The sequence below is a fragment of the Mirounga leonina genome, unplaced genomic scaffold (assembly GCF_011800145.1).
Source record: "Mirounga leonina isolate KUSES-001 unplaced genomic scaffold, KU_Mleo_1.0 Mir_126, whole genome shotgun sequence".
NCBI lineage: Eukaryota > Metazoa > Chordata > Mammalia > Carnivora > Phocidae > Mirounga > Mirounga leonina.
In genome coordinates this window covers 29259300-29326626 of record NW_023270314.1, presented here as the reverse complement: position 1 = coordinate 29326626, position 67327 = coordinate 29259300, and the positions used below count along the sequence as shown (strand labels likewise).

At 52.5% G+C, this 67327-nt stretch overlaps 2 protein-coding genes across 4 annotated transcripts; one reads left to right on the top strand and one right to left on the bottom strand.

The window, feature by feature from the left end:
- The first annotated feature begins 1915 nt into the window (after positions 1-1915).
- Positions 1916-7268, top strand: TMEM106C (transmembrane protein 106C). 3 transcript variants are annotated; one of them, XM_035002791.1, is made up of 9 exons: positions 1987-2066; positions 2234-2344; positions 2568-2779; positions 3683-3746; positions 4235-4394; positions 4486-4626; positions 5075-5124; positions 5594-5647; positions 6528-7268. In XM_035002791.1, exons 3-9 carry the CDS (start codon positions 2596-2598, stop codon positions 6622-6624), a joined length of 750 nt encoding a protein of 249 aa, XP_034858682.1. In that variant the 5' UTR covers positions 1987-2066; positions 2234-2344; positions 2568-2595; the 3' UTR covers positions 6625-7268. The 3 variants fall into 3 exon arrangements, with proteins under 3 accessions (XP_034858684.1, XP_034858683.1, XP_034858682.1); XM_035002793.1 differs by lacking the exon at positions 2234-2344 and having other exon boundaries at positions 1916-1992; XM_035002792.1 differs by lacking the exon at positions 2234-2344 and having other exon boundaries at positions 1965-2066.
- Positions 7269-19629: 12361 nt separating this feature from the next.
- Positions 19630-50298, bottom strand: COL2A1 (collagen type II alpha 1 chain). Its single transcript, XM_035002052.1, has 54 exons — positions 50147-50298; positions 45953-46159; positions 44537-44553; positions 44309-44341; positions 44159-44191; positions 44007-44060; positions 43741-43842; positions 42681-42758; positions 42010-42054; positions 41857-41910; positions 41397-41450; positions 40559-40612; positions 40097-40150; positions 39916-39969; positions 39560-39604; positions 38987-39040; positions 35869-35913; positions 35377-35430; positions 33908-34006; positions 33555-33599; positions 33364-33462; positions 33113-33166; positions 32635-32742; positions 32203-32256; positions 32023-32121; positions 31814-31867; positions 31301-31399; positions 30864-30917; positions 30426-30479; positions 30051-30104; positions 29742-29795; positions 29484-29528; positions 29230-29328; positions 28909-29016; positions 28564-28617; positions 28222-28275; positions 27821-27874; positions 27442-27495; positions 27045-27152; positions 26383-26436; positions 25912-25965; positions 25059-25220; positions 24755-24862; positions 24401-24508; positions 24027-24080; positions 23743-23850; positions 23481-23534; positions 23217-23324; positions 22913-22966; positions 22455-22562; positions 21807-22095; positions 21162-21349; positions 20715-20957; positions 19630-20216 (listed from the first exon to the last, which is right to left on the bottom strand). The coding sequence occupies exons 1-54, from the start codon at positions 50229-50231 to the stop codon at positions 20070-20072; spliced, it is 4464 nt and encodes a 1487-aa protein (XP_034857943.1). The 5' UTR covers positions 50232-50298; the 3' UTR covers positions 19630-20069.
- Positions 50299-67327: the final 17029 nt, after the last annotated feature.

Below are 67327 nucleotides of genomic sequence, written 5' to 3'. Positions count from 1 at the left end.
CTGCTTTTGGCTCAGGTCATGATCCTGGGGTCCTGGGATCAAGCTCCACATTGGGCTCTCTGCTCAGAGCCCGCTTCTCCCTCTCCCACTCCCCCTGCTTGTGTTCCCTCTCTCGCTGTGGCTCTCTCTGTCAAATAAATAAATAAAACCGTTAAAAAAAAAAACAAAACAGCAGATGTTAGAAGAGGATAGAAACCTAAGCGTGGCCTATGTAGTGTATGATTAAAGTCGTCATGCTGCCTGTGTTAAAACCCAGGCTTTACCCTTAATTAGGTCTGTGTCTGTATCTTTTAGGATTGCATCCCACGGTGAGAGACACGCCAAAAAGCACAATTTTGGTGGGGAGTGGTTATTTTTCTCATGTAATATGAAGTCATAAGATAGGTAGTCCGGGGCCTGAATGTGACTCCAAATGCTACAGGGACTGAGGCTCCTTGTATGCTTCTACCCAGCCTCCCGTAGCATGCACTTCTTGCCTCGTGGTCACAAGATGGCTGCCCCGTCTCCAACATCAAGTCCAAATTACAAACAGGAAGAGGAAGGTGAAAGGACCAGTTGAGTTTCCGTCCCTTTCAAGGAGCTTTCCGGGAAGCACCACACAACCTCTGCTTATATCTCATTGGCTCAAACTGTGTCACATGGCAAGAAAGGCTGGGAGATGTATTTTTAATTGAGAATATTGTTTTCCCAAACACAATCAGATTTGTATAAAGAATATAAATTGGTATAGAGCTTGCAAAGAGAGAGGTGAAGACCAGATTTCAGGAAGGAGAAGGTATGGGCTGGAGGTAGAAAAAGAGGAACAATGGCTCCTTGTTGTTTCTGATCAAGTTCTTTGCTTGACCAAACTTTAGTCAGGCTCCTAAAACTTCTCATAGTCCCATCGGTGTGCTTATTGTAAAATCCAGTTTTAGCAAGAAAACTCCCAACTCTGGATACCTGATCTTTCTCCTCCATCCCCTAGGAAATGTCTGATCACTCTGTCCTGTCTTCAGCAAGAATCCTGTTAGGTCAGTTTAGCCAGAATTCTCCTTACCCCTGATGTTTCCTCTTAGTAATTTTCCATCCACTGACCCCCACCCTGCTCCTTGGCTCTAAATTCCTACCTGCCCATGTTGTATTCAGAGCTGTGCCCAATCCCTCTTCCCCACAGCAAGTCCCCGTTGCAGCTGTTCCTACACCCATGGCCATGGCCCCCTTTAGTAGAGTCTGCCTCACGGTCTTGAACAAGTGTCATTCGATATTTCTTTTTTAGCCCTTCTTATTCTAAAAGGCTCAGTGGGCTGTGACCAGGAGTTGGGCAGGTGGCTAGACAACAGAAGGAGCACCCAGCCTTCCCCACAGAATGAGGAGAGAGATACGGAGGTGGCGGACCTCGGAGGTCGCCAGCTTGGCTCCCATTGCCACCCAGTTCAGAATCTCTCCTCTCCCCAGTATCATCTTAAGCAATGTCACCTGATTAATGTCTGCCCTCTGCTGCAGGCTAAGCTCAAGCGGGTAGTCCGTACAAAGAAACCCACCCTTAAAAAAGTGTTCTCTAACCCCTTCTGTGCATGCCTTTGGGTGTGTGGACGACTCGCGAAGGGGAGGACTAAAAGCAGTAGAGGGGCAGGTTCCGTGAGTTCTGCATCCTTGTACCCTCAGCGTCCACACAGCCCCTGCACTCCAACAGTGGTTGAGAACGGCTTTGGCCGCCGCCGGCTCCTTCCTCGTCCCCAGGCAGAGACAACGCGGCTCGGGAAACTTGACTCCGGCCCCTCCCGGCGTTTCTGAGGAACTGCGGAGTGCCGCCCTCTGTCCCAGTCCGCCTCCCCCAAACCACTCGGGGCGCCGCTCTCCACCGCCCCCTGCGGGCGCCGCACCTGGGTTGCGAAGAGCGCACGCGCGAGCGCACGCCGGCGTCCCCCTCCCGCCCCACCCCCCTTCGCCGCGGCGCTTGGCCTTCGGCGCGTGCGCAGCCAGTCCCGGCAGCAGCGAGGACTGACGAGGCAGGTAAGCCCGCCGGAGCGGGCAGGTGGCGGCGGCCGCGGCCCGGAGAGGAGCAGCCAGGAGTTGGCGCCCAGCAGGTCCGGGGACGTCGGCGTTCCGCTCACGCCTGGGCGACTCTCGTGGGCTCAGAGTGTCACTCTGCCAGGGGGCGTGACCTGAGCCCGCCTCCCGGGGCCGGGAGAGGAGGGGGATGGGGAGCTCGAAGCCCTGTTACTGATTTGGTGCCTGTTGTTTGTCCGGGAAGGTTTTCTCGAGGAGAGCACAGAGTTTGCAGATAGAGGACAGGACGGGGCGAGGCTGGGACCAGGTGGGAGCTGGGGTGCGTCGAGTCCGCAGGCCGTGAGGAGCTGGACAGGTTGGCGGAGGGGGCTGTTCTCTGGCTATATGTAGCCGGTGGGAGGGAGGTGGGGAACGTTGCTACAAAATGATCCTGGTGGAAATTGTGCAGCTGTTTGAAATCACGGGACGGCAGTGGGGTCATTTTTGTGTTTTCACTTTTCTCATAGAAAGATGCAGTTTCTTCTCTCCTGGTTTGGTGTGGCCACTAACCTGCATTCACTTACCTCTGTACCTCCTAGGACATGACACAAGTGGCACATCCCGGCCATGGGGTCCCAACATTCCACCTCTGCTCGCCCCTCTTACTGCAAGCGAGAGAAAGAGGACAGGGAGGATTTGCTGGCCGACAGGGAGCAGGAAGAAGCCATTGCTCAGTTCCCCTATGTGGAGTTCACTGGTCGAGATAGCATCACCTGTCTCACATGCCAGGGGACAGGCTACATTCCAACAGGTGAGAATCTTTGGTAATCATGGGAAGAATTCCCAAGGTACCCACAGGGCTTCTCCGGCCTCCCAGACAGAGCTTTTCTTCTAGGCAGTGGTGCCATAGTCAGAGACAGTGCCCTGAACAGGAGCCAGTTGAGCTGACTTGATAAATTTGGGTAGGTTCCACAACTTCTGTTGGTCTCCTTATATCTGAAAGCCTTTCTTCACTTCCACTCTTTTGTTCTTTGTTTCCTTGCTTTGGAACATTCCATTTGCTCTGCGCTGTGGGATTTGTTGACAGGCACATCTTTTTATTGCTCTCACTCATAAGGCCTGGCACAGCTTTGCAGGGGAGCCATCTTGGAAGCTTCTTTTCAAGGAAGCAGGTAGTAAATCATTAACAGCCTAAGGTCTGGAAAATATTTCAAGTGGGGAGAGAAAAACATGCTCAGGAGTGGAGCCTTGATTAAGGACAGGATCATCTGTCACTAAGCTGGCCCTCAGAAAGTCTTAAGAGTTTAGATGGAGAGTCACAGATGTTTACAGCTGGTAAGAACCCTAGAAACCATCTACTCCCAAGCCTTCATATGACACATGAGGAGACAGTGGCCTAGAGAGGTAATGATTACTTCCCCCAGGCCATTCGGCAGCACCAGGCCATGTAGTAATACCAGAACAGGATCCTAGATTTCTCAACCTCCATGTCACTGTCCTGGTAGGACTGATAGATGTTTTGTAATTTGTGGCACACTTTATAGATGTACTTGTTTCTTGTTCCTTAGGCCCAAAATGTGAAACCTGTATTATAGAAATGTCTGATTCCAGACAAGCATGTGTTGTGGCAGGTTGATGTGCGATGTAAAGGAGAGTGCCACCAGCGCATGGGATTTTTTTTTTTTACGAAAATAATTGTTCGGTTCTTTCCTAGAACAAGTAAATGAGTTGGTGGCTTTGATCCCACACAGTGATCAGAGATTGCGCCCTCAGAGAACGTGAGTTTCGTGCCTCTCTCCTATCAATGCCTACTTCTGTCCTTCTACCCCAGTCCCATATATTTATGAGCACCAGCTAACTTTTCAGAAACTTTTACCTGTTCTTGTAAATGTCCCATTTCCTTTAATACTGTGTGCTCAAGCAAGATATCTCTTCCCTATCCTAATCCGGGGGAGAAACTGCTAGAAACATTCTAAGGGCCAAGGGAAAGAGTTGACTTGGAAGACGTTGGAGAACAGGGGTATCGTTTGTGGGAGGTGAGGGAATGTTTCTGTGCTCAGAGCTCCTCTCTTCAGCTTTTCTTCCCAGATGACAGCATTCAAGGGGGTTTTAAAGACTTCTCCCCCTCCAGTCATTCTTGCCTGGTTTGTGGTTCCTGGCTCTTTGTACCTTCCCTTTCCCCTCATTCCTGGTTTTGCATTTAATCTTGAGTAACTGGACCTTGATATCTGACTGCCTGGCCAATCATGTGCTGTGTCATTTGCAGCAAGCAGTACGTCCTCCTGTCTGTCCTGCTCTGTCTCCTGGCATCTGGCTTGGTGGTTTTCTTCCTGTTTCCACATTCGGTCCTTGTAGATGATGACGGCATCAAAGTGGTGAAAGTCACATTTAATAAGCAGGACTCCCTTGTCATCCTTGCCATCACGGTAAGACGTAGGGCCTTGCTTCCCAGATCGTGCACCTGCAGGTCTTGGACCCAGGATACTCATCCTTGTTTCCTCACTTGCCCTGATGCAGGCCACCCTGAAAATCAGGAACTCCAACTTCTACTCCGTGGCAGTGACCAGCCTGTCCAGCCAGGTTCAGTACATGAACACAGTGGTTGGCACATATGTGACTGCTAACGTCTCCCTCATTCCACCTCGGAGCGAGCAACTGGTATGCTGTTCTCTTAGGGTCCTTGCTCCTCGGGCTTCAGGGAGGAGGAGTAAGGGCTGTGGGATGCTGTAGCCTCATGACTTTGCTTCCCCTCTCATTCCCACTGGTAGGAACTGGTTGGTGAGGAAGATCTGACATGCCCTGTAATTATGAGAAATCAGAGGGGGAAATCAGCATTTAAGTATTAGGGGAACAAAAGAATTTATAAGAGCAAGCAGTGCGCTGCAAATCAAGAAGAGGAGGTATTACAGTCTGAGGTCCATTGGCCTCCCAAAAGGGAAGAGGTTGCAGGCGTCGTTAGAGGGACATGATGTGGGTCAGGGACAGTCTTGGGGAAGTACTTTGTATGTGACGGAAGAAGGCTCCCAGGTGTATGGAGTGCCAATAATAGTACTGTTCTGTGTCAAGCCTGCCTGGCCACAGACAGACTCTGCTGTCTTACTTTCAGGTGAATTTCACTGTGAAGGCTGACATGGGAGGACCGTTTTCCTATGTGTAGTAAGGACTGTGTTCTCTGTATGTGTGCTCTCTGCTGGGTGAAAGGGATTCGCTGTATACTCAGCTGATGTTGGCCCGTAGGTTCCCTAAGCTTTGGCCATCTTGAGGTTTATTTGGAGGATATGTTGTTGGATATGCGACTGACTTGCTGGAATTTCTAAGAGAACATTAAGCCACTAGAAACATTTCCAAGCTCCAGCATTTATATGGTGGGTTTGAAAAAACAAAAAGGATCATGATGTGGGAGGGTGCATGGACACCGTGGGGGGGGGGGGACACTGCGGGGGGACACTCAGAGCTAGTGAGCCTTGGCAGCACTTAGGTGGGGAGGGGAGGGAAGGGGCCCCGAGCAGGACTGACCATGTAACTCAGCACTCTTCTGATGATTCTCTTTTTTTTTCTTTTCTTTCTTTCTTTTTTTTTTTTTTTTTAAACCAAACTGACTGTCTCCATATTTGCTGTTTGGAAGTTTCTTCTGCACATTGCCCGATATCGTGGTGCACAACATAGTGATCTTCATGCGGTATGTGGCTCTTCTTCCTGTCCCCGTGGCCTTCGTGTTTGCTTCTGGACCATCAAACTGTGTGACCTCGCCACCTTTGCTCGGGAGGTGCCGTGTGACCCACCAGGCAGAGGCACCTAACCGAAGAGAGGACACCCAGTGCCATACAGATACAGTAGACCCTTGGGTGTCCTCTAGATGCAGGGTCCAAATCACAAATCCCCAGATTCACAGTCAGCAGCTAGACAGTTCTCTCCATGAAGTCGGGTCTAGTTTTGTGGTCCCTTTAGAATCCTAATGAGACTAGTAAAGAATAGAAAAGCTTCTCAAGGTGTAAGTACTGAGCATTTGGCCAGCTTACTTTCTGTCCACACAAGTGACCCTATGTCACGGATCTTCAGGGTTCGGCCTAGAACCATGACTGTTAAATCTACCAATGAAAAACACCTGCTGCGGGCATTTGAAACATGAGGGTCTAGAGCAGGGTTTCTCGGCCTCAGCAAAGGATTCACAACCCTTTGTTGTGAGGAACTGTCCTGTGTGTTGCAGGATGTTTAACAGCATCCCGGGCCTCTATCTGCTAAGTGCCAGTAACAGTCACCACTTCCCCCCGCCCTCAGTTGTAACACCCCTAGAATGTTTCCAGACAATGCCAGAAGCTTCCTGTGGGGTAAAATTGTCCTGGGTTGAGAGTCACTTCTTGAGAAGGTCACCTCATGGCATAGCATTTCTGTGAAGGTATGGAGATCCTCTGACCTCCTGGTTATGTAACCATGAAGACACACATCTGGGACCCATCGATATTGTTGTCTGAGCTTGCAAGAAGTTATTTAGGCTACTGTTCTTACTTCATCTCGAAAACAGAATTTATTCTTCTTGTTGTTGTTTTTTTTCCACCTAGAACTTCAGTGAAGATTTCGTACATTGGCCACATGACCCAGAGCTCCTTGGAGACCCATCACTATGTGGATTGTGGAGCAAATTCCACAGCTGTTTAGAAACTGCTCTAGGTTCTTCCATGGCAGCACCTGCCAGAAGAGACACAGCATCTGTTCCCAGGGCCTGAGTTTCATACTTATCCCTGGTGGTAGAAGTAGAGGAGAAATTGGTTCTCTTAGTCCCCAGCAAATATCCTCCTGCTACTTGAGGGGAGAACTCCTCTCAGTGGCACCACCCGTGTTTCTCAGAACCAGCAGAATCACTGCCCAGTGCCTAGCCTGTGCCCAGCAAATAGCAGGCACTCAGAGCAAGTTTGGAGAATTGAATTCCGATCTTTTCAGCTGTTCTTGGGGCATTGCGTCCTGAAATCCTACTGTGGTTCTAGGTTGGCAGACCATGAGAGACGTGGAGGTTGGCCTGTGAGGGCAGCCGCGGACTGGCCCCACTCCTCTGCACAGAAGAGGCAGCAGGGCGGGAACGTTGGAATACCTAAGAAAGCACAGACCCTTTAATATGGGAAATTTTTTTACCTGCTCTCAAATGCCTAGGAACTTTAAAAAAAAAAAAAAAAAGGCAACTTTTTCCTGTAGAAAGTTACAATTGTTTTTACCAAGAGTCTATGTGAGGCTTGATTTACCCCTCATCCATTGGCTGGAACATGGATTGGGGATTTGGTAGAAAAATAAAACCTGCTTTTGATTCATCTGCGTTTCCTCTGATTGCCTGGATGTCTTAGGAGCCACCTCTGGGGGACTGTAGACTAGTTGCCTGCTAAGTGGGTCAGCACAGGAGGGGAGGGAGGGAGAGGAGCCCTGACTGCACTGTCCCCGGGAGCACCCCTCGCAGAACGCAGCCTCCCGCCAAAGCAGCCTTGCTTCTCTCCGTCTGGCTGGGGTGGCGACAGGCTGCGCCTCCCTGCCCTTCTGGGACAGAGTGCTGGGCTCCCCCCGGGAGGTAGCTAGCAGTAGGGCAGACGCCTGGCGAGTGAGAAGCTGCTTTCCTACGGAGGAATAACCTCCCGCACCCATTGGCTGTAGCGCTGAGAGGACCTAGTTTGAGGCTGAAAGCTTGAAGTGTGGCCACCCTCTTGGTGCCCCAGGAATGGGCCGCACCCCATGACCGCAGTGAATCCCGTTGAGTAGTTAGGTTTCAGAACTCGGCTGAGGTGGGCTCCCTAACAGAGCAATAGATGGTGGCAGGGAGTCTCTATTAGTTGTTGCCCCGTTCCTGTCGCTCGCTGCTCACGATTTGCTTAATGATTTTTGCACTCTGAACCTTCAGACAACCATTACATTTCATGACTGTTTGGCCGATGTTGACCATGATTGAGTCACCCAAGGCTGAGGGTTGAAAGCTGCGGTTCTGCGTTCCAACGGATCCTTCGGTGGTGTGTATGTACGTACACGATAGTGATGCGTGTTGGGTGCAGCGGTGTGGGAGCACGTCGTCATTTGTGAGAACATTGTCCCAAACAGAGCGTGCCCTGAACGCATGAAGATGGTCACAGTTAGACGTCTTCTCTTTCGTCTTCCCATTGCCCAAATAGCCTCTAGCATATTTTCCGTATAATTTTGAAAAGGTTACTCAGTTTTGAGTCACATTTTATGGCCATGTGCCTCAGTAGCATTTCTACTACATGGTACCTTGAGCTTCAGCTACGATATTCAAATGAGAGCACTTACAACTTTTTATAAATAATATATATTTTTTAAGATTTTATTTATTTATTTGACAGAGAGAGACACAGCGAGAGAGGGAACACAAGCAGGGGGAGTGGGAGAGGGAGAAGCAGGCTTCCCGCGGAACAGGGAGCCCGATGTGGGGCTCGATCCCAGGACCTGGAATCATGACCTGAGCCGGAGGCAGACGCTTAATGACTGAGCCACCCAGGCGCTCAGCACTTACAACTTTTAAACACATCTGACTGCGTAATGCTATATGCATTCTCGTGCCTGTTTATATCCCTGGCATCCCAAATGACACTTTGGGAAGTTCTGCATAGTTTTATTATGCTATCTGCCAATTACTGAATAAATGCGTGTAATTTGCTGCCAGCAACACCAAAATAGAAGGGCAGGCGGTTGACTTGGACATCATTGTTGTCACTGTTGTTTTTCTAGTGCCCTGAGATTTGGAGAGAATATGTTTCCTAGAGATGAGGCTTTACTAGAGATCTCTGTAGTTTCTGGCTTGGCCTGTACTCTGATCTTTCTTGCTCTCAAACTACTTCTCTGCCACCTGGTGGAAATCTCCATTTGTTCACTTACTCAAGCCAGAAAAACGTTTATTGAGCACCTGCTGTACGCCAAGGATGGCATTTTGTCTGATGCGTTTTGTCAAGAATCATAGCTAGAAGTATATCTATCACAAGCTTTTGATATTTGCCAGGCCCCATATAGGCCACAGTTTGCCTCCACAGTCTATTCTGCAACCCCAGTTTCCCCAAAGCAGGGTCCCCAAGATCCCTGGATCAGCTGTTTTAGGAACTCTAGCCTCGGGTGTGAACCAAATTATTTTAAAAGTTTTGCCTATTTGGTGGCACCCTGGCTGGCTCAGTTGGTAGAGCATGCGACTCTTGATCTCGGGAGTCGTGAGGTCAAGCCTCACACTGGGTGTAGAGCCTACTTTAAAAAAATAAATAAATAATGAAAATTAAAAACTGAGCCTATTTGTAAAAGCTCTACATGAATCTAAAGCATCCCAGATACTTCTTCTGGGCAAAGTAATTCTTATTCTTTGCCTTTGTAAGTAAGCTTCCTTGTTTTAATTTCAGTATAGTTAACATACACTGTTATATTAGTTGTAGGTGCACATTAGTAGTGAGTCAATGCTTCTATACATTACTGAATGCTTATCCTAAGTGTACTCTTCACCCGCTTCACCTGTTTCCCCCATCCCTGCACCCCTCTCCCCTCTGGCAACCATCAGTTTGTTCTCTATAGTTCTCTATTTCTTGCTTTCTCTCTTTTCCTTTGCTTGCTTGTTTTATTTCTTCGATTCCACATATGAGTGAAATCATATGGCATTTGTCTTTCTCTGATTGACTTATTTCACTTCACATTATCCTAGTTCCATCCGTATTATTGCAAATGGTAAGATTTCATTCTTTTCTATGGCTGAATAATATTCCATTTGTGTATATAGACCACATGTTCTTTATCCATTCATCAGTCAGTAGACACTTGGGCTGCTTCCACAATTTGGCTTTTGTAAATAATGCTGCAATAAATGTGGGTATGCATGTATCCCTTTGAATTAGTGTTTTTGTATTTTGGGGGTAAGTACCCACTCATGTGATAACTGGATCATATCGTAGTTCCATTTTTAATTTTTGAGGAACCCTCATACTGTCTTTCACCATGGCTGCCACAGTTTGCATTCCCACCAACAGTACAAGAGGGTTTCCTTTTTCTCCACCTCCTTGCCAACACTTGTTGTTTCTTGTGTTTTTGATGTTAGCCATTCTGATAGGTGTGAGGTGATACCTCATTGTAGTTTTGATTTGCATTTCCCTGATGATGAGTGATGTTGAGCATCTTTTCAAGTGTCTGTTGGCCTTCCATATGTCTTCTTTGGGGAAAGGTCTGTTCATGTCTTCTGCCCATTTTTTAATTGGATTATTTGTATTTTGGGTGTTGAGTTGTATCAATTCTTTATAAATTTTGGATACTAACCCTTTATCAGATACGTCATTTGCAAATATCTTCTCCCATTCTGTAGGTTGACTTTTAGTTTTGTTGATTGTTTCCTTCGCTTTAAAAAAAGCGCAGAAGCTTTTTATTTTGATGTAGTCCCAATAGTTTGCTTTTGTTTGCCTTGCCTCAGGAGACCTTTCTAGAGAAATGTTGTTACGGCCGATGTCAGAGAAATTACTGCCTATGCTCTCTTCCACGATGATTATGGTTTCAGGCCTCACATTTAGGTCTTTCAACCATTTTGAGTCTATTTTTGTGTGTGGTGTAAGGAAATGGTCCAGTTTCATTCTTCTGCATGTGGCTGTCCAATTTTCCCAATACCATTTGTTGAAGAGACTGTCTTTTTCCCACTGGATATTCCTTCCCCCTTTGTCAAAGATTAATTGGCCGTGTATTTGTGGGCTTATTTCTGGGTTTTCTATTCTGTTCCATTGATCTTTGTGTCTGTTATTGTGCCAGGACCATACTGATTTGATTACTACAAGTTTTATGATGTGAGTTGAAGTCTGGAATTGTGAGGCCTCCAGCTTTGCTTTTCTTTTTCAGAATTGCTTTGGTTATTTAGGATCTTTTATGGTTCCATATAAATTTTAGGATTGTTTGTTCTAGTTCTGTGAAAAATTCTGTTGGTATTTTAATGGAGATTGCATTAAATCTGTAGATTGCTTTGGGTAGTTAGATATTGTAATGATATTCGTGCTTCCAATCTATGCATGGAATATCTTTCCATTTCTTTGTGTCATCTTCAATTTTCTTTGTCAGTGCTTTATAATTTTCAGAGTATAGCTCTTTCACCCCTTTGGTTAAGTTTATTGCTCGATATTTTAGTTTTTTGGTGCAATTGTAGATGGGATTGTTTTCTTAATTTCACTTTCTGCTGCTTCATTATTAGTGAATAGAAATGCAATGGGGGGGGCACCTGGGTGGCTCAGTTGGTTAAATGTCTGCCTTTGGCTCAGGTCATCCCACATCAGGCTCCCTGCTCAGCGGGGAGTCTCCTCCTCCCTGTCCCTCTGCCCCTCCCCTAACTTGTGCTCTCTCTCTCTCACTCTCTTCCTCAAATAAGTAAATAAAATCTTTAAAAAGAAATGCAATGGATTTCTACACATTGATTTGTATCCTGTGATTTTCCTGAATTCATTTATCAGTCCTAGTAGTTTTTTGGTGGAGTCTTAAGGTTTTCTATATATGGTATCATGTCATCTGCAAATAGTGACAGTCTAATTTCTTCCTGACCAATCTGGATGCCTCATTTCTTTTTCTTGTCTGACTGCTGTGGCTAGGACTTCCAGAACTATGTTGAATAAAAAGTGGTGAGAGTGGACGTCTTTGTCTTGTTCCTGACCTTAGGGGGAAAGTTCTCAGTTTTTCCCCATTGAGTATGATGTTAGCTGTGGGTTTTTTATATATGGCCTTTATTATGTTGTGGTATGTTCCCTGTAGCCCTATTTTGCAGAGGATTTTTATCACGAATGGGTGTTATACTTTGTCATATGCTTTTTCTGCGTCTATTGAAATGATCATACGGTTTTCATCCTTTCTCTTATTGATGTAATGTATCACCTTGATTGATTTGAATATTGAACCACCCTTGCACCCTGGGAATAAATCCCACTTGATCATAGTATATGATTTTTTTTAATGTATTGTTGGATTTGGTTTGCTAATATTTTGTTGAGGACTTTTGCATCTGTATTCATGAGAGATAATGGCCTGTATTTCTCATTTTTTCTGGTGTCTGTATTTGGGTTTGGTATCAGGGTAATACTAGCCTCTTAGAATGAATTTGGAAGATTTCCTTCTTCTAGTTTCTGGAATAGTTTGAGAATGGGTATTAACTCTTCTTTAAATGTTTGGTAGAATTCACCCATGAAGTTGTCTGGCCCTGGATTTTTGTTTGTTGGAAGTTTTTTGATTACTGATTCAATTCATTGCTAGTAATTGGCCTGTTCAAATTTTCTATTTCTTCCTGCTTCAGTTTTGTGAGGTTATATTTGTCTAGGAATTTATCCATTCCTTTATGTAGTCCAATTTTTTGCATATAGGTTTTCATAATATTCTGTTACAATTGTTTGTATTTCTGTGGTGTTGGTCGTTATTTCTCCTCTTTTATTAGTGATTTTATTTAGGTTGCCTGCCTCTCTCTCTCTCCCTCCCTCCCCCCTCCCTCTCTTTTTGATGAGTCTAACTAGAGGTTTATCAATTTTGTTGATCTTTTCAAAGAACCAGCTTCTGTATTCACTGATCTGTTTGTTTTGTTTTGTTTTTGTTTCTATATCATTTATTTCTGCTCTAATCTTTATTATTTCCTCACTTTTGCTGGTTTGGGGCTTTTTGTTTTTCTTTTTCTAGCTCTTTTAGGTGCAAAGTTAGGTTGTTTATTTGAGATTCTTCTTGCTTCTTGAGGTAGGCATGTATTGCTATAGACTTCCCTCTTAGAACAGCTTTTGCTGGGATGCCTCGGTGGCTCAGTCGGTTAAGTGTCTGCCTTCGGCTCAGGTCATGATCCCAGGGTCCTGGGATGGAGCCCCACATCGGGCTCCCTGCTCAGCAGGGAGTCTGCTTCTCCCTCTCCCTCTGCTGCCATTCCCCCTGCTTATGCTCTCTCTCTGTCAAATAAATAAATAAAATCTTAAAAAAAAAAAGAACAGCTTTTGCTGTATCCCAAAGATTTTGGACCTTGTGTTTTGATTGTCTCCATGTATTTTTTTATTTCCTTTTTGACTTCTTGGTTGACCCTTCATTGTTTAGTAGCATGTTATTTAACCTCCATGTACTTGTGTTCTTTCCAGATATTTTTCTTGTGGTTGATTTCTAGATTCATAGCATTGTGGTAAAAAAGATGCATGGCATGACTTTGATCTTGAATATGTTGAGGCTGGCTTTGTGGCCTAATATGTGATCTGTTCTGGAGAATGTTCCATGTGCACTTGAAAAGAATATGTATTCTGCTGTTTCAGGATGGTATGTTCTGAGTATGTCTGTTAGACTCATCTGGTCCAGTATGTCATTCAAAGCTCCTTCCTTGTTGATATTCTGTTTGAATGGTCTGTCCATTCATGTAAGTGAGTTGTTAAAGTCCTCCACTACTATTGTATTACTCTTCATTACTTCCTTTTTGTTGTTAATAGCTACTTTATGTATTTGGGTGCGCGCATGTTGGGTGCATAAATATTTACAATTGTTATACCTTCTTGTTGAATTGTCCCTTTATGATTATGTAGTGCCCTTCTTTGTCTCTTATTACAGTCTGTTCATAAGTCTATTTTGTCTGATATAAGTATTGCTACTCTATTTTCTGGCTTTCTTTTTACTTCCATTTGGCTGATAAATGCTTTTCTATCCTTCTACTTTCAATCTGCGTGTGTATTTATGTCTGAACTGAGTCTCTTGTAGGCAGCAAATAGATGGGTTTTGCTTTTTTTTTTTTTTTTAAAGATTTTATTTATTTATTTGACAGAGAGAGACACAGCGAGAGAGGGAACACAAGCAGGGGGAGCGGGAGAGGGAGAAGCAGGCTTCCCGCGGAGCAGGGATCCCGATGCGGGGCTCGATCCCAGGACCCTGGGATCACGACCTGAGCCGAAGGCAGACGCTTAACGACTGAGCCACCCAGGCGCCCCGGGTCTTGCTTTTTTATCCATTCCATCACTCTATGGAGCATTTAGTTCATTTACAATCAAAATAATTATTTATAGGCATATACTTTTTGCCATTTTGTTTCTTGTTTTATATTTGTTTTTGTGGTTCTTCTCCTTTCTTCTCTTGCTCTCTTTCACAGTTTGCTTGCATTCTTTAATGATATACTTGGATTCCTTTCTCTTTATTCTTTGCATATCTCTCAGTGGTTTTTTATTTGTGTTTACCATTAGGTTTGTCTGTAATGTTTTCTGCATATAGGAGTCTATATTAAGTTGATGGTTGCTTAAGTTTGAACCCATTCTTTATTCCTCTCCCCCAACCCCACGTTTTAGGTTTATAGTGTCATACTTTATATCCTTTTGTGAATCGCTTGACTGATTTTTACAGGTATACTTATTTTTACTGCTTTTGTGCTTCCTACCTTTCTTATTCCTACTTATTATCTTTCTTTTCCACCCAAAGAGTTCCCTTTAATATTGCTTGTGTGACTGACTTAGTGGTCATGAGCTCCTTTAACTTTTGGGGTTTTGGTGTTTTTTTTTTTTTTTTTTTAGATTTATTTATTTTTTAGAGAGAGAGAGTAGGGTGAGAGGGAGAGAGAATCTCAAGCAGACTCCCCACTGAGCACAGAGCCCAGCACGGGGCTCAATCTCACAATCCTGAGATCATGACCTGAGCTGAAACCAAGAGTCAGATGCTCAACTGACTGAGCCACCCAGGTGCCCCTAACTTTTGTGGGGGTTTTTTTTGAGAAATTCTTTCTCTCTCCTTCTATTCTGAATGATAGCCTTGCTGGATAGAATATTCTTGGCTACAGGGATTTTTCTTCCAACACTTTGAATATATCACACTGCTTCCTTCTGGCCTAGAAAAGTCTTCTAATAGCCTTATGGGGTTTCCCTTGTATATAACTTTTCTTTTCTCCTGCTGCTTTTAAAATTCTTTATTACTATTTTTTGGCCATTTTAATTACTATGTGCCTTGGTGAGGACCTTCTTGGGTTGATTTTGTTGGGAGCTCTCTTTGCCTTCTGGATCTAGATTTCTGTTTCCTTCCCTCAGATTCAGAATGTTTCTAGCTACTATTTCTCAAATTTTCTGCACCCTTTTCTCTCTCTTCTCCTTCTGAGATACCTATAATGTGAATGTTATTATGCTTGATGGAGTCACTGAGTTCCCTAAGTCTGTTTTCTTTCTCTCTCTCTCTTTCCCTCTCCCTTCCTCCCTCCCTCCCTCTCCTATTCAGCTCTCTTCCTTTCCATTACTCTGTCCTTCAGGTTGCTGATCCATTTTTCTGCTTCCTCTAGTCTACTATTTATTCCATGTAGTGTATTTTTAATTTCAGTTATTGAGTTCTTCATCTCTGAGTGGTTCTTTTTTTATGTTTTCTATCTCTTTGTTAAGGGTCTTACTGAGATCCTCTAGTCTACTATTTATTCCATGTAGTGTATTTTTAATTTCAGTTATTGAGTTCTTCATCTCTGAGTGGTTCTTTTTTTATGTTTTCTATCTCTTTGTTAAGGGTCTTACTGAGATCTTCCAGTCTTTTCTCAGTACAGTGAGTATCTTTATGACCATTACTTAAAATTCTCTCTTAGTCATACTACTAATCTCAATTTTGTTTAGCCCTCTTTCTGTGATTTTGTCCTGATCTTTCATCTGGGACATATCCCTTTGTCTCCTCATTCTGTCTAACTCTCTGTGTCAGTTCCTCTGTGTCAGGGAAGTCAGCTACATCTCCTGTTCTTGAAAGGAGTGGCCTTATGAAGAAGAGGTCCTATAGTGCCCTGCAGTGCAATGTCCTCTGTTCATCAGAACCTGGTGCTTCAGGGGTGTCTCCTATGTGTTTTGCGTGAGCCCTGCTGTTGTGGCTGAGCCACGTTGGCCTTCAGTCTGGTCGTCTGCAGTGGCTTTCTTTGCCTGTTGTGGGTAGGGTTTGGTCCCTGTGTTGTTAGGGGGCCAGTCTGGGGCCACCGTAGGCTTGAATCAGTCTAGATGTTTGCCAGAGATGTGGTAGCACCCAACTGCAGGGTGTTTTCCTTGTGTTGTCCCCTGAGAAGCTTTTGTTGGTGGGTGAGGTCAGCAATCACATCAGCTGTCTGCCCCCAGCCCACTGTTGGGGTGACAGTTGGACTAGTGTGTATGGTTATCTTCCCCTTCCCCCAGGGCAGCAGTCCCTTTAGAGTGGTGCTGGCCCCTCCGGGGGCTGTCTGCACACTGTCAGGCTTATGGCACCACTTTGGATAGGCTCTGGCCAAAGGCATATGGGCGGGAGCAGGTCCACAGGACAGCATGGGAGCAGGTCTCATGGCCAGTAACTTTTGCACCCTTCCGCTGTGGGAGAGGATATGCAGCTGCTCAAAACTCTGGCCAAGGCCAGTCAGGTTGGAGGGGGCATATCCACAGGAGAACACTGGGGTGGGGACATTGTTAGCAAGCTAGGTGGAGAATGTTGATGTCACACTGGTTCCCTCAGGTGTCCTTGTGTCTAGGCTGGGAGGCAGGGGAGGGAAATGCTGCCTGCTAGCTCCTTTGTTCCTAGAGAAGTCTCCCAAAGATCTCCCAAAGATGTGCTCCTCCAGCACATGCCCTGAGATTAGCAAACGAATCTCCCTCCCATACAGCCCAGGCATCTTTCAAACTATTGCTTCTGTGCTGTGTCTCAGCTGGGCTGTTTGTGTGCTGTCTCTTTAAGGGTGGGGACTCCATTCCCTCTCATCCTCCTGGCTCTCCCAGAGCTGAGCCTGCTTATTTTTAAAGTTCCAGGTATTAAGCTCCTGCTGATTGTAAGAACTACAAAGTTTTGCCCATGTGGTTTTCAAAGCCAAATGCTATGGGAATTTGTTTTTCCTTTGCGTGTTCCCCACGCCTGGGATTTCTGATGTGAGGGTCTGTTCTCTCCCGTCTCCATGCCCCTGGTGTCCCTTCCTCGCATGGACAGTCCTGTAAATCTGTTTAGCTCTGGACCACATCTTGGCCCTTTCTACCGTTTCTGATGTGGCCTCTTTACATTTAGCTATGGAAAGTCTCTTCTACTAATATTTGTGTCCTTTTCTGGGTTTTTACAGTGATGTGGGTGTTTCTAGATGTATCTGTGGGACAGGGTGAGCTTAGGGTCCTCTTACTCTGCAGTCTTCCCCAGAAGTAACTGTACGTAAAATCCTTCATCACCTTGACAGCACTCTTAACCTTCTCTCTGTGTTCCTTCACTTGGTCAGAAGGGGACCCAATTTCAGAAGTTGTGATTTACCCAGGATCCTGGTGACTTGAGGAAATCTGAGCTCCAGCTCCTAGTTAAAGCCTTTAACGCCATACATTTGTATGGATATGAGGGATCTCATTTTATTTTTTTTTTTAAAGATTTTATTTATTTATTTGACAGAGACACAGCGAGAGAGGAAACACAAGCAGGGGGAGTGGGAGACGGAGAAGCAGCTTACCACCAAGCAGGGAGCCTGATGTGGGGCTCAATCCCAGCACCCTGGGATCATGACCCGAGCTGAAGGCAGATGCTTAACAATGGAGCCACCCAGGCGCCCCAAGGGATCTCATTTTAGTAAACCAGGTCTGTCCACTCAGTCCTGCTGGGGTCAAGGGAGGCTATTCTCAGCAGAGAGAACTTTTGCCTTTCCTGGGGCATCAGGGATCACAGGAATTAGTAACAAAGCTGGTTATTCTCACCTTCCCCCCTCCGCTAAGTTGGGACAAGGGAGCGGAGGTAGGTAGCACAGCACTGGCAGCCAAGGTTGTACGTTTCGCTTTGACCACCGAGGAAGCCGCTGCAGCCTTTCTGTGTGCATTCCTGGAGGGAGCCCAGTTCCACCACTCAGCTCCGCCTTTGTCCAAGGAGTTTTCAGAAGCAGCTGTATACCCCACGGTTCTCCCCTTACCCGCATCAGCTCTCTTGGCAGATGGAAGGGTTATTTTAAATTATGAGATAGCTTTTCTTTTTTTTAATTTGAATTTTATTATGTTATGTTAGTCACCATACAAATACATCATTAGTTTTTGATGTGGTGATCCACGATCCATTGTTTTTGTATAACACCCAGTGCTCCATGCAGTACGTGCCCTCCTTAATACCCGTCACCGGGCTAACCAATCCCCCCTCCCTCCCCTCTAAAACCCTCAGAATCCATAGTCTCTCATGGTTCATCTCTCCCTCCAATTCCCTGCCCCCATTTTTCCCTTCCTTCTCCTAATGTCCTCCATGTTATTCCTTATGTTCCACAAATAAGTGAAACCATATGATAATTGACTTTCTCTGCTTGACTTATTTCACTTAGTATAATCTCCTCCAGTCCCATCCATGTTGATGTAAAAGTTGGATATTCATCCTTTCTGATGGCTGAGTAATATTCCATTGTATATATGGACCACATCTTCTTTATCCAGTCATCTGTCGATGGACATCTCGGCTCTTCCCACAGTTTGGCTATTGCAGACATTGCTGTGAGATAGCTTTTCTAGTTAGGTATTTTTACTTATGTTTTCATCTTACTCTTTTAGTTTGTCATGAATTAGCCCTGATAATTTTTTTTCAAGATTTTATTTATTTATTTGACAGAGAGAGAATGAGAGAGAGAGAACACATGAGAGGGGATAGGGTCAGAGGACGAAGCAGACTCCCCGCCGAGCAGGGAGCCCGATGCGGGACTCAATCCGGGGACTCTGGGATCATGACCTGAGCCGAAGGCAGTCACTTAACCAACTGAGCCACCCAGGCGCCCCCTGATAAGATAATTTATTGAACAGTTTACACTATAAGTTGAATATTAATACAAACAAGTCCAACAAAAATGTCTTAGGTATTTCTATTTTTGTTGTTTCTTTACTAGGAAAGCCATCTACCTTCCTCTGGAGGAAGGGGGATGCAGCAACGGGAGACAGGGGCAGAGAAAGGGATGGCCCTCTGGTTTATTAGCAGTGCCAGGTATCTTTTGAAATGTGTTTTATAAATTAGTACCATTGTTGATTTTGACTGGTTTTGTGTCTCCTGCCCACTTCACACATCACCACCACCATGCGCTCTGGTGGGGAAGGTGACCGTTTCCTTGTTGTGCCACACAGGAGTCATTGGAAAGCAAGGGACCCCTGATGGTAGGGAGAAATGGAAGGCTATCCATTCATAAGGCTGGTGTTGAGAGGAAGCTTTAAGTGCAGGCCCAGGAAGTAGAGAAGGGAGGGCCAGAAGAGGGGGCAGGAAAATGGAATAAGGGGTAGGGACAAGCATGTAACACTTCCACCTCTCCTTGACCTAAAAATCTTAGAGAAGGACACAGACAAATAGATCACCAAGACTGGCCGATTGTGTGCCCTTATCACAGGTCCCTGCGGACTTGCTCCCCGCCCCACCTTCCCCACCCTCCCTCAGGAGCATCTCTGAGCTCCCCTGTCCAGGAAGAGATGGCCCACACACTGTCCCATCCCCATGCCCTAGAGTTGTGTTTTGTGTTACTCAAGAACAAGGCCATGCCTATATTTTCTGCCCCCCTTCCCCAATCTTGGCCTCTGGTCCCAGTTCCCTCCTTGGTTCCATGCAGTGCGAAGGTTACAAAAGGAGGCAAGTATGTGTTTGTGTGAGGTCGCTAAACCAGGCAGCGTGACTCTAGTGTCCTCCCTCCTGGGTGGAAAGTCAATAGGCGAAGGCCTTAAGGTGGCCATCTGGTCATGCCTACAGAACCAAAGACTAAGGGAAAATCAAGAACAAAAAGCACAGGTCAATATGTACTTTCCAATAATTTTTTTGTTTTTAATATCAACTGATGTTTTAAAAAATACAGAGGTGTTTGACACAGAATAGCACCATTGTGTAGAACACACACAGTTCCTGCGCCCAGCACCTGAAGGGGACTCTTCTGGCCTGGGCTGGGGACAGTCACTCAGGGGGCGTTTGACTCACACCAGTTAGTTTCCTGCCTCTGCCTCGACCCACAGGTCTTACAGGAAGACAATAAATAAATAGAACACCGAGATTTTATTTTGCAGTCTGCCCAGTTCAGGTCTCTTCAAAAGAGAGGGGAGAAAAGTCCACACTGTGAGCGGGTGGGATGAATGGACATCAGGTCAGGTCAGCCCTTCAGTGCAGAGCTCTAGAGTGACTGGGACTGGAAAGTACTTGGGTCCTCTGGGTTGGCAATGGATTGTGTTGTTTGTGGGTTCAGGTTTTTACAAGAAGCAGACAGGCCCTATGTCCACACCGAATTCCTGCTCGGGCCCTCCTATGTCCATGGGCGCAATGTCAATGATGGGGAGGCGCGAGGTCTTCTGTGACCGGTACTCGATCAGAGTCTTGCCCCACTTACCGGTGTGTTTCTAGGGGAGAAAGAGAGGAGACACCGTCCAGCACCAGCCGCCCAGGACCCCAAAGCCGAGCCTCATAGAGCACAAAGTACAAAACGTGCTCAGGGGCTCCCCCGACCTCTCCTTGGCTTGCCAGAGCCCTCTCCACCTCAACTCCTGGCCTTGCCAGCAAAGGCCCCCTCCACGCTGCCCTCCCCTCCTGGCTCCCTCCCCCACAGCGAGCCTCTCTTCGCTCCAGCCTGGGGGCCGGCCCCCACACTCGACATGGATACACTCCTCCAAGGGTAACTGGACGTGCTGGGTAGGGCTTCTTTCCCCTGAGCCAAGGGAGGGAAGAAGACGGAACAGCACCCCTCCCTCACCTGTCACTCTGCCTGTCTTCTCTACCTAACCCCTCCCGCTCACACCTCTGAGGATCCATCCCTTTAGACCTGACACCAGCTGTGGGCCCGCCCTCGGCCTCAGGCAGCTCATCTCTCCGGAGGCTCCCATCCCCATGCCCTGACTCACCGTGCAGCCATCCTTCAGGACAGTGTATGTGAACCGGCTGTTGCCCTCAGCCCGGATCTCCACGTCATTGGAGCCTTGGATGAGCAGGGCCTTCTTGAGGTTGCCGGCTGCTTCGTCCAGGTAGGCAATGCTGTCCTTGCAGTGGTAGGTGATATTCTGGGAGCCCTCGGTGGACAGCAGGCGTAGGAAGGTCATCTGGACGTTGGCCGTGTTGGGAGCTAGGTTGTCATCACCATAGCTGAACTGTTCAGGCAGAGAGCAGTGGGGTGAGGCCCAGGGGCAGCATCCAGCGGGATCATGGTTCAAACTACAGTCCCTCCCCTTTCCTTCCTCTTCAGCCCCAAGGAAAACGGGTGAGAGTATGGGTGGGGTGCCATCAACTCGGAGGGAGAAAGAAGAGAAAGGCTTCAAGATGGCGTCTCTGGCCTAGGGCAGCCAGGTACTCACGTGGAAGCCACCATTGATGGTTTCCCCAAACCAGATATGTTTCTTGTCCTTGCTCTTGCTGCTCCACCAGTTCTTCTTGGGAACGTTCGCTGGGTTGGGGTAGACGCAGGTCTCGCCAGTCTCCATGTTGCAGAAAACCTTCATGGCGTCCAAGGTGCAGCCCTGGTTGGGGTCAATCCAGTAGTCTCCTGCAGGGGGAGGAGGCGACAGCCCATCGGGGCTCAGACAGGCAGACACAACTGCCTGGGAGAGACAGAAAGGCCGAAGGGGACGCAAGGGGCAGAGGCATAGGTGGTGAGGGCCACGTGTGGCCAAAGGGAAGGGAGACGCAAGGACCCAGGAGCAAGGAGACCCGGGCAGGAAAGTCCAGTGCTAAACACGGGTGCAAGCCAAAGGGCAGGAGCAGGGCCTGCCTGGTGGACGGAGCTCTCCCCTGACGTCACGTCTGCCACGTGGCCATGGCACGACAGGAACCAGGGTTGGGCTTTCTCTGCTTTGAGATGGAGGAGTGGCCATCTGCCAGAACCTTCCAGGCCCAGCTCTGCCCTGTGCTAAGCGATGCCTCCTCCCTTGTTCTGCAGGGGCCCTGTCCAGTGGGCTGACTTCCTGCTCTCTGGGGCCAGGGGTCCTGCCTGGCAGGCTCACCGCTCTTCCATTCAGGGTGGCAGAGTTTCAGGTCCCGGCAAGTGCGAGCAGGGTTCTTGCGTGAGCCCTCGGGGCTGCGGAGGCTCTCGATCTGGTTGTTGAGGGACTTGAGGGTGGCGTCCACCTCGGCATCATGCTGTCTCAGGTCGCTGGCTGCCTGGTCAGCCCGCATGTACTGCAGGGGGTCGGGGCCCTTCTCTCTCTGACCGAGGCCAGCAAAAGCAGACATGTCGATGCCAGGGCCAGGGGGACCTGGAGGGCCAGGGGGTCCAGGGTTTCCAGGAGGGCCCTGCATCAGGAAACACAGCAATCAGCCGGGAATTGTGGGGATAGGCCCCTCCTGGGTACCTCTCCACCTGCTAGAATACACTAGAGTGTCTTCTTCCAGTCCCATGGGTGGGGGAGGGGGCAGCAGGCCAAAGACCAAGAAAATCCTAGCACCTTCCCTACTTCTGCATCAGCCCCTCTCTTCTGTGTCCCAATACCAAGCATGGGCCCTTTGAACCTCCTGGGAAGACCCAGGATAAAGGATGCCATCATCATTAGCTGCAGGCTGATGCCCTGAAAGAGGCCCTTGGCCCCAGAGCACACGAGCCTCCCGGATGCTGGGGACAGGCCAGACCGCAGGGAAGGAGTCAGGACACTTACCGCAGGGCCAGTTTCGCCTGAACGTCCACGGGGACCAGGGGGTCCAATGGGGCCAGGGATTCCGTTAGCACCATCTTTGCCGGAGGGACCAACAGGGCCAGGAGGACCCTGCGGGCCAGGAGAGAAGAGCCATCACGGAAGGGGCGGTCGGGAGTGGCCGCTCAGGGGACCGTCCTGACATGAAGCCCCGCAGCTTCATGCTTCTCTGTCACAGAGCCCAGCCCGGTCTCTGCCTCGCGGCTCTCCTACCATCCTAAGCTCCTCTTTGTCAAATCCATTCCCAGGGGGCCCCTCTGACAGCCGGGGGCTGTTGTCATGTTCACCCAGCCTGTGGACTCAGGTGTTTTTCTGGTCCCGGTCACCCCGAGCCAGTCCTACCTCTGCTGCCGGGTGAGGCCCCCTGAGCCCGAGGCTTCCCTCCCCGCTCCCCGAGGAAGGGCTTACTCCAGCTCACTTACTCTAGGGCCAGAAGGACCAGCAGGACCAGAAGCACCTTGGTCTCCAGAAGGACCCTGTGCAAAAGGAAGAGGCGAAGGTCAGAGGTCAGCACAGACAGGGCCCCATCTTCCAGGGTGGGAGGCCTTCTTGAATATACATATGACATGTCCTACTCCCATTCCCTTCCCACTTCCTCAGGGTCGGAGGGAGGAGTCCTGAAAATTTCCTAGGAGGATCCCAAGTTGACTTAGCAGCCTGGGACACCCGAGCGGGCTCTGAGCAACGGGAGGCCCTGGGGAGCCATGCATAGACGGCAACACTCACAGGAGGGCCAGGCAGACCCTGCAGACCGGTGAAGCCACGGTGTCCCTTCAGTCCCCTCTCGCCAGCTTCCCCAGCTTCTCCTTTGTCACCCCGGGGGCCTTGAGGGCCCTGGGAACAAGACAGACACAGGCCAGGTCAGGTTGGCCAGGGCGAGAGCATGCTGCTGGCCTCACCTGAGCCACGGAGTCCCAGGATCCACAGGGTCCCCACTGGCCTCCACACCTGCCCTGTTGGGAACCCCACAGAGGACACGCAGATACTCACTGGGATTCCCCGGGCTCCTGCCGGTCCTGCGGGACCCATGGGGCCTTGTGCACCCTGTGAGGGGGAGTGTGGGGACAGCATCAGAGCAGAGCCAGGACAGGAGGGCCCTCCTCTGCATCTGTCCCAGGCTGGGCACCGAGGTTGCTGCTCCCACAGCCCAGAGACCGCCAGGGCCCGGGGACCAGGCCGACGGTGGGTGAGCTCCCAGCTCACTTGGCCACCCTCCTCCACTCCCAGCTTTTACTGAATTAAGGATACTCACAGCTTCTCCTCGGTCTCCCTGCTTTCCAGTCGGGCCAGCGGGGCCGGGAGAGCCAGGGGCCCCGGGGGCTCCGGGGGCGCCCACGGCACCAGTCTCACCACGATCACCCTGTCAGGAGAGAGGACTCAGGCTTAGAGAGGAATGTTCCAGAAGAGACCTGGAGAAAATGTCCTTCCCAACTGAGACAAGAACTCTGACCCCAACCTGCCACCCCAGGCTGAGCTGTTAGGCCCAACAGAATGTCCTCCCTGTCCCACTGCACACAGAGACACCCTGATATTCACCTTGACTCCAGCCGCACCATCTCTGCCAGGGGGGCCGTCAGCACCAGGGCTTCCCTGGGCAAGGGGAGACAAGATGCCATGAGAGCTGCCCCTGCCCGTCTCCCACACTGATCGTCCACCCTGCCCTCAGGAGCCCCAGGCTTGCGCCCTTCCGTCCAGCTGCAGCTCCGGAAGCTCCCCAAGCTTCCTTCTACCTTCCTCCCCGTGACCGGTTCTGAGTCTCCGCGCCCTCCCTCCCCCATCACAACCTTCCCATCCCAGCCGGCCACTTGGGCCTATCAGCCCGTCCTGCCATCCCCTCCTCCGGGGCGCCAGGACTGGGCCGGTCCGCCTCGCCCTGGTAAGGGCCACCCACCACGGGTCCCGCTGCTCACCTCTCGTCCAGGTTCGCCAGCAGGACCGGTCAGGCCAGGAGGACCCACGGGGCCGGGAGGACCTCGGTCTCCAGATGCACCAGGAGCTCCCTGCTTGCCGGGCTCACCCTGGAAAGAGAGCGACAGGGACAATGAGTGTGCATGCCTAAGAATCCCAGCCCCAGACCTGCTGAGCCTTTCCAGAGAAAGGGCTGACAGAGGGAGAGTTCGGAGGGTGCGGAGTGGGTGGAAGCCTCAGAGAGCGGCGGTGTTTCTGCGGAGGCCAGGCCACCGCACCAAGAGCATGGCATGCAGAGCCCTGGCCTGAGCCAGACTGGGCCCGGCTCCCCAGAGGAAGGGGCGTCCTTCACTCACCGATGGGCCCGGCAAGCCAGGAAATCCTCTCTCACCACGCTGCCCAGGTAGACCGACGATGCCCCTCTGACCAGCCAGACCTTGGGGACCTGGGGGACCATCAGGGCCCTAAGAGAAGGGAGGCAAGGGTGAGAGCGTGAGCTCAGAGCTCGAAAGGCCCAGCCAGCCACACCCAGCCTGGCGGCCGCTCACTCACTAACCCCAACCCTCTCCCCACCCCAACAGCATCCCCTCCCGAGCGGCCCCTTCACCGTGGGCTCTGTGAGCTCTGAAGACCCCTGGCCCAGGGCCGTGATGGACTTACAGAGGGTCCGTCCTCTCCAGGCTCCCCCTTCTCGCCGGGGGGTCCGGCAGGACCTTGGAGACCGGGGTCACCGGCACGGCCAGGGGGGCCACTGTCTCCTCGAGCACCTTTGGGACCATCTTTTCCAGAAGGACCAGGGGGCCCCGGGGGCCCAGGGTTTCCCTAGAAGAGCAAATGCAAGAAATGAGAATTCCTCTCACCCTGCTCCATCCACGCTGCCAAAGCCGTTGTGGCCCCAGGGACCGGGGCTCCGTCCACAGGAAGGACAGCCTGACCGCCCCCCTCCCCCCCGGTGCACCTCTTCCATCCTCTCTCTCCCCTGGGGGAGCTGTGAGCAGCCAGCCCTGCCTTCTCCAGCCCTGCATTTGCCTTTTCTGATCTACTTCTTCTCCTGCCGGCTTCCTCTTGGCTCCATCCTACTGTTCTCGAGGAACCGCTCAAACCTGGCCCCTCTGACCCTCTGCACTCGGGGGCGGTCAGCTGGGTGACTTTCCACCACCTCTCCTCCCTCCACGGCAAACTCCCGAGGGGCGAGATGCAGAATTTGTACAGGCCGGGAACACAGGACGTGCTCAAGAAACGGGGCAAGGCAATTGTGCCCGCCTGTCCGGCCCCCTGAGCGTTCAAGCCCAAGTCAGCAGGGAGGGTTGCGCTTGGCCAACAAGAGGGCCACAGCCCCTGCTCCCAGCTGTTTGAAAGGAGAACAGGTCCCCGTGATCAGTTAACTACTACTCGTCCCAGGAGGGGGATCGGGTCCGAAGGGATGGGAGCCAGCCTGTTGGAGGTTCCAGACCAGCCGTCCGTGCCTCTCTTGCCAGGAGGGCGGGAGGAACCAGCCCGGGATGTCACTTACATTGGAGCCTGGGGGTCCGACGCGGCCAGCAGCTCCAGGGAATCCAGTGGCTCCCTGTGTGAGGGGAAGAGCAGCCGTGAGTCCCTCAGGGGGCCCGAGAATCCGAGGGGGGCGGGGGTCTCCGAGGCCAGTGCCGAAAGGGGCAAGGAGAGCTAGCAAGGGGGGGAAGGGCCCATGGGGTCTGGCCCTCGGTCAGGAAGCTATAGCTTCCCTGCCTCCAGCTCCGGCAGGGGGCTGTCCCCAGCCAGAGACGTCCCAGGACCACAGCACGCCAGCAGCGAGAGCCCCTCCCCCAGTGGCTGTGGGCTGGGCTTAGGCTGGGAAAGAAGGAGGCGAGTCGATCCCAGAACACCAGCGCGGGAGCCTCTGGCCAGGCCTTCTTTGTGAGCTGAGGCCAGAGTGGAGGCACAAGAAGCTGCCGCCCCCACAGTACCCTCCACCCCACCTGGTAGGAAAGGGGACCTCACTCACCGGGGGGCCTTGAGCACCTCGGGCTCCTTTAGGACCAGTCACACCAGTAGGACCCTGGGAAGGAAGGAGGGAGGGACACAGCGAGGCCCGGTCACCCAGAGGAGGGCTATGGGCTTCTGGGCATAGGGCCTGTTTGACACCCACCCCCAACAATGGACTCCCGAGAGCTAGGTTTTCAAAGATGTAACCTTCTTGGCACTAAAATCCCAGCCTGGAGAAGCCGTCACAGAGGGGCCTGTGCCACCCCTGCCACGAGAGACTCACATTCTAGGAGACCTCAGGGAGGAAAGGCCCATCGGGCATCTGCAGAGCTGGGCCAATGTCTCCCCAGTCTCCCCCTAGGAGCCTGGCTGCTCTGTCCCAGGCTCTCTGTCTCAGCCTGCACCCTGTGTCTGCTGGCCCCACACCCCAGCCCCAAGACAATGAAAGTCAATTTAGCTACTTTAGAACCTTTGTCCCCGAGGAGAGCTTCCTCCCCACGGCCTCTTCTTTCTGCGGCTGGGGCGGAGTCTGCCAGGCCGAGAGGCTGAAACTCGGCGGAGGTGGGGGGCGCTACACACCACAGGCCTGCTGGCCATTCTCTACCTGTCCACACCCCTCCCCTGGCACCCAGCCATCCCTGCCCATGGGAACAGTTCCTGGGGGAGCTCACTGCTACTCACCTGAGGCCCAGGAGCTCCAGAGGGGCCCTGAGGACCTGGGGCACCAGCATCACCTTTCTGGCCAGCCTCTCCTTGCTCGCCCTTGGCACCTGGCTGGCCATCAGCACCCTGTCCCAGGGAGGAGGAGGCGGAGGAATGAGAGTCAAGCCAAATACTCCAGGTTCTTCCAAAAGGGCCAGAGGCTCTGGGTGGGTGGGTGGGTGAGCGAGTGTTTGTCCACCCTGGCCTGAAGGCTGCTCTAAGATGGGTCTGTGAGGTCAGTGTGGAGGTGCAAGGGGAGAAGGAAGAGGCCACTCCCGTCTTTAAATTCTGTCCCTCCCACCCCCAAAGGCTGCGAGGTGCCGCCAGGTTTCGAGCTGGCCTGAGTGGAGGGCTGGGAAGGAGGGTAGACACTCACGGGAGGCCCTGCAAATCCAGCGGGCCCAGGGGGTCCAGTCTCTCCGCGTTCACCCTGTGAGAGAAGAGGCCCAGGAGAGGTAAGGCCCCACGGCCGTCTGCTTCTGTTCCCTCCGGTAAGCCAGAGCCCTCTGGTCCCACCCTTGCCCAGCCTCCCCAGAGGGAGGACCCCCAAAAGTAGCCTCCGGGAAGCCCCGTCCTAAAGACAAGGGACCCAAGTCAGAAAGCCTCTCTTGCTCAGAGGATCTAGCAACCTGAAGGCCCTCCACCTTGACCACACCATGGGGAGGACAGGCCTTCTCCCTTCCTTTCTCATCCCTCCTCGCACCCCCACACCCAAAGGGCCAGGCTGAGGGCCCGGTTCCGGGGCAGATACTCACTGGGGCGCCGCGAGCACCAGCAGTTCCTGCAGGACCGGGAGGGCCAACTTCTCCCTAAGGCGGGGAGGGGGGACAAGAGCCATGGATAAGGGATGGGGGTCCGGGTGGGGCCCTTCAAGAGCCAAGTGCAGGCAGGAGGCCTCACAAGGGAGGGCCTGTTTTCTCCTGGTTGCTTCAGGCCCGCCTTCCTGGGGCCTCTGCTGAGCGCAGGTCTACCGCCCGCCCCGCGCCCCACAGTGGCTCCGCTGCCCAGGGCACACAGCCAGAGACTCTGCTCTTAAGAAGACTCCCACCCCTCACTGCTTGCAGCCCCCCGTGGGCAGGAGGGTACCAGGTGTTAAGTGAGGAGAGACCGCAGTCTTTGGCATGATGGGGGAGGCGAGCCAGAGAGAGGAGCTCACCTTCTCACCGTTGGCACCAGCGGGCCCAGGGGGGCCAATGGGACCAGTCAGGCCCTGGGGAGAAGACACAAAGGTGAGGGGGACAGAAGAGTTGACCAGGACTTGGAGCCCAGCAGGGAGTCTAGGACCTCACACCCGGTGGACCCTGGCACACCCTCCCCAGGCCCCCAGAACGCCCCCCACCCTGCAGCCCCGGTTTTGTTGGGAGAGTGCCCAGAGCTGCCCAGTCTGCACAACCGAGGTAGGACCAGGGGTGCACTCACACACCGCCCTCCTGTCCCCAGAGTGTAGGGCTGGAGACCCATGGGGCCGCCAGGGTGCCTGCACCCAGCATTCACTTACTCGTCCACCGTCCTTCCCGGGCGCTCCCTCAGGGCCTTTCTCGCCAACATCACCCTGGGGGATAAAGCAGACGGGCCACCTCAGGAGGGTACTCCCGCTCAGTCCCACCCTCACTGAGGCCCCGGGCAGAGCTCAGCCCCCGGCCCAACAGGATCTGCTGTGGGCTCAGGGTGAGAGAGAGGACTGAGATGGAGGGAAGGGGGGAGGGTGTCACTAGAGGGCAAAGAGAAGGCCAGAGGGGTCTCCAAGGTCCTCAAGAGGGTTAACGAGGGACTTCCCCAGCCAGGTGCCGTAGGGAGGCGGGAGGGGTGAGTGTGGAGGAGGCGCGGCCAAGCCGGTACTCACCCTGTCTCCCTTGGGCCCCGCGATGCCCGCCGCTCCCCTCTCTCCGGGCATGCCCTGCAGACCTGGAGGGCCCTGAGCCCCAGGGGGGCCAGCCGGGCCAGATGCGCCCTGCGGGGGAGGGGAGGGAGTCTGTGGTGGGCAGCACCTGCCCAGGACCCCAGCGCCCAAGCCCCCTCCTCAGCCAGACCTCCTTGCCATCTTGTCTTCGAACGTCTGCCCTCCTCCTATCTTCATTCCTCCTGAGCCCCTCCCGCCCCCCACCCCGCCTCCCCTAGCAGGGCCTCCCGGGCTGGCCCCCACAACCCCAACAGCCTCACTTACTTTGGGACCATCCGTGCCAGGAGTGCCGGGGAGGCCACGGGGACCCTGGAGGCCCTGGGCCCCGGGAGAGCCACGTTCTCCTGGGAAACCTCGTTCGCCCTGTCGCAGAGACACCATGGAGCAATCAGGTGAGAGCGAGGGGGCAGAGGCCCCAGGAAAAGCAGGGGTGTGGCGGGCAGAGAACGGAGTGCACTTGCGGAACGGCACAGGGAGAGGGCAGGCCCGGGGGGCCACCAGAAATGGCCAACACTCACCCTGGGACCCACGAGGCCGGGGGCTCCAGCCTCACCGGGGACACCCTGGGGAACAAAGAAGAATATGTGAGAGAGGGAAGCTTTTCTGTCCCCCAGCCAGGGCGGAGCAGCCCTCGCACTGGACTGGAGGCTGAGCTGGGATGTGGCCCCAGACATTCCCGGCCTCCTGGGGCCCCAGGAGCCCTCCTGCCCTTGCCTCCTGGGCAGCAGAAGAGATCTTCCCTTCTAAACTGCAGGTTCAAAGAGCCCTGTACTCACCTGGTCACCTGGTTTTCCACCTTCACCTGGGGGACCAGGAGGGCCAGGAAGTCCCTAGAGGGCAAAGTGACATGCATTAGCCAAGGAGTGAGTCCACTGCCTCAGCCCTCCAGGGAGCCCCAGCATGGGGACCGTAGGGAAGCCTCGTCCCCCTGTCCCCCTCGGGAGTCTGCACAACCGAGGTAGGACCAGGGGTGCACTCACACACAGCCCTCCTGTCCCCAGAGTGCAGGGCTGGAGACCCATGGGGCTCCCACAGAGCCCTGGGCACGGAAAGAACTGAAGAGAGGGCCCAGTCCAGCCACCTACCTGGAACCCAGATGGCCCAGGAGCACCCTGTTCGCCTCGTTCACCAGCAGGTCCCTGCAGAGGGAAACAAAGGTGACCTGAGCCAGTGCTGCAGAGAATCGGAAAGCCTTGGCCAGAGGGGACTGCGGTGGCAGCAGGAGGGCTGCCCAGACACCTTCCTGCACTGCCCACAAAAGCTTCCCTCGCTATTCTCCCACCGATGATCTGCACCCCTGAAACAGTGGGGGGGGGTCCACATTGCCCTGGCTGAGGGTGGGTCTGGTGTCCCAGAGGAGCCCAGATCCTCATCATGCTAGGTGGGCCTGAGGTGCCTTGGCCCCCGTGCCACCACCCCATGCCCACAGGGCCACCTGGAGAGGCTAGGCAGGTACTTACAGCTGGTCCGGGGGGTCCTGCAGCACCTGTCTCACCATCTTTGCCAGGAAGACCCTAGAGGAGGGAGGAAAAGGTGATGGCGTGACACACATCCTTCAGTTCCGCAGACCCCAGTGCTGAGCAGGTACACTTGGTGGCCCAGAGATTCCAGACCTCCATGATTCCCCAACCCAAATTCCATTTCTACCCCCTTCTTTCCCTGGGCCCCTTTTTTCCCAGTCTTTCTCAGCATGGGACTCTTCCTCCTCTCCCTGGACTGCTGACCAACAGCAGCTGGAAGTCTCCCTGTGTGGACCCCCAAAGGGCCCAGAGCAGCGGGACCCCAGCCAGAGGAACCCCCACTGCTGACTAGGACCCCGGGAGCAGGCCGAGGGATGGGGCTCCCCTTGCACGTGTCCAGCTAGCACCAACACGCAGACAGTGAGGCAGGCTACTTACTCTCAGGCCAGGAGCACCAGGCAGTCCCTTCTCCCCGGCCTTGCCAGGCTCACCCTGGAGGAAAGAGGGCAGGACCATGAAGAGGGTTTGGGGTGGGGGGGGCTAGAGCGGGCTGGGGAGACTGGGGCTCGGGGCCATAGCCTGATGGGCAGCAAAAGCTCAAGCCGAGTATCTGCACCCTCTCGTGCTCGGGAGTGAGACAGCACTGCCCCATGGAACGATGTCATGGCTGAGGCCCTGAAGCTCTCAGGAACCCCAGGTTTCCCCAGATCACATGCACTCCTGCAGGACACGGAGGCCCAAGCTGCCCATGGCACCAGGGCTCCTGCTCCTAACTGCCCATGGGTTAACTCTACTCAGGAGCCGGTCCTTTCTCTAGGGCCGAGGAGGGAGGTCTCACTGTGTGCAAGGAAATGGAAGGGCGGGTTGTGACTTACATTGGCACCTTTGGGGCCAGGGAAACCCATAACGCCAGGCTGCCCACGAGCACCCTGAGGACCTGGAGGACCAGGGCGGCCATCTTCACCGGGGGCTCCCTGAAACAGAGGACGCCATAGTCAGAACGTAGACACTCCGACCACATTCGTGCATCCAGCATCTACCAAGTGCCCACTGTGCTGGCGGGCACACGGCACGTGGGGTTGATCAAGGTCTCAACCAGCAGCCCACACCACACACACGGACCCTGGCAGCAACAAGGCGCAGCTTAAACGAGGAGCGTAGCCCCTAACAGTGCACGCCAGGCTTTGTCCTCCTCCAAGGAAAGGCCCCAAAGCACAAAGGCACACGAGGATGGCATTTGCAGAGCTCCACACCTGGCCTGATGCCCACCATCTGCCCCCTCCCCAATCCTCAAAAGGCACAAGCTACCCCCACCCAAACTCCCATCTCTCGTCCTACTTGCCTCCCCAGGGATATCCCCTCCCAACTACCCCAGATGGGAGACTTACAGAAGGACCAACTTTGCCTTGAGGACCAGCATCACCAGGGCGACCAGTGAGACCCTTTGTTCAGGAGAGAGAGAGAGAGGATGGGTGTCAGGGAAGGCCCCAGGTCCTCTCAATCCTGGCCGCACAGGGCTGGAGGGAGCAGGTGGGGAAGGGCACGAGGACTTGGCTCAGAGCTGGAAGTCAAGAGCAAAAGCAGCTTGGCTACTTACCCGGGCTCCAGGAAGGCCAGGCTCTCCAGGACGGCCAGGGTCACCGTTGGCTCCTTTGGGACCAGCAAGGCCGCTGGGCCCTCGCTCTCCAGGGGCTCCCTACACAAGGGGAGGCAGGGAGTCAGCAGGAGGCCATTTGACCAGCAATGCAGGCACCCCAGCCCCTCTTCCCCCACTCACCTTTGGACCTGCTAGACCATCCTGACCTGGGAAACCACGGTTGCCAGGAGCACCCTAGAAGGAAGGGGGAGGAGGACAGGTAGTGAGTTAGAATGGCCCCTGACCCAGCCATACAGAGAGCCTCGCCCGCTTCAGGAGATCAATCCCACCAACCCACAAACCACCATTTCTGTAGGTGGGTAGCTATGGCCGGCAAGATTCTGAGAGATTAACTTCTCGGGCCTGTCCTGGGGCATAGCTCAAACTGTTTCATGCCATCCTGGGGGTGGGGGGCACAAATAAGGAGGGCTCCCTGTCCCCACAGCAGTGAGTGGAGAAGAGAGGAATCGGATACTCAGGCCACAGGACTTGGCCAGAACACAGAGCCGCAAAGACTCAACTTCCACGTCCAGGACACACCCCACAGAAAGTGGGAACTCCCAGCCCACTTACTCTCTCTCCAGGGGGACCGACGGGCCCAGCACCACCAGGCTCTCCACGGGCACCTCTTTTGCCTTCTTCACCAGCAGGACCAGGGGCTCCTTGGGGGCCAGCAGGGCCCTGAGAAGCAGCACAAAAGAGAAACAGGGTGAGTCTTCACCTGGCGCTGGGTCCGTCCCTGGCCTGGCAAGGGAGGGAGAGGCCTTGGCTATTGTTTTAGGGCTGGGGACTGGGGAAGAGGGGCCATAAGGGATCGGCCCAGGGAGAGCAGACGTGGCCCAGTGGGAAGAGAGAGGGTGGAAAGTTGAAACTGTTCAAATTGGTCAAACCAAAGATGGGAGCTTAAGCTGCATCCGCTTCTCAACCTGTTATGTCCCCTCCTCCAGGCACAACCTGAGGAGGCCCCAGATCAGGGGACAGGGCTACAGAGGAGCAAGGCCGTGGGCTGGGGGATGGCTCTGGGCCTGAGAGCTGGCGGGCAGATACTCACAGGTTCTCCTTTGGGGCCTTGTTCACCTTTGAAGCCAGCAATACCAGGCTCGCCCTTGGGAAAAGAGAGAGGCATGTTCTCACACTAGGTTCTCTCCATGGACCCTGCCCACCTCCAGACACCCTTAAAGGCAGCCCCTTCCTTCCCCCGCCTCCCCCCCACAAGGACGCCAGTGTGAGCGCAGGAAGGAGGGATGGCAGGGTTTGACTCCAGGGGTATTGGTGGGACTTGGGGTTCACACTGGGCCTTACCGTCTGACCTTTCGGGCCCAGAGGCCCAGTTGCACCTTGAGGGCCAGGTGGACCACGGGGCCCAGGGAAGCCGGGGGCACCAGCAATGCCAGGAGCACCCTGTCAGCATGAGTAGAAGAGAGGCGCATCAGGAGACGGAGCAAGGAGGGACTGACCCACCTGCACGAGCCAAGTCCCAGGGCCACACTCACAGCAGATCCTTTGGCTCCAGGAATTCCATCAGTTCCGGGGTTACCCTGAAAAAGAAGATGGTGTCATTATAAACCAAGAAGCAAAGAATAAGCCCCAGCCGCCCCCCAGCCCTCCCAGGCTGCAGATCCAAGGGCTGTCCATTGCAGACATGGCCCTGCTGGACGTTTCAAGGGGAGGACGAGGTTGGAGGGAGAGGTGTCCCTAGAGCTCAGGATGCAAGTGCGGGGCCAAAATGAAGGTTTGGTGGGTGGGGTTCTGCTTGGGGCCCCACTTCTCTCAGAAATAGACAGAGTCCAGAGCAGCCAGGGCCACAGACCCCAGGTGCTTCAGGCCAAAGGGAAGCTGCACTTACAGAGGCACCAGCCGGCCCGGGGGACCCAGGAGTACCAGGTTCGCCGCGAGGACCTTGAGCGCCCTCGGGACCGCGAGCACCAGTGGGGCCAGCTTCACCCTGGGCAGAGACGGAGGGATGGAATGAGAAGACGGGGGGCACAGACCTCTCGCGGGCCAGCCACAGGCACGCACCAGCAGGCTGAGACACACACGCACCCACCGTGTGCAGGCGTGATCCCCGCGCGTTCCCACAGGCACCGACCTGACGACCTTGTCCTCCCGCCTCCTGCGCTCGCCGTGTCCCCTCGACACCGTAACCGCCCCCCCCCCCGGTGGCAGATGCACGCCTCTGTGGGCCCCATCAGCGCCCCTCGGAAAGGCCCTGCTGGGGGCTCCTGCCCGCAGTGGGCAGCGCCGTGGGCTGATGGGCGGGCAACCGAGGTGGGCAGCCTTTACCTGCCCCCCGTCCACCCAGTGCTTTTCCTGAGGAAACGGAGGCCCTGGACAGTTTGGCTCCCGGCACCCCTCCACTCGTATCAGGCTGTGGCCCGGGCCGGCTCGAAGCGAGCCAGGCAGCCAGGGTAAAAGCAAGCTGGGCTGCGGCCCGATTCTCCTCGGCTTCTGGCAGCCCCCGCAAGCCCCCCAGATGGCCTCTGCTTGTACTCTCCCTGTTTTCCTGAAAGGCACAAGCAGCTTGGCTCTGGGCTGTGTGGCCCGCAGACGGCCCTGGGGAGGCCGCTGAGCCGGAGGCCGGGCAGGGCCTGCTCAGGTTTCTCCTCGGAGCGCTCTCGCTTCACTTCTGTAGTTATTATTTCTAAAGGTCAGGCCCCCTCACCTTCCGCTGTCCCTCCTCACAATGGGTCTCCTTCACCCAGCTCCCAGGGGCCTCAGACACTGTCTGGTTGCCACGGAAACCCCCGGGAGGGGAAAGGCAACCTGATGCCAGTGACCACACGGAGGCTCCTTATTCATCTCGGGAGAGAATTCCCGGGGAACGTGTGCACCGGAATCCCCGCTTGGGCCACGGGGGCCTTTCCCTGAACCGGCTGGCCTCCCCCTGGCCCCTGTTAATCCTCGGAAGCACTCTGTTAGCACTGCTGGGCCGCGCCGAGCCCCCCAGCTGAAGCAGGGCCCAGGGGAAGCTCGGAGCCATCTCCCTGCCCCCATCCTCCAGCTCTCCTCCGGGGCTAGAGGCTGCGGAGCTTTGCCTTCTTCCCTTCGGGTCCTGGTCTTCTGCTCCCTCCCAGATCTCTGGTGTCTCCCCGTCATTTTCTGCCTCCCCCCCAATCTCAAGCTGGAACTGTACCCCCAGCTCTGCATCCTGCCGGCTTACTTTCCCTTCCAGCCAGGAGCTGTGAAACGCCTGGCCCTTCCTTGCCTCCATGGAGAGCAGCAGTGGGTGGGGGTGGGAGACACCCCTCAGAAGGGAAGGGGGGACTGTCTGGGGGGCAGTCAGCAAGAACAGGGGAAAAGGGGCAGGGCACATACCTTGGCCCCGGGAGCACCAGGGAAGCCAGGACCGCCAGCGGGACCCACGGGACCCTGGAGGAAGGAAGGAGGGGGAAAGTGAATGCCGTTTCTGGGTAGTATTTCTCCAGCCCCCAGAGTGAGCCACCCCCACACCTCACACTCCTCCCCACCTTTGTACCGATTTGACTCTGCATCCCTTGTGGCTCAAAGTCCCTGGATGAAAACTGTCCCCACGGCCAGTGTCCCTGAGCCTGGCTTCCCAAGGCAAAGCATCTAACTGTATATATGGTGAGAAGCAGATGATTCTTTGACCTCCCTATCTGTCCCTCCTCAAAAAAATGCCCAAAGCGTGGCTAAGAAAAATGACCCATCACTTCAAAGCTTGTTATCAACATACTAGGGTAACAGGGAGAAAGCGTTCCTGCTCCTCCGCCTTGGAAGGCCCACCCTGCCCGCTCCGCTGTGCTGAACAGGGCTCAGGAGAATGCACCACGGGTAAAAGGCACTTACCGGAGGGCCTGCGGGGCCTGGTTGGCCGTCGTTGCCCCGGGCACCCTGAGAGAGGGGAGAAGGAAGCAGGCACGGTGAGAAGCCCCGCACGGCCAGGCCCTCCCGGTCAGCAGTCCAGCCCACAGAAAACTCGGGCAGCGCTGGGCCCCCGGGGCCCCAGGGAGGAAGGTGAGGCTGGCCTGGCGCCAGGGCAGGACAGCCCCACAGGAAGGAACAGCCGGGAACCCCTCCGTGGGGGCTGCAAGGAAGCGCGCCGCCGGGCAGCAGTGGGCAAAGCTTGGGTGATTTCCTCGCTATTCCATCATTTCTGAAACTTTCATTTAGACCCCAAATATCCCCAACTTCAAGGCCAAGTTATCACTTAAAGACTCAGTGAACTGAGCCAAAGAAAAATGAAAGAGCCAAGCAGCAAACCTAACTCAATTCCTCCCACCTGCTCGCAGTGGGAAACACTTTCGGGGGGCTTGGTTAACCTCCTTAGTTAAGGCTTGGTTAAGGCCTCTCCTTGGTTAACTCCAGGATGCCTCTGGGCTCCGCCCCCTTCCCACCCCCTCCAGACAACCAGGAAACACAGATGCCCACAGGATGCACAGGATGTCTGCCTCTGGCCGGGAAGAAGCCCTGTGAGGGGGACACGGCACTGGGCACAGCCTGAGGACCACATCTGAGCTCATGCCCCTGAGAGTCCTTTACACTGTAAGACAAGGCTGCTAGTTCTTTCTCTCTAGGACTAATTTTTTGTGTGTCTTTTTGGTAAAGATTTATTTATTTATTTGAGAGAGAGAGACCACACGTGAGTGGGGGGAGGGTCAGAGGGAGAGGATCTTCAAGCAGACTCCTCGCTTAGCGAGGAGCCTGACATGAGGCTCGATCTCATGACCCATGAGATCATGGCCTGAGCCAAAACCAGGAGTCAGATGCTTAGCCGACTGAGCCACCCAGGAGCCCCTAGGACTAGTTTTGAGGGTTTTTTCCCCCCCAGGTTTGTGGTGAGCATTCCCCAGTTTCTCTCTCAAAGCCCCTCAGGACCTAGAGAAATTTTACCCAAACTCCAGGAACCATTAGGCCGCGCGGAGCTAGGCCTGGCCCCTGGTCCTTGGCAGGGGACCAGAGCCAGCCAGAAGGCGACCTTTCCCAAGGTGAGCCCCGCCCGCCTGCCTCTACCTTTTCTGGGGTGCTGAAGAAGGATGCTTTCGGGGGAGCTCAGGTTTTAAAAAAGACTCAAATCTTCTTCCTGGCTATGGTCCATTTCTCCTGACAGAGACTCTCCAGATGGGTATTAAACAGGAAAGCAAGAGGAGACTGGACAGAAAAAAATGTCAGAGGGCACATAAAGCCTCAGCATTGGCCAGAGCCCCTTCTGGGCCAGGCTGGCTGCTTCGGGAAACTCTGGAGCCCCTCCCTCCAGCAGCTGGCCAGAGAAGAGGCCTGGAGCCCAGCATGGGCAAAGGGGAGCTGAGCACTGCTCCAGGAGGCCTGCGCTGGGCTGGCGTCTGAGGCTCTGCCTGCAGCACGGCTGGGAGAGGGCACCGTCTGGCCCAAGGCGGCACGTGACCACAGCGGGCAGAGGCCAGCCCAGCCCAGGCCCGGGCCCAGCCTTGACAGCAGGCCTGCACTTGGAACGATGTGACGTTGTCAACTTTCTATGCCAGATCCTATGCGAGGCCTGCCAGCCAGACTACTGTGGGGACAGGAACCAGCAAGGAGGAGCAGGAAGCAGGGCCTGCTGTGGCCAGGAAGGAGGAAGAACAGGGATGCAGCTCATCTTTGCCCCTCACAGGGTGCAACCACCGTGGCTTCGAGCCTGGCCAAAAAGCTACAAGCCAGGTCCGAATAATCCGCCGAAATAGCAGTGTTTCTTGGCAGCCCCAGCCCTCTCTAATCCCCTCACACAAAGTGACTCCAGGACAAAGCCCTTCAGCAGCCCTGGCTGACAAATGGGGGTCAAGGCTGCCTGTTATGTCACCGATCTGCTTTTGAGGGAAATTTCTGCCAAACAGATACATTATCTGGAAAGCTGCAGAGTGAGTGAAGCTGATTTACTTAGGCCAGCCTCGCAAGGGCCTGTGAGGAGGGGCCTCGGCGCTTGGGTGGCTGGGGTATGAGCTCAACAGAAAGCATAATCTTTCTTAAACACAGCTTTCATCACATCACCCGCCTGACCGAGCGCCTGCAAGTGCTCTCTACCGCTGAGGGGTCAGAGCTAAACACCTGCATGCTCCTCTGGCTGCAAATGCCCTGCAGATCCCCACGCCCTTCCCTGCCCCCATCAGCAAGAGGCCACCAGACTCTGAGGCTGCCGAGCATGGCTTTAAGCAATTTAACCTTTCTGGGCCTCAGTTTCTTCTTCTCTAAAATGGGGAGAATAGGGGCGCCTGGGTGGCTTAGTCAGTTAGGCATCCGCCTTCAGCTCAGGTCATGATCTCAGGGTCCTGGGATGGAGCCCTGCCTCTGGTGGGGTTGGGCTCCCTGCTCAGCGGGGAGCCTGTTCCTCCCTCTCCCTCTGCCCCTCCCCCTCCCCCTGCTCATGCTCGCACTCTCAAATAAATAAATAAAATCCTTAAAAAAATAAAATAAAATGGGGAGAATAGACTCTACTGCACGGGATTTGAGGGAAGATTAGATGAGATGAAGCACATGAGGTATTGACCCTAGGAAGTGCCTGAGCCACGGCGGCCACGAACTGCCAGCCACAGCAGCGATGTCAAGTATAAAGGCCCTATGAGGTGACGCGAGACTGTGAACACTCTTCTAGAGCATCATCTCAACACCAGAAAGTAGCACGGCACTGTAGCCAGTTGAAGTCTGTCCATAACTTCAAACTGGACTGACTGGGAGTGCGTGGGGGCTGTGAGGGGATGACCGGAATAATCCCAGCTGCTAAGGGAGAGCCCCGCCCCCACCAACCAACCCTTCCACAGTCCACCCCAGTCCTTCAACTATGCAGACCGGGCCTGGGAATTCGTGACAGGCACACTCCGAATCCATCCCCGCAGGATGACAATACGCTCTACACCTCCCAGGGTGGCTTGGAGGGTCAAGGGTAGCCCTATATGAAAGTGTCTTGTAAACTCCGAAGTATGGGCCAAATGGTGGCTTTGGCCTTGTCATTACTCACTGCAGCACCAGCAGGGCCAGTCCGTCCTCGCTCACCGGGCAGGCCGCGGGGACCCTGGAACACGCCAGAACACAAGCATGAGCTGGCTCAATGACACTCTGCCAGTCCTCCCCAGACACGAGAGCGGGGAGCACGCACATGCCCAGGAGGCAAAGGTGTGGCTGCCCCTGAGCCTATCTTGCCACTCGTCTAGGTCTCCCCACGTCACATCCAAGGTGTTTCTGCCCAGGCAGAACCACCAATGCTCCCGTTGCTACTGGGAGCCTTGTCACCGGCACGTCCCGCTTCGTGCCACAGATGAACCCCCCCAAATGTTGAGAAGAGACGGAATTTTTTAAAACTGAAACGCATCTTAACATAGGGCTATGTCAAGGAAATGCTGGGGCAACTTGAACAAATCATCTATTCGATAAATTTACCTTTTCGATCTAATCATAATCAGATCAGATCTGCAAAGCTGAATATCTACTTTGCCCGAAGGGAGCGGTTTCTATAGCAGAGCCATCTGCTAGGCTTCAGGAGCTGCCTGAAGAGTGTCTGGAGGCCCTCCCAGGGGGTGATATTCATACTCACCATTGGGCCTGGAGAACCATTCTCACCCGGTGAACCACTCTCTCCCTGGGAAAAAGATGCACAGGGTCAGTGAGCAGGTCCCCATTGGCAGCCCCCAGAAAACTCCCAAGGAAGAAGCCAAAAGCTCTGGTCAACTCAGCTAGCACCGAGACCCCCCAAACTTCAGTTCTGCCAGGGACAACTCCCTGAGCTCTCCCAGCCTGCCGTTCTTCCAGCAGGATGTAGGACTGGGTGTTCCCAACCAAAGCTGACCTGATGTGCTAACTCATTGGCTTAATAGGATCTCCTTGACTGGAAAGAAAGGTGTCTCATCATCTCCCTCTGTCCCCCATCCCCATGTGCTCCTCGGTCCTTACCTTCACACCTGGAGCACCAGCTTCTCCCTTAGCACCATCTAGACCTGGGTAGCCCTAGAGGACAAGAGAAAACATTCCATCACACTTCTGGGAAACCCTATTAGGAAGATTCATGCCCCCAAATGCTTTTCTCTCCCCTGGGCAATAACTTCCTTCCAACACCCTTGTCCATGATACTTACTCTGTGACCCTTGACACCAGGAAGGCCTGGGGTTCCCGGGAAGCCTCGAGCACCCTGCAGTGCAGAGAGGAGATGTTCAAGGCGCAGAGCAGAGGGCTGAGTCACGGCTGCCCTGCTCTGCTAGAGAACCTTCCGGAGCCAGCTCCCTCAGGCTGGCAGGGCAGTCAGGAGCCCAGCACTTAGACAGCTCTTGCAGTAGATCCCAGAGCCTCCCCCTTACTATGCTTCGCCCCATCCTATGCAAAATGGGTGTAAACAACAGCTGCCCAGCATCCCCCCGCCCCGTGGGCCTGTGTGAGGATCCTACACATCAGCATGAGGGCGGAGGTGTGTAGGGGCTGTTGGAATTCCATTCTAGAAGTGAGCTAGCTGAACTAGACGCGCTGGGTGTGAGGCCACTGCCTCAGCTGCAAAGGAGGGAGACTCGGAACAAGGTTTGAGGCTGGCGGGGGGGCGCTCTACCTGAGGGCCAGGGGGGCCTCTTTCACCAGATTTTCCAGGCTTTCCAGCTTCGCCCTGAAGGGAGAGAGATGTGTTTCAGCTTCAGCAGAAGACAAGTTAGCGTAGTGGGCGCGCTCCAGATCGCATCTCTCCTCCCCATCTTCTATGCCTTTTGCCCACCTGCTTATTCATCTCCCTCACCTCCTTGGGATTCCGGACTTTGAATGCCTTTCCTGGGTCATGACGTATTCTTTCGGACAGCTGCACATTGCATGGGCAAGCTCCTCCATCCCGACCAGCCTGCAGCTTCCCCAGGGGACTCTCCTCTCTCCCCTCCGAGGCTCTGCAGACTGGGCTAGGCTACCTTACCCGGGGAGACTTTCACTGTCTAATGTGATTCATAAGAACAGCTCCAGAGCCAACTCTTATCTTTTCACTTCGTTTGCATCCTTTGCAGACATCCTGACTCAGGCTGTGCTTTTCCTAGCTCATTTACAATTAAGATAATGTTGGGCTGTTGAGCGTCTTCCTTTTGTTTTCCCTTCTCAACATCTTTCCCCCTGTGTTTTCCCTCTCTTTCTCCCGTTTCTCAATTTCCCTTCCTGGAGCTAATGATGTTTTAATCATTTCCCTTCCCAATGGGTCCAAAGCAGTCCCCAGGCACTCGTAAGCTAAGCTACAAGTGGGAATGTAGATGGTAGACAGAGTCTGTGGCTCTGATTGACCAGTCCTGCCCCTAAGGACACTTCCACCCTGGGCCAGGCTGAGGGCGCTTCCGCATCACTGCCCCAGTACGCACATCCTCCCCACACCCTTTCAAAGGACGCAGCAACTCATTCGACTACTCAGGGATACTCACATCATCACCAGGTTTTCCAGGGGGGCCAGGAGGACCACGGGGACCCATGGGACCCTACAAACGAAGTAAGAAAGTTTAAGAGATGGTTGGAGGGGGATGATACCTAATCAGTGGACAAAACTTCGGGATTGTAGCCTTTGGAATCTAAGTTCTTCCATAAGGAAGAAAGATGGGGGTGGGGGGGAAGCCCACTTTGTGCTGAGAGAAAGCAAGAGTGCAGAGCTGATTATCCTGGAAGGAAGCACAGGCCAAGGGTGACCCAGAAAGGGGACTGTTGTGACAGAGCTCTGGTGGTCCTTGCCACCTGGGCTTCTCTGGGAGAGATCCCGGCAGAGCTAAGTAGCATCTCGGGGCCCTCCACTGGGAAAGCTCTGGGCAGTCTTGGTGTCTGCGTGGTACATCACTGGAGACACCCTCCCCCCCCGCCTGGGGGGAGGGCAGGGCCCATGCAGGTACTCACGGAGACACCGGGTTCTCCGGGTTCACCAGGGTTGCCCTGAAATCCTTGAGGTCCCTAAAAAGTAACATGAGGACACCAGGTTAAGCCCACAGACTGACACAAGAGAGCTTGAATGCGTCTGCACTGCACGGAGCAGAAAGACCCAGTACTTACGGGAGCACCAGCAGGGCCTGGAGGTCCTCGAGGTCCCATTGGGCCCTGCGGCAAACAGAAGAGGAGGGTGTTCACTGGAAATGCTTCACCAGCGGCCGCCAGCGTGCCCCCGCCTCCCAGCCAGGGGCCCAGACAAAGGACAGACAGTTACTCTGTGGGCAGGGGCCCTACAGTGGCTGCTCCTTCTCATTTCCCACTCCCCACGCAACAATCTATTTATTTATAGGCACCATTTGGATAGAGAGGCTGGCCTTGCTTTCTCCTGGACCACAGCCATGTTTACTAAAGTCTGAGTTTCATTTAGCTTGTGCCAAGCTGGAGCTGCAGGCCTGAGATTTCCTGCTGGAAGTCCTGTGGGTGCTGGAGGACAGTGGCTACTATCTGCATTCTTCAGTTCTCATTCCAAGAGCAATAGCGGCTGGCCTTCCAGCCTCAGCCTAGATGTGTCTCTCCATCCTCATTCTTCTTGGTCACTCCAGCGCGTCATTAGAACTGGCATCCATCACCATTAAAAACCAAATGCTTGGGGCTAACCCCATGGGAGGTTATATAACTGATAGAGAAGAGCTGCTCTAAGCAATTATCTGTAACATGAGGTTGTCAGATTCTCTGGCTCTGCTAAGGGCCACCTCCTGCCATTTTGGCTGCAAAAAACTGGTGTCTTTCCTTACCATCGGCCCTTGCATCACTCCCATCTGGGCGCCACCAGCCTTCTCGTCAAATCCTCCAGCCATCTGGGCAGCAAAGTTCTGCAAATAAACCCAACAACATTAGGAGCTTGAGAGGCCCCAGGTTGTTCCTTCTCAACTAGGTAAGCTATAAATTGGGATAGAAAAAAAAAAAAGCCCTCTATTTTAGATAAACTCTAATTGTTGGAGACTAACCTAGCATTGAACAGAATTGCCAATGATTCCTGAAAAATCGTTCTGGAAATGTGTTACGAGATGCCAGTGGCATAATCATTTCCCTGGAAGATAAAATGCTATTTGGAGGAGTATCAGTTACCCGCATTTCATTGCACAGAATTATTTTTTAAATTCTAAAATAGTAAATACATTGTTCAACCTACATTGAGAAATAGAACTAAAACATCACTTTAAAGTTTGTTTTTTTTTATTTGATTCCCAGGAATTTACTGCCCGGCAAAAGACTAAAATCAACAGCCTTAAAATATTTCAGCAAGGGAAGGCGTAGGCATGTGCAAGCCTCTTAAGTTTAAGAACTTATAACCTAGCAAGCATCAAAACGGCAAACGTGCAAAAACTGGACAATAATATGATCCGTTGACTGGCTTAATTCCAAAAATGACTTTTGCCACACACCTTCACTCAGTGGGCCTCTTTCATGAGAATGAATAGTAGCTTGGAATGGACCTGGCAAGGACCGGGATTAAATGTTTTCCAAGGACAGTGGTCACTCTGCTTCCAAGTAACTACAAGCGCCCAGTCATCCTCTCCCTCGACCCCCACGCCCACGCCCAGGAATCAACCACACAGCACAGATGCCTGGAAGCCAGGCACCTGAAGACTTTCTTTGCAGAAACCCAGTGAGTGAAAAAAGTCATCCCTGAATGCCACGGTCTCAGGCCTAATATGTGACTCCACTAAATTACAGGCCTGGGGAGAAGCCCATGGACAGGCTGTGGGAGCCGGCCAGGTAAGTGTGAGTAGCAATTTAGAAGCCACAGTTCTGGAAGGACAGCCTGAAGGGAGGGGACAGAAGGATACTTACTCCACCAAGGCCAGGGGGACCAGGGGGGCCAGGAGGACCAGGGGGGCCAGGATTTCCAGGGGTCCCAGGCTCTCCATCTCTGCCACGAGGTCCAGGGGCACCCTTGGTAGAAAGAGAAAGGGGCACCCAAGTGAAGCAGGGCTGATGCAAGAACCACCCAGCCACAGGCTGTCCCTGAGGTGGTGGTCACGCACATGGGGGGAGGGGAAGACGTTCAGAGGACCTGGGGAGGCCACGGGGGGGTCAGGGAGCATTTCTCAACTCACTTTTTCACCTTTGTCACCACGATCACCTCTGGGTCCTTGTTCACCTGCTGGTCCCTGAAGGTGAGGAAAATGTTGAGATGATGGCAAGGCCAGGGGCCTGCAGATCAGTTACTTGAGGAAGAGATGGAGGAAGGGATTTCTCCCTTTCTTACCTGAGGCCCAGGAGGTCCTTTAGGTCCTACAATCTGTGGAGAGAGACAGAGAGAGAGAGAGATGCACAGGATGGTGTATTAGAGGGAGTCCAAGGAGCTGACCCAGTTAGAGCAGGAGAAGCAACTGGTATGAGAATAATGTGTACTTACATCCTTGATGTCTCCAGGTTCTCCTTTCTGTCCCTGAAACAGGGCACAATCTGAGGATGGAGCCACGCAAGCGCACCAAGCCCCGAGCACAAAAACCCTGCCCCGCAGCCCAAGCATTGAGGTATCCCCTAAAACAGCCCTCTGCTGCTGCCTACCAACCACAGGCTGGGCGCGCATAACACTGCTTCTGAAGAAAGCCCAAAAACAAGAAGAAGAAAAAGCCCTTACCTTTGGTCCTGGTTGCCCTGCAAATGGAAAAAGAGAAGAATGAAAAATTGTGAGATGAAGAAGTACGAGTTCTCATTGCGCAAACACCCTTTAACAGAACAAACAAGGACACAACCCCGGAAGGGGACAGCTTCCTGTCCCCTCTGCTGGGATGTTAGGGTCACTGGGGTCCTGGGGTTGCTGAGGTCCCTTGAGGAAGGGAGCTGACCCAGACTTTGTTATGGAAGAAGCAGTCAGCATGCAAAAGAATGGAGCAGGGCCTACGAAGCGATCTAATTAGCTCCAAGATAGGAAGCACCAAAAGCTGGCGGAAGGTCCAAGTCTCTTCTCTCTCCACAGAGTAGGAAACCCTTCCCGCAGCCCGAGCCCTCCCGGAAGAGGAGTTAGGTGGTCAGAGGGGTCTTACGTTCAAGCTGGGTATCCTCGAAGCAAGCACATGAACACAGCAGGGCATGGGAGTTAGGGCATTGCAGCCAGGGCCATCCCAAATCAGTGAGCCCGCCCCCCTCTGTAGCAGCAAAGTGGGGAGGCAATCAACACTTCCTGCACGCGGGCCTCAGAAATGACCCGGAAATCTGGACCAGAAAAGCAGGTCACCAGTGTTGGCGAAGTGTTAAGGAAAGGCAACTCCTTGCTTCACTTTCCACTTTCTTCTCCGTTGGAGTAGGAGGGGGACAGTGAGGGCCACCCAAGGGGCCTAGGCATGTGACCCCCCCATGTGACAGGGAGATGGGGCCTGTGTCCAAGTGCTGGGGAGGGGTCACAGACACACTACGCAGCACTGGTTCTGGCTGAGAGTCAATAAACTGCACCGGAATGCAGCCTGCGGGGTCCTCGCCCAGCCCCACCTCCCAGCACCCAGCTCCGCCTTCTTTTATTAACTCGCATCTTAATTGGCAGTTAACTCCAAAAGAGGTAAACACAAAAGGAAACTGCCAGGGAGGGTCCATATTTCAAAGAGGGAGCCTGCCCTCTGTCTCCCCACTAGCCGGCAGAGATTTCTCCCCACTAAAGACCAGATATTTAGCGGCCTTCTACAGAGAAGATGAGCTGTGGGTCATAGAGGAATTTGTCTGGAGTCGGGCCCACAGAGCTTGTGCTCTCCATCGTGGCTCCCAGTGATTGGCAGAGATGATTCCAGAGAGGGTACCTCTGTGGAATCACATCTGTCCTTCCAGATGTCGGAAGTGTATCTGGGGGGAGGTTTGGGATGAGGAAGGACCCTTCTAAGTGTCTCAGGCTCATTCAGGGTCAACCTGCAAGCAAGAAGTGGCCTTTCCTTTTGGCCTCCGCTGCTGGGGTCCCATGGATAACCAGTCCCTGTGCTTCGCAGAGAGGACCAGCATCCATGGGAGGGCATGTGCTGCACCTGCGAGTAATTTATTTATGTGGAACAGGAAATAAATAAATTACGACCACTGGCCGTGGCGAGGTCAGTTGAGCAGATGGGGCAGCACTCTCCGAAGGGGGTCTCGGGGCTGAGGCAGTCTTTCATGTCTTCACAGATTATGTCGTCACAGAGCACGGTCCCAGTGTCACAGACACAGATCCGGCAGGGCTCGGGCTTCCACACATCCTTATCATTATACCTCTGCCCATCCTGCACACAGCTGCCGGCCTTCTCTGCACCAACGGCCCAGCAGGGGAAGCAGGGGGAGCGAAGGGAGGGAGGGGGTGGGGAGCCAGAAGAGAAAAAGAGAAAGAGGTTGCAGTCAACGTGACATCATTCAAATGCTGAAGAATGCGGGCTCCGGCCACCCGAACATGGAGGACTTGAAAATTATTTTTCTAGGCCATTCTTCAAGTTACCTTTATTGAGCACCTTGCATTATGCTCTCTATTCACCACTGAAAATCCAGACCCAGCAGTGAAGGGGAGGGGAGGGGCGGGGCTACTGCCGCATATTCTCTTCCGGCATCTAGCCTGGGGCAGAGGTGAAGGGGCAGGGGCAAGCTGGAGTGGGAGCAGGGGGTGAGACCCCAAATGGGAACTCAGGAACCGCAAAGACAGAGGAGAGGAGAAAACAGAGACACCGCCCCCCCTCCACCCCAGCACAGGTACAGAGGCCTTGTTTCTGCCTTCCTCTAGGAATTATGGGATTTGCTAAATACAACTGACAGGTAAAATGCAGAAGGCATGTAGAAAATTCTACCCACAAAAATTAGAATCTATAAACGGCCAGACTCCAAAAGTGTATATATGGGGTGGGAGGGGTGAAAGGAGGAGCTGTTAGAATCAGGATTATGTCCCATTATTTAAATCCTATTAGAATCAGGACCAATTCGGGGAGGAGGATAGGCCGATTCAGACAATAAATACACTTGGGACCCCAGCAGCCTAACAGAATGCTTGGGCGGCAGGAAGGGCCAAGGGACACCCCCTCCAGCCCCCAAACTCCCCCACCCGTGCTGACCTCCCGCCGTTCCCCTCCCTGGAGAGACCCTAACTTCATCCGAAGACAACACCTCAATATGGGGGTTGGGGAGGGCGCAGGGTGTTTGAACGCCTGGCCTGGGCTAAGATGAACCAGTCCAGGCCTGTCCTCGTCCAAGAAGGCAGACCAAGAACGGCACGGACCAGTCCCTCTCCACTAGCGCCCTGCCGTCTGGAATTCACCCTGCAAACGAAACCTGTGCTGACAAGAGCGCTCCCGAGAGCGCCAAGGGCTGGAGAGCCCGCACCACGTGCTAGGGAGCGCCCAGCGCTGTTTTTCTCATCAAAATCCCCAAAGCAGTGGCAGCTGCAGGGGATGAATAATAGGAAAGAGCCACAAACCAGGTGGGCGGAGAAAGAAATGGGCCTGCCTGGGGCTCTTGAAGGAGGCTCTGAAAATCTAAAGATAAACCTTTTTTTTTTTTTTCCTTTGCCACCAGTAAGAACCCGCTCAGCCTTTAGGCCAGATAATCCCGGCGAGGGTAGGGGGGATCCCAGGGTGTACACGTGTCCCAGCGCGGGGACACGCCCACCGCTAAAATAGCTGGAACTGCAGAAAGCGGGCGGTGGGGCAGGGGAGGGGGAAGAAGGAGAGGTTCATGGTGTCCCGTCCGGACTAAGGGAAAGCCCACTCTCACCCAAGAGGGCTCAGGGTGGAAAAAAGAAAATGCCGGGAGAAGGGGGTGCACCCGAATGCGGATCGGATTTCGCTGGGAAGGGCGGCCCAGGGATGCGCGGGGGCGGGGCCGGGCGGCGCGGGCTGTGGGAGCCGCTGGGTGACTCTCCCGGGTGCAGCTCTGGACGCGGCTCGCCCACAGACCCTGGGAGGGTGAAAAGTAGGATTAAATGACTGCCCCAGAAAGGAGCCAGCCCCGTAACCGGATCCCCTAGGTGTGGACGGAGGAGCCCAGCACCTCCATAATTGCTGTTCCAAACGGCTGCCGATAGCATCCCGGCGCGCCTGATCCGGTTCCCCTCGTTACCGCACGCGGTATAAAGTGCTCCTTTGTAGCAGGCCAATTAAAAAGTTACCTCTTTCGGGGAACTGTTTTTGCTCCGCCGCCGCTGTGCGCAGGGCTGGAGCCCGGGAGGCGACGGCGGGCGGGCACAGGGGGGCATTGTGGAGAGGGGGTCGGGGAGTCCGGGGGAACCCACCGGACCTCGCCTCTCATGAATGGGGCTTTTCTCGAGAGCACACAGAGCCCGATTCACAGGTCTCCGCAAGGAACCAGTTTAAATAAATACGGGCAGCATTTCAGCCCCATCTGGAAGCCATCGCTGCCAATCTCCCAACGCAAACAAGCCTCACAAAGGAGGATTGAGGTCTCTCCCCACAGCCGAGGGGCACTTTCGGAGGCGAGGGCTGTGAAATGCAGATGTGGGTCAAAGACGCCGCCTCCAGTGAGTTTCTCCAACTCGTGGACAGATGGGAGGAGGGGCGTGCCCGAGCTCTAGGGTTCTGACATCCCTGACGTCCACGCAGACCGTGCCTTTCCCCCACGTCACTTCTCTGGGTCCACTGATCCGGGGGAGGGGATGCGCCAGGGAGCGAAGTCAACCGCCCCGATGCACTCCCCCCTGGAGAGAAGGAAGATCTGGGCCCAAGAAACTGGAATTCACTCACTCCCGGGAAAGCTGCAGCGGTGAGAGCGCTCTGCCACTGAAGTGAGTGCTTCTAATACCAGATGGAGAATTTGGGAATTATTTTAAGGTCACTTAGCTAATTTCACTGTGCACTAAGTTTCCGTAACGGGTGTCCGTGCGAAATGAAGACAAAAATATAGTCAGTCCGAGCCGGGATCACTTATAGACACACCGTATTCCAACAAGTGCCCGGGAACGCGCGGCCAGTTCAGCGCAGCGCCCGACGACTGGCCAGAATCTCCTGCCCCCGCCTCAAAGCCGCTCTAATGAAGGGAAAGTCCTCCTGGGCCCAGAGCCTTCGCAGGAGAGACCAAATAGAGCCTGGTCGGCAGAGGGATTGTGACTCCCCCCCAAAAAAGTTTCTTCTGCGATTGATTTACAATCTGTAACATACAAAGACAGGGCTGGAATCCCAGCCATCGGAAACGTGCCCAAACACGTGGGGAAAAAAAAAAGTCCTCTCTACCTAATACACTTTCCAGGCTTCGTTTGTCCTGAATATAATCCCAGACAGTGGGACTTTACCAAAGGAGGCGATGGAAAGGTGCGATCCGAACCACCTTTGGACTAGACTGTAAAACTGCTATCTCTAACTACATTCGGTTGAAATTGTTACAGCAGTCGACCAACTGTGCCCCCCTCCCCTGCCACACAGACACAGACCCACAGCCCGCAGCCTGGCTCAGCGAGCTCCAGAAACTTAGAAGAGTAACTCATTGTAGTACCTCCGGGGTTTGGAGGGGAAGACCGCGGGGAGGGGGCGCTATTTTCTGGGGCGTTTGAAAAGCACAGTCTGGTTGGAATGTTATCGCCTTTCAGATGGCCTCTCCGACGGGAAGTTTCTGCACCCGTTAGAGGCCGGGCGAAAGCCGAGATGAGAATGAGGGCTGCACCTTGCTCCTGCGCCAGCCGGGAGGGGGAGGAAAACTGCCAGAGGCGCTGAGGTCTCAGAGCGCCTCTCCGAAGCGTCTTTGTGGCCTCGGATTTCAGCCCACCAGTTTCAGAGCATCTCTTTTGTCTAACTCCCCTTTGAACCCTCCAGCCACCAACCCCTGGACAAGATTGCGAGGTCAGCCCTTTGGCCCTTCCTCACTCCTTCGCTAGTGCCCGTTCCAACTTCTAAGATCGATGGGCCAAGACCTGTTTTTGCTGAACTCCGAGTGCTTCGAGGAGGTGAGTTGTGTGCGTGTGCGCCTGCCTAATTATCAAAGCTGGTGGAAGAGAGTGCGCTTAAATCTGTGCTCAAACATCTCGAACCCCCGACACTTTGCACGTTTCAAATTCCTGCGCAACGTAGAGACCTGCAAATGCCTCCAGCTGCGACCCGCACCGGAGGACTCTCGGGCAGAGCCCCTAACTTGCAGAACTCCGCTAGGTGAGCTCCTGCGCATCTTGCACCCAAGTCTCGGCGCGCCGTGACCCCGGGAGCCACTCTAACCCGGACACACCGGCTCCAGAGCGGGAGAGGGCGCGGGGGGAGGGTGCGGAGGGAAGACACAGAAGGGTGGCAGGCAGGGGCGTTGGGCGACTTACGGACATCCTGGCCGTGACATCGAAGGACAGCGGCGACGAGCAGCGTCAGCAGCACCAGCGTCTGGGGAGCCCCGAAGCGGATCATGGCTCACCGCGGGGCCTGGCGGAGCCGGCCCGAGCGGAGCGCAGCGAGGCGGCAGGAGCACGGCGTGGGTCCGGGTCTCTACCGCGCCCTCATGCAGGAGGCCTTTGGAGCAGGAGGAGGAGGCAGGAGACCCGGCAGCCCAGCAGCGCTCTGCGTCTTCTCCCGTCCGCCGAGCCCGTTATATGCGCCCGGCCCGCCTCGAGACTGGCGAACTCGCCCAAACCGCGGGCCGCCCCCGGCCCCCCGCGGGGCTGTAACCTGAGACCCCGCCCCCGGAGCCGGCCTGGGCCCAGCCAGAGCCCGCACCTGCCTGGACCGGACCCCCCTCTCCGCTAGCCCTGCTTCCCGCCCCCCACCCCCACCCCTAGTGTGCTGAGTGGCCTGATCGGGCGGGGCGCAGAGACGGCTGCTGTCCTCCCCCCAACCCAGAGCTGCGGCGCTGCCCCCTCCGACCACAGGCGGGAAGGGGGGCCTCCGGCCCCTCCCCTCGGAGTTCTGCCTGGATCGGAGGGGCGGGGGGTGTTTGCAGAGGCGCAGGCCGCGAGCCCTAGACCGTGGACGGAAAAGACTTGGGAGGGAGCGGGCAAAGTGGTAGAAAGGAGCAGCGGTGGAGGGTTAGGGGGGCTCCGCGTTGGGACCTTGGGCGGAGGGCAGGAAGGAGGGCACACGGGGAGCTCGCGATGGTATCTGGAATCCTAAATCTTGGAGCCAGTCAGGCAGGACCAGGTTTGGGGAGTTGCCCCGACCTATCTTCTGGCCACTTCCCGGAGTACCTGGCCCCTGGCTCCCACCTGAAGGTTCAGAACAACAGCCCCAAACCCATCCCCCATCCAGCTTTGAGAAGAACGAGCCTCATCTGGAGCCTTGGCAGACATTGGCCGGAGCCAATCGCCAGGAAAGGGGCCGGTGTGTTACCGCACAGAGGGAGACCTGTGTGAAGGTGTGGGGGCGGGGGCAGGCCCCGGGAAGGGGGCTCGAGCAGCCACAGAGGACGGAGGGAGCCGAGACTAAACCGTGCATGCTGCCCAGGTGGGGGACTGTCTAGTTCCAGGCTCAGACGTGGTGTCTGCTCTTCCTGGCCAGGGTCCGGGAGTCCCGGGGGGAGAGGGCACTGCGGCCCCAGATTGAGCAGTTCTGGCCAGGGATGGTTGGTCACTGCTGCAGCCCTGTCCAGGGAGCCAGGAGGCTGCTCCAGCTGGACGGAGTTCTGTGAGCCAGGGGAGAAGCCAGACTTTCCTAGTTGGCCCCCTGGCCCTCTGCTGCTTCCCCTCACCTCACCTTCCCCGGTGAGCGCCCTGGGCACCTTAGCCCGCCGCTGCCTTCTCCCCGGGGCTCAGCCATGCTCTTCTCTAGGCTCCTGGTGTCTCCATTGATCCTAGAGAGGAAAGGACCCCAAATAGACCTTCTTCCTCTTGAGGTGATGGTCTTCTCTCCCTGAGGACTGTCAGGCCCCTCAAAGAATTTTAGGAAAAGCACAAATTTCCATGAAACTTGGACTTTGGGGTCTGACTTGACCAGATCTGCCCTTCCCAGCAGTGGAGTTTCTGCTGCACTTTCCTGTCGGGAGTTGAGGGCACTGAGAAGAAGCTACTTCTGCCCCCCAGGCTTGCGGCTGCCTCACAGGGAGTTCGGGGCTTCCCCTCCCTCTCTCCAATCCCTCGTGCTTTGAAGCTTCTCAGAGTAGAGCCCGGAATTCCAAGCGTGCAGAACTTCTGTGCACGTGTGCTGGCCAGAAAGAGAAAGACGTCTCATTGTTTAAAGAGATGCCTCCATGTTTTGTGCAGCCTGGATGGAGGTGGGTGAAGGATCGAACCACTGCTTCCAAGTGCTCTGCCGGCCATGGGCCTGCCTTCGCTCTTTTCCCAACCTCCTGTTCAAGGCCTGGCATGAAGCTCTGAGCCTTTCCTCAGCCCCAGCCTCTGCCAGGAGAAAGCAGGGCTCAGGCCTGCAGTGTCCCGGGCCCTCCTTGGGGTCATGGGTCCTGTCTTCCACCCCACACATTTCTCAAGACCCCGGAGTGCAAGCCCCCCCTGAGAAGCCTTCTCTGTTATCTCTAGAACACAGCATCTCCCTGCCTTTCTGAATCCCTCTGGCATTTGTAGCCTGTATCCAGTTTAATATTCTATGCTACTTACTTTTTGTGTGTGGTTTTCTTTTCTTTTCTTTTTTTTTTTACCTTTGTATTCATTGGTCTTATCTTAGCAATGAGCCCGGGAGCCCCGCTGGGGACAAGAACAGTGCCTAGCACCATGTCAGCCCACAGGAAGACTTAGGTAAACCCCAATGGACTAGTGCATGTCGATGCAAAATATGATTTCTTTTATGATACAAGCAGTACATAGGCAGCCCCACAAAGCTAGGCAGTCATTGGGTTGACCTCGAATACAAGTGGCCATTAAAATTCAACCAAAAAAAAAAAAAAAGTTTTGGTGAAAGCACTAAAATATATGAAAAAAAATTAAAGCCTATTTCAAGGTGATCTAGTTTGGTAGGCAGCTAAGTGCTACATCCTTCGGAGCTAAGCTGCTCTAGATTTCATTCCCTAACTCTGTGATTCCTCTTTGCCAGTAAACTCTTTCTACATATAAGAGTTCTGGATTCTTTCCAGTAATCATGGTTCATCTGTGAATACAATTTTGTTCTCCACTCCCTGTGGGGGAAAACAAGTTTTTAAATCAGAGATGAGAATTGACCAAAGCAAAATAAAATTTAAAATTTAAATCGACAAAGCCAAAATAAATTATGGAAATTATTTAAATTCTAAAGTCAACTAAACACCAATATTAGTATTTTACCCATTTGTGAATCCAAACAGCTATCATTTAAACACCTCTAATTTGTTGGGGCGCCTGGGTGGCTCAGTCATTAAGCGTCTGCCTTCGGCTCAGGTCATGATCCCAGGGTCCTGGGATCGAGCCCCACATCGGGATCCCTGCTCCGCGGGAAGCCTGCTTCTCCCTCTCCCACTCCCCCTGCTTCTGTTCCTGCTCTTGCTAACTCTCTCTCTGTCAAATAAATAAATAAAATCTTAAAAAAAAATAAAAATAAATAATAAATAAATAAATAAAAACCTCTTATTTGTGACTCAGACTAGAATTAAACCTGTATGTGGCCAAAAAAAAAAAAGATCACGGATTTGGAGATTACTTATCCAGCAATCTCACTACCCAGAACATAGCCAAGAAGCTGAAAAGAAGAGGAAATAAACCAGTGAGCAGGAGAAGAAGCACCGCTCAGAATTCTGAGCAGCCAGGATTCAGGTCATGTACTAAAGCATATGCATTTTATGCATCCTAGAGTCCCTTTTGCTCGGTGTCTATTGACTCATAGTTTAGATATTCTATTAACAGGTAATGTCATCTGACCTCACCAGTTAGATGCAGAAACATAGAGGTAAGATAGGAGAGCAGTTGTGGGATGAAAACACAATAAGGGGGTGCCTGGGTGGCTCAGTCGGTTAAGCGTCTGCCTTTGGCTCAGGTCATGGTCTCAGGGTCCTGGGATCGAGCCCCGCATCGGGCTCTCTACTTGGCGGGAAGCCTGCTTCTCCCTCTCCCACTCCCCCTGCTTGTGTTCCCTCTCTCGCTGTGTCTCTCTCTGTCAAATAAATAAAATATTAAAAAAAAAAAAAACACAATAAGAACAGCAAGAAGGGACAAGAAGAGAGGAGACAGAAAAGCAATATGAAGTTGACACAGTGAATAAAAAACATGGTAGCCTAGGGCCAATAGGGTTGGGGTCAAATGCTCTGTGGTCCTCAGTGGTTCCAGGGAGTATCCTGGTTTATAGCATCTGCTGCAGTCCTGTGGTTCGTAAAGATGAACTTAAATGTCCAATAAAATGTTCATTGCAGTTTAATACGGTCTCTTTGAAGAAGCAGGGAAATGTGCATTACATTTTAGGAAAGTCTCCATTAAACTTAATGAAAACAAGCGTTTGTTCACTTCACATTAAAAATCTTCTATCCCAGCAGCGCTAAATAGATGAGCAGGCACCGAGACGTGCAGAACTGGACTCGGTGGAAGAAGGGCATCAATGACTGAGGACGAAGCCCCCACGTGGCCTCATCACCCACTCGTACCTTGAGAATAGCGCATGCCTCACTGTAGGGAGAACATTGAGCAATCAGACATAATCTGTGCATCTACTCCAGATCCGATCGACTCAATGAGACAGATGGATTCAACCAGTCATTTTGTATTGTGAAAAGAACTGTTCCACTGTGTTTTCCTTTTTAGGGGGATATTAAATTTAGACTTCTGTAAACACAGACTTACTGGGCAAGATATTTGTAGGTAGACTGTAAAGAAAAGATCTTTCTCTCCCTCTGCACAAATTCCGTTTAAAAATAGTGATAAAGTGAGGAAGGATTCACATTCCAGAGAGGTAAACCCAGCCCAAATATGGCAGGTGGTGAATGCACACACTTCACTTGGCCTCCAGCCACACTTCCCCCAGACGGCCGTGGTGGAGGGAGAGCGGGTCGGCTCACTCAGTGGCATTCAGCTTCTGTTGGTTGGGCTCAGTTCAGACATCCTTTCAAGATGTGTTTATGTTTTCCTTTGGCATTTTTGGGGCAGAGTAACAGAATCAGGACTGTCCAGGATAGGGTTTCCAGATTTATGGTGTACATTCCTTCGCATAGGAACATAAATGTGTTACTATGTATTCTCAAACACAAACAGCATTAAGAATCCCATTCACTCCCCTCGGTCCTGTCTCAGCACCCTGAGAATCCAGCTTAGCACTCACACTGAACACCTAACTGCCGTATGAAATGGGGAGACAGAGGGGATTAAGAGACTGCCTTTGAATTTGTAAGGGAAACAAAAACAGACTGTGAAAAATGCTGTAAGGAAGGTACCCTCCTAAAAAAAGGAAAGAAAAGAAACCACAGAGAGAGAGAGAAAGAAAGCAAGAACAGCTTTCTGGAGGCCACAGCAAGCTGGGGAAGGCTTCCTGGGAGAAGTGAGCCTTGGGGATGGGTGGAGTTTTGAAATGCACGGGGTTGGCGAGAGCACAAGATGGCTCCCATGACATGGCCAACAGGCCCATGACCCAGAAGACAGGCAAGGGGCCCAGAGCAGTTTGGAGTCAGCCACGGGGCCCCCTGGGAATGAGACGTGGACCCATGGATGAGATCAAGGCCAAACACAGAGGCCGCCATGAACACCAAGGGTTGTCACTGAGTCTGGCTCAGACCTGCCTTTCTTATTTCTCCTTTTTCCCTCTTTGGCTTCTCTCCTACTAGATAGGCTTTTGGGAGAAAAAGAGAAAGATGTCTGGGTTTTTTAAAGACTTACTTTTTAAAAAAACATAGAAATGATCTTCCCATCACTTTTTTTTTTTTTTTTAACAAAAGCCTTTCATACAAAATCTTGCATTTTCTTAAAGTGCGTGGCATTTGGGCTTTAAGGAACATGCGCCTCTCTCATCAGCTCTTGATGGTGCTGGGGTGAAGGGAAATGCATAAAGGCCTCCATGCAGAGATGGCCAAGCACTCCCAGCAGAGGCCGTGTGGGAAGCAGTCGGTTCCACATCAGAAGGTTGTCCAGCCACAGCCCGTCTCCAAGAGCCAGAGAGCATTTGCTCTGGGCACACGTCAAGCAATGGCCCAGTGCAGGGGCTCCAGGGTCACCCTTTGAGGGGCCAAAACCCTGCCAGAAACATGGAAGTGGCTGGCTTCTGCCTCCCGTCTCCCTCCCTCCCTCGAACTCTGCACTTACATACAGCCAGTACAGTGGAGTTGTGCCCTTAGTCATTCGTTCATCGTTCATTCGTCTGTTCCTCAAACTAGCAGAGAAATCCTATGTGAATCTCTTCTCAGACCTCCTTGAGAGCAGGGCCCATAACTTAGACATTTCGAGTCTCCGTAGCACAGTGCTGGAAGTGTGGTCCATGGACAAGCAGTGCCCACCTACCCTGGGAACTTGTTAGAAAAGCAGGATCTACTAAATCAGAATTGGCATCTTACCCAGATCTCCAGATCACTCATGCCCAGTAAGGATGGTCAAGTGCTGGCCTGCATATTGGTGGCTGGCTAGCTATTTGTGGCCCTAGCTAACGGGGTGGTGTGGTCTGCAGTTACAGAGGGCTGGGATCACACGTGACTGCCTCTGCAGGCATGGCAGTGGCGGGGGCGGGGGGAGACGCTGAGTTAAGGGGTGGTGGAAAGGAGAAACGAGTTGAGGGAATGGGATGGACAGAAGGTTGTAGAGGAGGCATGACCCGAAAAGCCTGCTGCTGGGGGTGTGAATGTGTGAACTCTCAAAGGACATCTCCTGAAGTAGGTGGGAGGCCACTTTTCCTATGTTCCATCTCCCCGATAGGAAATGGGATCAGCGCGAGGCAGAGACCGGGCTCCGTGGGGACAGTGTCAGGACAGAGCGGGGAGCGGAGTGGAGGCTGATGTCCTACCTCTTTCTCAAAAGCCCCTCAGCCCTGCCTCTCCGGGGCTGCTCACCCATGAACTTTTCTGGGGTGGGAAGTATCATGGGAAGCAAGGAGCCATACGGGGATGCTTCCGGGCCTGTCAAGGGCACGTTCACCTTCAGAGAAAGTCAGGTGCCTGGAAACCAAGTTTATTCTACCCCTGTGGGTGGGATGGGCCTGCCCTCCAGGAAGTCCCTGAAAAGCTCAAGGGAACGTGTGGTAAGCTTCTCGTGGGCTCCCCTGCCAAAAACAACCTCTGGAGGGAATAGGACAGTGTGTACTGCCCTCTCCACGCCGCAAACCCAACGAGAGTACCTTGTCTGACCTGCCCACGGCACCTGTCCAGGGGGGCAGGAACACCACTCTATTCTGCGTGCCCGCACCCCGCTGCAGCCTGCAGGCCTGCTCCTCGGCTCACACCCACCCACTGCCCTCCGCACCCCTCCCTGGCAGACGCTTCTGGACGGCACCCCCCTGGCTCTGTCCTCCTTCCTGTCCCCTCCCCGTTCCTTGTCTCGCCAGCATTCCTTCAGCTCTGCTGGGCTAAGCACCGACAGTGCACTAGGCACCGCTACGTGGTGTGGGGGACACAAAGAGAGATCTATCCAGTATGGATCCGATCCTCAAGGACATTACCCCCTCGGAGGAGATGCTCACGTAAGAAGCCAAACTAAGAAGTCAATAAGTTCTAATGTGTTGTGATGAGGTACGAGGCAGCACGTCTGGAAGCACTCTGTTCTGGCCTTTAACTGGGAATAGCTCTTCTTCTTTTTTTTTTTTCATCTATTTTTTAAATTTTTTTATTTTTTTATTACGTTCAGTTAGCTGCTGTATAGTGTTCAGTGGTTCATCAGTTACGTAAACACCCAGTGCTCATCACAACACGTGCGGTCCTTAATGCTTCTGGACACAGCCTTGGGCAGGGAGGACAGCTTGGCCACACATGTGCCACGGTGTTACTGATCTCGTTAGGATCTCCAGAGATCTGCCTTCTTCCACACCCACCTGCACCCCCGACTGTAAGCTTCTTCCTCTAGCAGTATAGTTCTGTGACAGGCGAGGCCCCCACAATGGCCTTTGCCCCTTGTCGCATGGGAGCCCGGCCCTGGAGTCCTCGGCCGGTGGTACAAGCATTTCCTTCTCATGCGAACGAGAGTAAGGAATCCCACCTCTGTTGTCACCTGTGCCCGCCCGTCAAGATGCCAGTCTAGCGTCCTCCTCGAAGTACCTAGAAACACACATATCCTTCCTGCTGTCTTGGGGAAACATAAAAAGAAACGAGGGTTGTCCTTCAACTTGCTCACGTTCAACATGGCAAGTGCACTTCCTAGCTTTTCTCCCTGAGCGAATCACTCAGCTTCCCTGAACCTCCTCTATAAAACAAGGATAACAGCAATCTGCTCCCGGGCTCACTGTCAGGATAAATGAGGTAACGGATGTGGAGCATCCGCAGGGTACGCAGAGTACGTTACAGAGGAGGCTCGGAGTCGTGTTTCTTATCCTCGGCACTGCTTTTCTTGGTCACCACCCTAGTTACTGACCCTTGTCCCATCTGCCTGCCACATCATAAAAAAACAATCGCACTTCTCTGTTTTTCATTGAGTCCCATTAACATGTTTGTCTTTTTCCTGTTATGTTTCCACGACTTTGGTTGAAACTGATGGAATCTAGGCCGATCGATGAATATCCTGGAATTTGAAGCTTTCAGTTGAAGACATTTTAATTATTTTAAAATTGGGAACGCAAGCTCTGGGTGCACAGACTTTCCATACTACCTGAAGAGCATCCTTGGCGCGGGGGATACAGGGACCTGATCCTTGGGCATAGTTTTTCCCTAAGAAGGAGAACGTGAGCTTGTCACATTGTCCTGAAGACAGGGAAGACGAGAATAGCAACTGACCTTCTCAACAGTTATCAGGTTAAACAAAAACACACGTTTAATTGAACTGTGGAAAGATAAAGATTTGGGGGAAACCACCTGCAAGGCTTTTTGATCCGGTTTGACGAGCAGTTTGAGAGGATCTAACTCAAAGACATGAGAGGGAGAAGCTGCTTCTTCTCAGGTCAGGATAGCACCAGTGTGTTATTTCCCAGACCGGGAGAACAATTCAAAATAAATGAAAAAGATGCTTCATCATATCTAGGTGTTTCTGCCTTCAAATCTTGCTTGGAATTGTGTAGTTTTATTTCTAAATTACTTATTCTGATTCTCTGTGATCTTTATACTTAACTGCATTAACAAAGGGTCTTATTTTGTCTGGGAAGATAGACTTAAAAAACAACAACAACAACAACAAAAACTGCATGGGCCGGATTATTCAAACTGTCCACAGATAAAAACCAAGTGTCCACCTGGTGGCAGAGGGTTGCAATTGCAGGCAAAGTGCCCAGGAACCCAGAGCGCGATTTGGCAGGTGCACCTAACAGCGAATGTCACATCACTCTACTCTTCCGTAAGGGTTGTAAATACCCAGCATTCTCCTTGTGAATTCAGTTACTGTCTTGAAGCTTGGTGAGCACCTACTGAATGTTTTTTAAATGACAGCACTTTGCAGACGTTAGATTCCCCTAATATTAATGCCTGTGAGTGTCTGTCCAGTCTGGTGTGTTTGTTCTTGGCATTAAACTAAAGGGCAGGGATTACTTTTGTCTAGCACAAGTTCTAAATAGAGATTACACTGAATGGTGATAACTCTGGGATAGTCGTCTAGCCTGAGAACTGGTAAAAACATGATCCAGGCCAGGGTAGGGAGAAAGAAAGGAAACTTGGAGAAATGCTGGTGCATATAAGTTCATGTGTTTATTAAGAGCGGACTTTTTACCACTTTGGTGCCTTGGGCTGCATGGTTTGCAAAGGTGCAGGGTGGGGGGTGGTGGTGTATCCGTAGGCTCACAAAGGGCGCTACCCTTCCCTACTTCACCAGCTTGGAAACATTCCCTGTGGTTGTGGTGCTCTTTGCGTCTCCTTTCTTTATGCATGGTGAGTTACTCATTAAAGATGTTGCTTTAACGTTGAGATATGTGAGGTGGGGGAGGGGGCTAGTCATCCCAGAAGGAGTGTGTGCAAGGTGAATCCCGCAGTAGGATGTGGTGAGTGGGAGTGAGAAGGCAAGAAAAAAGCAATTTCATTACCATCTTTTCCAGCAAACATTTCAAGAACACCTATATGATGTATTATACTAGAGACACAGATTTATGCAATCTTCTCTTTCTTCTTTTGAATGGCTTATACATTCTTGCAAATCTCTTGGGCATGCAGCAGTGAAAAGAATATTGGCTTTGGAGTCAGGAATTCTTTTTTTTTTTCCTAAAGATTTATTTATTTATTTATTTGAGAGAGAGCAAGCACATGAGAGGGGGGAGGGTCAGAGGGAGAAGCAGACTCCCTGCTGAGCAGGGAGCCCGATGCGGGACTCGATCCAGGGACTCCAGGATCATGACGTGAGCCGAAGGCAGTCGCTTAACCAACTGAGCCACCCAGGCGCCCTGGAGTCAGGAATTCTAAACTTTACACTGATCTGTGCATCTAACTTGCTGTGTGATCTTGATCCAATTGCTTTACTCTTTGGGCCTCAGATGTTTCATCTGGAAAATGGGGTGGCTGAGTGCAGTTTTGTGATGAGAGGCACTAGCTTCAGTTTGTTTGACTCTCTCCTTTACCCTGATCCTAGCAGAATTTAGTTTTACTATCATTGACCCATCAGTTGAATCTGAAAATCAACCACCATGAAGCTAAATAAGAGATCAACTGGCTGAAAGTTTTCCCACCCAGTGTGGCTAAATCAGAGGGAAGCTCCTCTGCCTCTGGGACTCAGGACCCCTCTCCCAGCCCCACTTATCGCCTGGGTCTGTGTCCGTTGCCCAAGGAGAGGCAGAGGGGTTACCTAGAGGAAGCAGGCTGTCTCCAGGCACTCTCCTTTCCCCAAGGCCCAAGAAAAAAGGCCTTGAGAGAGAGGCCATGTCCAAATTTGTCTCCTCTGAATTGGGCTCAGAAGATGAAGAGTCCCATTCACTGCACCTGTGCATCTCAGTGTAATGACTAATGATGACAGGTGCTCTGACAGAGATCACCTGGGGCCCTGCATTTTCTTGCCTGATTCATGGGCCAGGCAGGGGTAGGGAAGGGTTCCCAGTGCAACCTGGTCATTAACCTCTGCCATGCCCATTGAGCTGTCCTGGATACAACTCTACAAGAATGTTAACTGATGGGGCGCCTGGGTGGCTCAGTCGGTTAAGCGTCTGCCTTCAGCTCAGGTCATGATCCCAGAGTCCTGGGATCCAGCCCCATGTCAGGCTTCCTGCTCAGCAGGGAGCCTGCTTCTCCCTCTCCTCCCCACTCCTGCTCTCTCTCTCTCTCCCTCTCTCTCTCTCTTTCAAGTAGGCATCAGTTAATCAGTCTGTGTTTATATAGTGGTAGGTAGTCTGTTGACAAAAGCATGAGTGCTCTAACCTGAGCAAGCATTAACTGAGCACCTACTTACTATAGGTCCAATGCACGGGCACTCTGTGAGAACAAAAGAAATGTGGTCTAGTCCCTTCCATCAAGAAAGCTTCAATAACATTTCAAGAGGTAGCCATTTGAATGGGATGTCTGAGACAAAGAGATGCTCTAAGACAGAGCTACCTGATAGAACTTTCTGCGATGATGGAAATATTCTATATCTGCGCTGTTCAATATGGTAGCCACTAACCACATGTGGCGATTGATCACTTGAAGTGTGGCTAATGCAATTGAGGCACTGGAGTTTTGAATTTATTTATTTTTTTAAATTTTAATTAAATGGCCATAGTTATCATACTGGACCACGCATCATGTCCTTGCTACTCAGAGTGTGTTCTGGTCTGACATGCTCCCAAGTCAGAAATACAGAATTTCAGACCGCACCCCTACTGAATCAGAACCTTCCTTTTTTTTTTTTTTTAAGATTTATTTATTTGAGAGAGAGCAGGGGGAAGGGGCAGAGGGAGAGAATATCCAAGCAGACTCCTGCTGAACGCAGAGCCCAACTCGGGGCTTAATCGCACAACCCTGAGATCACGACCCGAGCCGAAACCAAGAGTCGGATGCTCAGCTGACTGAGCCACCCAGGATCCCTAGAACCTTCCTTTTAATAAGATCCTGAGGTCATCTGTTTTCTCATTAAGTTTGAGAAGCAAACTAGTTTAGGGCAGTGCTTCCCAGTTTGACTGCATCTTAGAATCACTTGCATATTGGGAAGTTGGAAAACTCCCAATGTTGTGACTGCACCCCAGACAGATTAAACCAGTGTTTCTGGGGGATGACACCAAGGCACCAGTGTTTTTTAAGCCTCTGGGTGATTCCAGTGGACACCTAATGGTGAGACCAGCTGCCCTGGGGCCATGCAGCCAGCCAGGGTCACACTCTGATGGCTGGATCCCTGTGAGGGCCAGCAACTCAGCCTTAGCCTCTCAATTCACTTGTTGGGCCCTGCCGGCTGGAAAGCCAAAGGGAGGTATTCATTCCCAGCAAGTGTAACAACTGGCTGGGGCTTATGTTTGTTTCCAGCACCTAAGTGAGATGTTCATTAGTTTTTGACAAAACATGTCCAAATGCCACAGCACCAAGGGGTGCTGAGCCAGCCCAATGACTGAAGACTGGGAAGGGCTGATTCACTTCCTCACTCTGAGGCCTGGATACCCTGGCATCCCAGTGCAGCCCCATGAAGGGAGCTATTCTTCCCGTCAAGGGTGGAGGCGGCTGGTTTTTCCAATGCAACTCATCTTCAGCTGCCCCTTCCTGCAGCTCAGCAAGTGCCCAAGGGTCACTGGGGCCAGAGAGAAAAGGTGGGTTTTCCTGAAGAGCCAGATTCTCATCCTGTTGATCTGAACAGGACCTGAGAGGTCCTAGCCACTTTCTAGTGATGAATGACATTTCCAGAAATGAGTCTTCATCTCCCAGCGGGCAAAGGTTCTGGAAAAGCACATCTGAAGTCAGGCTCTGAGGACATTGGGTCCCACTAAGGCTGTCTCAAGGGATGGAGCAGCAACCCCTGTGCGGGGCATTGATTTTCAGATTCTCACTGAGGAATATCATCCTTAACTTGGGTGATATGGGGACGCAAATGATTCACTTAGGAAATGAGATCCCCAACTATATGACTGTTAGCTCATTTGTCTTGACATGTCCTAGGCTTTGTATCCATAACTCTTCTCATGCATTCCATGCTGACCTCAGGAGACTCAGTCAATACAAGGGTGCCCTCAGGCAGGCCATGAGAGAGCCAGCCATGATGTTTTGCCCATGTTGGGGCAAAGGAGGAGCAAGGGCCAGCACTGGGAGGGTCCCGGGACAGCCAGAGCAAGTACCTCTTGCTCTCCCCTCCACGTCCACGTCCACCTCCACGTCTACCTGCAGGTTAGCAAGCATCTTGCAGATATCCAGATATCCTTAGAAAGCTTTGTTAGCCAGCAGGCCCCTCGACCACAAGTGACATCTGAATGAGGCTCTCTCTGTGCTTTGACAGGATATGAGCCCATTTCCTGGGGAAGACCAGAAAGGAGGCAGGGGGAGGATTTTCTCCCCTCATGGCTGCATAGGTGAAGTTGTGCCTAGCAGAGAGAAAGCTGGCCAAAGGTTAGCACCTCCAGCTTTCTCAACTCTATTGCTACCCTGTCGTCTCTCAAAGACATGTCACCCACCTGCAATGTCTGGGCTGTGCAATTAGCACTTCGCTAAATGCTCCCTAATTCTTCAATGGCACTTCATTAGCATGTCCTAAAGCATCAGGGCCCAGCAGGCTACTTGGAGGCCAAATAGTCCAACCCTCTTGACTTAGAGATGGGGAAAACAGGGCCTAGAGAGCAGTGCTGTGAGCCATATTGGAGCCTAAAGCTAAAGGAGAAATCATTCCATATCGATTGAAAAGTTTGATATTTTGTTCATCATGGATGACTTAAAAGTGTCTTTATCTTAATTGCTGAGCTTTTTGGTGCCCCTTAAAGCTTACACCAAGGTGAGTGCCTCACTCCAGGTCTGGCCCTCACAGGAAGGGTGGAGAGTTGCTCAAGGTACCACTAGTTTTGACCAGAGGCCAAAGGAGAACTTGGGTCTTCCAAATCCGAGAACTTCCTTCTTTTCTGTTGGCCTCAAGAGCAAAGTCCTAGCTCTCCAAATAAGTGGAGAGTTTTGGTGGGCAGGGAGCTGAATTGGTAGAATAATACCACACTTGCAAGGTTAGTGCCCAGCCAGGGAAGTAATATTTGAAAATTCAAGACACTGCAAAATCATTCCCTAAATACGGGATTGTTATTGATGGCATGTCAAAATATTGTTACTGCAGTGAGATGATAAGAGTACAGGGACACATGCCAACATGTGGACCAGGTCCCCAGCCCACCACTCTCTTACCTATACTACTTTCCAAGTGAGGAAGCCCCCTCCATTCTTTCCAAACCCAGGCTGATGACGTTCTGCAAGAGTTCTGTTACTCACCCCATGCTCCCAGCATAGAGCAGAGCCTTAGGTACGTGAAGAATGAACAAGAGTCAACAGCTGAGCACAGAGGATCACCTCTTCTCTCTGCGTAATGGCTGCATGATGTGGCACATTCCTCTGTATGGATGCGCCATGACGCACCAGCCGCTCATTGATGGACATTCAGTTGCTTCTTTTTGTTCTCTCCTTCCCTCTCCTGCTGTCCCCTTTCCCTCTCCATCTCTCTTTTTCTCTCCCCCTAACGCTGTGGCTGGGGATAAGCCCCTTTTTTCCTCCAGGGTTCTGCATTGCAGAGGTATGTAATACACATAGTTTTCTCAGATAGAGTACATGTTCCCTGCCCAGAATCAATGCTATTGTGGTTCATGTCCTCTATCTAGAGGGTCAACAGTACCCCACTCGAAGGGAAAGCCTGTAAACCCAAATGTATGGAAATCCTGGTTTGGTGGGGAGCGTTTACAGAGAACTCATTCCCTAAAGTCTCGGTGAGCATGGCTGCCGGAAGAGCCCATAAAGGAAAAGAAAGGAGAGCCGTCTTACCATGAACCAAGTTGGGTCAGCTTTGCTTTGGCCACAGAGAAAGGGAAGTACACTTGGTCTTTCTTCTCTCCCTTTATTGTGTCATTCCCACCACTCTCCTTCTTAAAGAAAAAAACCACAATTTTAATACCATTTCTAATAGGCAATTCATTCCCATGATTCAAAATTTCAAAGGTACAGAAAGTAGTCTCCTTCCAGCCACTTACTTCCCCTCCCAGAGGGAACCAACTTCACCGGTTCTCAGGTCCCATCCAGAGAGGTTCCAAGCAAACCCAAACAACTGCCTATAACATCTCCCACTCCCGTTACAAATGGTAGAAATCATCCCTCCCCTCTCTTAGCACAAATGGGAATATACTCCATACACTGGTCTTCACACGGGACTTGATGTTTTGTATCTTGGAGATGATTCCTTATCAACCCATTGAAAGCATTCTCACTGTTTTGATGGTGGTTTAGTACTCCATTGTATGGCTTACCGCAATTTGTTTAACCAGTTCCCTTTTGATGGACATTTGGGCTCTTTCTAGTCTTTTGCTGAAGTAATGCTGCAGTAATATTTGTACATATGTCATTTTGCACACGCACACATTTATCTGTAGGATTATTTCCTAGAAGCAGAATTGCTGGGTCAAAATTGATGTGCATTAAAGAGTTTGACAGGTGTTGCTAAGTTCCCTTCAACAGAGCACATGCCATTCCGTCCAGCAGCTTGTGGGTGCCCGTGGGACCACACCTTCCCCGGGTGCTCCTGCCGTGGTTTGTTAACGGAGAACTCTCACAATAGCCACAGTACGGTCACTAACCTTTCTTTGCCAGCCCAAAAAGTGAAAAAGGGTGTCTGTGTGGTTTTGATTTGCATTTCTCTTATTAAGACTCGGTTTTGTTTTGTTTTGTTTTCTAGGACTTCCTTGTTCATACGCTTAGCCCAGTTTTCTATTGTATATTTGTATTTGGGATAGCATCTGATTTGTGTGCATTCTTTGTTCAGAACGTCAGACCTTGTCTGTGTTAGGAGTGGGAAGTACATTTTGTCTTTTGACTTTGCCTAGGGTGATTTTGTTTGTTTGTTTGCCATGCCAAACTTTTTATTTTTATCATCAACTTTATCATGATTTTATGACTTCTGGTTTCACTCGTAGATTTCGAAATCCTTCCAGAGGTCTTTTAGATTTTGATGTTTGACATTTAAACTTTTAATCCACATGCAGTTCATTTCATTTTAAGGTGTGAAGGATGAATCTGACTTTATTTTCTCCCCCAAGTGTCTACCCAGGATATTTATTGAGAAGTCTGTCTTTCCTCATTGGTTGAACTGCCATCTCTACAGGTCGTAAGTTCCTGAGTTTGTGCCTGTCTGGGCTCCTCCTCTGCTGCCTCACCAGCCTAGGTACCCGTGTGCCAGCCCCGGGCCCTCTCTTTTCCTTTAGGTGCCACTTGGACTTGACTTCAGGTCCCTGGGTTTGCAGACACTGGACTGGGATGCGGTGGGGTGGAGAATAGCAAAAGGGTTGGATAACATCAGAAAACTTCTAGGCTTTCTCCAAAGCCTCTCCACATCTAAAATGGTTTTGCTCTCGCACTCCCTCTCTAAAGAAAAACAAAAAGAGAACAAAGAAGTTCTTTTCCTCATTAAAAAATTTGACTATTTGTCCAGCCTGGAGGGTACCCCCTTTTTTCTGTGCACTCTGCTGTTCTCAGGGGAGAGGGGCCTTCCATTCCAAGTCTAGGAGCTTGGGGAGGCCTGGAAGCAGGTCTTTGACCACCGTGTGGCTTCTCCCACAGACTCCTCAAGCCTCAAACCCAGCACTCACTGGTGGAGTGTAAATTGAGCTGGCCTTTATCTTAGAGACGTGACTACAGCCCTGAGACAAACACATTAACAGCCACTAAAAGACTAAACTAATACTGGCCAATAAACAAATCCCCAGGAAAGAGTATGCAGAAGTGTCCTCCCTCCCTCCCTCAGGCTCCCGCTCCCTCAGCCCTCGGCTCCTCCCCATCGTGCTCCCCCACCAGACCAGACCATACACCCCTCGCCAGCGGCCACCCTGCCTTGGGCCCCTTTTCTAACCCAGCACGGTCCCCATGCACTCAGTAAATAACTCCTGCAAATAACATTAAGTGCACAAATCTCCTTAGAAGGAACAGCTAATAGTTCCAAGCTATCAAAAGGAAAAGTTCTCCTTTGGAGGTAGGAATCATCCTATATACCAGAGGTTTTCGATTTAAGGTCTTCAGATCTGCCTCAGAGGTTCCCTGAACCCCTGCAGTGATTTGCAAAATTTATAGGTAAGTCTGAGGGGGGCACTTTTTCTATGTAGTGGGAGAGGAGGGTCCTTGGTGTTCCTAAGAGACCAATACTTTAAAAAAATATCTAGTTATCTACGGATAAAATGATACCTGGAATTTGCTTCAAAACATTCCAGTCGGAGTGCAGGGAGTGGGTGGGGTAGGTGTAGTTACAGATGAAACGAGATTGGCCATGAGTTGATCATTGTTAAAGCTATTGATGGGTGCTTGGGAGTTTATTTTATTATTGTCTCATGAAAGAGGGAGGAAGGAAGGAGGGAAGGAAGGGAGGAAGGGAGGAAGGAAGGAAGGAAGGAAGGAAGGAAGGAAGGAAGGAAGGAAGGGAGAGAGGGAGGGAGGAAGGAAGGAAGGAAGG

Coding starts and splice junctions, on each gene's coding strand:
- TMEM106C (XM_035002793.1), top strand. CDS start 2,596: ATGGGGTCCCAACATTCCACCTCTGCTCGCCCCTCTTACTGCAAGCGA. Junction 4,627..5,074: donor CACCTCGGAGCGAGCAACTG/GTATGCTGTTCT, acceptor TCTTACTTTCAG/GTGAATTTCACTGTGAAGGC. Junction 5,125..5,593: donor GGACCGTTTTCCTATGTGTA/GTAAGGACTGTG, acceptor GCTGTTTGGAAG/TTTCTTCTGCACATTGCCCG.
- COL2A1 (XM_035002052.1), bottom strand. CDS start 50,231: ATGATCCGCTTCGGGGCTCCCCAGACGCTGGTGCTGCTGACGCTGCTC. Junction 42,055..42,680: donor GAGTGATGCAAGGGCCGATG/GTAAGGAAAGAC, acceptor TGTTTGCCGCAG/GGCCCAATGGGACCTCGAGG. Junction 40,613..41,396: donor CTGGAAAACCTGGTGATGAT/GTGAGTATCCCT, acceptor CTCTCCCTTCAG/GGCGAAGCTGGAAAGCCTGG.